This window comes from Nycticebus coucang, chromosome 6, assembly GCF_027406575.1.
Source record: "Nycticebus coucang isolate mNycCou1 chromosome 6, mNycCou1.pri, whole genome shotgun sequence".
Taxonomy (NCBI): domain Eukaryota; kingdom Metazoa; phylum Chordata; class Mammalia; order Primates; family Lorisidae; genus Nycticebus; species Nycticebus coucang.
The window spans coordinates 30,393,162-30,465,095 of NC_069785.1; the positions used below are offsets into that span (position 1 = coordinate 30,393,162).

Consider the following 71,934-nt stretch of genomic DNA (forward strand, 5'->3'; position numbering starts at 1 on the left):
TTTCCTCATGTGTTATCTCTGCTGGAACCACTCCTTCTCTTTCTGTGACACCCAGTTCTCCGATCTTGCCTCTTTGATGACACTTCCTGGACCCTACCCTAAACCTGTCTGTATCCTCCTGGCAAAGTGAGACATGCTTCCTCTGTGGCCCTGTAGCACTCTGTTCCTGGGATTGTCATAGCTAGCTGTCTAGTGTCTCACTCTCCCGTTGTTTCTGCATCATCCCTTTTTTGAGCACCTAATACACAGAACCTAGCTCAGTTGAATGGTATAAAGAATCGCAATGAGAGATTATGATCAGGTAAGGCACTGTCTTAAGTCAGTTTGGGCTACTATAACAAAATGGTATAGGCTGGGTGGCTTAAACAGCCAACATTTATGCTCACAGTTCTAGAGCATAAATCTAGATCAGGATACCAGCACAGTTGGGCTCTAGATCAGGATACCAGCACGGTTGGGCTCTAGATCAGGATACCAGCACGGCTGGGCTCTTGGTGAGAGCCCGCTTTCTGGTACACAAACAGCTGCTTTCTTGTATGTTCTAGCATGGTGGAGACCTCTGGTTCTTTCATCTCCTTGTAGGAATTACCCACTGTGCAGGCTGCACCCTCATGAATTCATCTAAGCCTAATCACATTCCAAAGGAGCCCCACCTCCAATACCATCACATACGAATTTGGGGCAGGGAACACAGTCCATAGCAAGTACCTAACAATTGATGATTTGCTTTGGGCCAGGCACTGAGAACTTCACAGGTGCTATCTTAAATCTTCACCTCAACCCAAGAGGCAGGTGCTGTCATTCTCCCATCCTACAGATGAAGAGACTGCAGCTAGAAGAGGAAAAGTAACTTACACAAGGCCATATGGCTGGAGATTGATAGCAATCAGACTTGAGTCCAAGTCTGTCTGACCTCATGGGACTTATTTATTTATTTAACTTTTAAAATTTGAAAATAATACCTCCATATGATAAGAAATAAACAAAAAAAAGAAAGAAAGAAAAACAATCTAAACTCCATTAAAGGATAAAAAGTAAGTGTCCCTGCCACCTAAATCAACCCAGTACTCCCAGAAGCAACCACTATTGCCAATTCCCTTTTCTCTGCTAAAATTCATCTATGTATATAAGTCCTCTCTGTTTGGTATTACTACACATAGCAGCATACTCTGTATACTTTTCCACCCCTTGCTCTTTTTTTCACTTATCGTATCTTGGGGATTGCTCCATTATTAATAGCTATATACCTACTCCCGTTCTTTTTAATAGATGCCGAGTATTCAAAAATAGGTATGACTTATTTAGTCAACTCTGTTGCTGGGCATTGACATGGTTTCCTGTCTTTTGTAATTACACCTGGGAATATAAACTGTATCTTTGTCCATAAGTCTTGACACAAAGTTACCTTGCATTACAGTTAAATCTTTGGTCCTTCCGGAACTTTTGGCATACTAGATTAGGTACAGGTCCAATAAGTTGTGCTTTTTTTTTTTTTTTTTTAATTGTTGGGGAATCATTGAGGGTACAAAGAACCAGGTTACACTGCTTGCGTTTTTTAGGTCAAGTCCCTCTTATAATTGTGTCCTGTGCCCAAGAGGTGTGTCACACACCATGACCCTCCACCCCATTTCCTCCTTCCCTTTCTCTGCTCCCCATACTCTCAGCCCCCACCATGTACTAGCATCAATTGTCCTCATATCATAATTGAGAACATTGGATTCTTGATTCTCCAAGAAGCAAGCAACCTTCATCACAAGCATTCTTGTGATGCTTTACTAAGAAGAATGTGTTTCAACTCCCCCCAGGTTAATACAAAAGATGTAAAGTCACCATACTGTTCTAGGGGCAAATATCTCACCTGAAACATAATAAGTGCTTATAAATGATCACCAGTACCAATGGCATCCACTGCAGCACATCTTCAGGGCCTGTTTGTCGAATGTGTGACCGTGCAGTTAATCTGCAGCACTAAGGAGGGCTACCTAGAAGTCTTTTAACCTTCAGAATGACTAGGACCTAGTAGTCACTTATCCATTGAAATGAAGGAGTTTGCAGAACCTTCCTGAGAGTAAGTTTTGACACTGGGAGGGGAGAAGGACATCGCTAGAATACAATGATGGGATGCAGCCAAAGCGTGATGACCAGGAGGGCAGAGCTTCTGAAGATGAACTTTTGGCGATGTGCTTAAAGCACTCCTTGTGGGTAGTCCGGAAGCACTGCCAGCTGGGCAATATCCATTGGCTGCAGGCTAATAGGGCGGGCTGGGGGCTGGAGGGAATGGACGCAGGTACCATATTAGGACAGATGACAGACAAGGAGGCAGGCCAGAGCCCTAAACACAGGACTGACCTTTGGTGGCATAAAAACCTAAAGGGCCTATCGTGAGCAGTAAGAGGCTGGTGCTCTGTGCCCGGTGGATGGAAGACGGAGCACAAGAGAGAAGTGTGCATCTGCTGAGGGGCCACATCCTGTCAACTGGAAGGATGGCTTGCAGGAAATGCTTTCTTACTTAGATGGACTGGGGTGCAGGACCCCCCCAACTAGGGATCACTGAGAGAGGATGAATGAGAGAGCTCTCACTGAGAGAGCTCTGAGGTCGGACTGGGTGGTGTGGTACCATCACTCCCCAGGAAACTGGTGCACACAGTACATGTCCTTCTGGAACTTTTGCATAATAAAAAGGTACAGATCCAGTAAGCACGTGCTCTTGGCAGATCCCTATACTCTACTGAGAGTAGGAGGAGGCTGCTCCTCAGCCCTGGAGTTGATGAGAACAAACCAAACCCCTGCAGGGTGGAGGTTAGAAAGAAAATCCACAGAAAATAACTGAACAGCAGGGTGTATCCCCATGCTCTGTATGAGGACTGGGTGCTAAGACGTCATAACAACAGCTAATATCTACTATAAACCAAGCCCAGATGACGTTTCATTCTCACAACAGCTTTTGAACTTATCCCCACTTCAGACATGAGGAAACTGAGTCACAGACAGGCTGAGCCTCCAGAAGTGGAATCATATAACATCAAAATTTGGTTAACAGTTTAGCTCTGAGGGATACACTTATAGACTATTGGCTGTTCCTGAAAATGTGGTCTTTACAAGGATAGCCCCCAGCAGAGTAGTCAGGCCTCAGACCATGTCTGTGCCTTTCCTGAGCCACTGGACCCCACTGCAAGAGCAAGCAGATCTCAGTACTGCTCTGCTCCTTCCTGGTCCTCCTGGGTGAAGGCTGTGGTGGAGACACAAGCTGCTGCTCTGAATTATGCAAGCACAGAACACTGGGAGTAAGAACACCGGGGAGGGAGTCAGCAAGCCCAGGTCAGTGATGACTGGAATGTGACCACCCAATGACTGGGTGTGAGCACCCAAAAGGAAGGAAGATAGTTGGTAAGGCTCCTGACCCATATCTGCAAAGGAACTAGATCCCCCTTTGTCAGAAAGGCTCCAGCAGGAGTCAGCAAACTCTGCAGACAAGCAGTGAGGGTCCGGCAGGCCTCTGGCCTCTTACCACAAAGTCCACAAATTAGATAGACCAGGACATCCTAATATAGAGATCAGGACTTGGCAGCAAGTCCTTCTCCACCACCCTGGGAGGGATGGAGTGATTTCTTCAGAAAAGCACCTGCTTAGTTGTGGGCTATCTCCTAAGGGTATGCCGCTTCCTCCTGCAGGCCCCACTCCCCACCCAGGGCTAGATGGTTATGCCCTGCTTCAGCTTTGCCATGTCTCCAGCCATCTGCCCAAGACCTCTACCATGCCAGCCCCAGGCCCCACACTCACATCCATCCCTAGCTCACTGCCCAGAGAGAGGGAGGGCATTTCCCTGCACCGCCCATACCTATGAGAATCACAATATCCCTGGGCTGGTGCTTTGAACTGTCTCTCCAACAACCTCCCTGCAGGTTGTCATGGTGCCTGCTGCCCAGACTCTCAATTGGCAGAGCAGCCAATTGTCTCCATGGCAACAAAACAAATCTGTTCAGAAAGGATGTTTGGCGTTGGACATGGACTTATGTGAACACTCCTGGGAAATAAACCACCTCTAGTGGGGAGTGGATCAGAAGAGAGTCTCCTCCTGGAGACACAGTTGTTTACCCACTCCATTGGCCGAAGAAGCCCGGCTTTCCAACAGTTGGTACCATCATCCCTACCAACCTTCTAGACATCGAGGATGCCAACTCCAGATTCCTGGCTGCACCAAGTAAAAATCACCAGTCTGGAGAGTATAGTTGACATGCCAAACACCTGCCCTTTTAGCTCTCTGCAGCAGGCAGCCCTGCACACCTGCTTCCCCTGGAGTCCCCGTCCCACTCCTGTCTGCAGAGCCTGGCTTCTCTACTCCTTCTCAGTGATAAGATCTGAGCTGATACAGCTGAACAATGCTCTCCCTCCTCCCCACCAAAAAGCTTGTGTGTCTAGGCGGCGCCTGTGGCTCAGTGAGTAGGGCACTGGCCCCATATACCGAGGGTGGCAGGTTCGAGCCCGGTCCCAGCCAAACTGCAATAAAAAATTAGCTGGGCGTTGTGGCAGGCGCCTGTAGTTCCAGCTACTCCAGAGACTGAGGCAAGAGAATTGCCTAAGCCCAAGAGCTGGAGGTTGCTGTGAGCTGTGATGCCACAGCCCTCTACTGAGGGCGACAAAGTGAGACTGTCTCTACAAAAAAAAAAAACAACTCGTGCGTGCGTCCTGTAGAACCTTGGATAACAAAACAACAGGTCTCTATTGTTGCCCTACAGTCCCCTGCAGTTATTTCTTTGCCCCATGTACAGAGTACATGTATTTCTTTCCTACCTTTCATACCATGAATCTTGGCTTTTGCTTAGTTCACTCACAATATAGCAGGGAAGTCACCGGGCTCTTTGAAGCCCCTAGTCCATTGCCAATTGAACACTTGCACACCTGGAATCAGGCTGAGCTAGGTCCAGATAGATTGCCTTTCCTATCTTTGCCTCCCAGGTAGAAACAATTTCCCTACCTTCCTCAGGCACCCTCTTCTATCTTATCAATACTTACTTTCCAAGAAGGATCAGAAATCCATTCACACTTGAATGTGACTAATAATAGGTTAAAGAGCATTCTCCCCCAAGGAATATCAAAGGCTAAATTGTAAAATTCTCACATGGAATTTCAGGGACCAGTTCAAGGATCAGTGCTATAAAGGTAGAATTTGCACTCTACTCTAAGGAAAAAAAGAAGTGATTTGGGTCTTCTTTTCTCTGAAACATTTCTTTAAACTTGCTGACTCCTTGGCTGATAAAGGGAGTTTGTTTTGTTTCAGCTCCTATTTCTAAAGTCTGGGAATGTGACTTCTCATAAAATTCTGCTATACTAACATTAGGCGTGGTGGCACCATAAAGGGGACTTTGCCTCCACTGCTCAATGTCACTGCTTCCTTCTTAGAGTGCAGGTCTTGGGGTACTTACCAGCACATGTGAAGCCCAGAGCCCGCAATAGGTAGTGGCACCTCCAGCCTGTCCCCCTGTCTTCATCACCTCTTAATGACCCTGGGTTTCTCCTGGGACATCTCACTTACTAAAACCAAACCAAAAAGGTCTCTAGCAGATAAACCTAAGTTCAAGTATCGGTTTTGCCATGCCACTTATCTCACTGAGATGTGACCTTGGAGGGCAGGGGTGAAGGAGCAGGGGGAGAGACCCAGGTCTGGGAGAAGACCCCATACAAGGATGTGGTGCGGGGTTGTGGGCAGGGGGATCTTGCTGCTGTGGGCAGCAAGGATAGATTCCATGGAACCTGCTGAGAAACGGACATAATGCCTCCCAGATTTCTCCGCCCAGAGAACAGGAATGATGCTCTGCCCCTCGCTGCACTGACCCTGTGCTTCTGGACTACCTTACACACAGCCCAAGCAGGCTCCTATGGAGTCGGACAAGCCTGGGGCAGAAAGTGAAATGATTTATAGTGTGTGTCTGAGGTGAGTCTGACCTCCCTGGGAACTGTCCACCTGTGCTGTGGCTGAAATCTGAGAATCGGGGGGGAATGTGGCCACACTTAGGCAAGGTCCTGCCCTCTTCTGGAATCTAGGTTCTCCACAGGTAAAATAGGGATAGGAACAGCCCTGCCTCACAGAGCTGTTACAAGGACAAACGTGGCATTTCTGAGAAGCACTTCACACAGTGCCTGCCCCTGTGGAAAGGCTCGGGAAACAGCAGCTGCTATTCCCTTGCTGTGACTGGGGACACCAGGAGTCTCTGCTAAGGCTCCGAGAGTCCATAGGACCCAGTGATGGCTCCTGAGAAATCAACCTGAGCTCCAGATCTAAGACACTCTGTCAAATGTGTTATTTCCCAAAAGAAAGGCAAACCCCAAAGAGCCTGCAGTGTATGAAACGGAAGCACTGGGGTGGCCAGGAGGACAGAATCCTCTCCTTTCTTTTAGAAAGAAAAATTTTCTTATGTGCTTTGCCACTGCCGTTTCCAGGAAGTTAGGGTCCAAGGAGGCATTCCCAAGAAGTAGGAAAAGCTAGACACACCAGATACACTCTGCAGAAGAGGAATTCATTCATTCAGAATTCATTTCTTTATTTAATGAACTTCTATTGAGGACCTTCTACATGCCAAGCTCCCTGCTAGAGGCTGGGGCTTCAGAGATGAAAGGCAATCCCTGAGTTGAAAACAGAAAGTACAGCAAGGGCACCATGTTAGTGGCTTCCCTGGAGTTTGGGTTCTGCCAAAAGGAGCAGCTGTGTGAAGCTTGTCAACAAGACAGGGCACAGCCTGTGATACTTCTGGGGAATCCTAAGTCATTTAAGAGATAGAAGCAAAGCTCCTAAAAAGAAAGGGCTGACAAGGGAGGCAGAGGTGAGGATCTGAGGGAATTTGTCTACCACATGATGGAATTTATTCTCATTCCAAAGCTGATGGAAAGCTGCACCAAAGGATTTACTCTATACCCTTCAGTCCATCTCCATCCCCGCTATGTTTGAATATGTCCCCTCCAAAATTCAGATGTTGAGATTTAACAGCCAACATGATGGTATTGAGGTGGGGACTTTGAGAGGTGTTTAGGTCACAAGGGGTCCTCCTCCTCGTGGTGAACTAAAGGCCCTTTTATAACAAGAGAGGCAGCCAACTGTATTCAACACTCTTCCCCTTCCGCCTTCTGGCTCCCACCACACACAGCTCCTCCCCACTTGTGGATGCAACACCAAAGCCCCATCTTGGAGGCAGAGAGACCAGGCCCTCACCAGCTGATGCCTTGATCTGGGACTTCCCAACCTCTAGAACTGTGAGAAAATAAATTGCTGGTCTTTGTAAACTATCCCATCTCAGATATGTTGTTATGGCAACATAAACAGACTAAGACACTGCTCATTATCATAAAAGCTGAAACTCCTTTTTTTTTCTTTTCTTTCTTTTTTTTTTTTTTTTGAGACAGAGTCTCACTTTGTCTCCCTCAGTAGAGTGCCATGGAGTCACAACTCACAGCAACCTCAAACTCGGGCTCAGGTGATCTTCTTACAGGAGACTGCCACATTGTCTGGCTATTTTTAGAGATGAGGTCTTGCTCTTGCTCAGGCTGGTCTCAAATTCTCAAGCTTAGACAGTTCACCCATCTCAGCCTCCCAGAGTGCTAGGAATACAGGCATGAGCCACCGCACCCAGCCAACATAATAATCTACCTAAAACAAAGGGAGAGTCAAAGGTAACCAATATGCTTCTCTGCAAATAAAATTGTAGCAGCTGCATAAAATCACCACCAGCAACCAAGACCTTTCTTCCCTTGCCTTTGCTGATTGAAAAATTGTTCACACACTATCCTCGGTCACCTTTACAATTTCACTGACTGAGAAAGTTCATGGCATTGCTGTGGAGTTCCAGGTACAATAAATATTGTGTGGCTAGATGAATGGAAGAAAGGACAAACAATAGTAAGAATGATAAACGAGATGCACAGCTAATGGCATCTGCTGATACGGACATAGACTGTCTGACAACAGCGACTGCCTCTGCAAAGCGGAACTGCATTCTAGGGTTCAGGGGCAGACAGGAGACTTACCTTTCGCTTTTCACCCTTTTGAAATACTTAAATTTTTTGTCATGTTCATTTTAAATGTTTTTTTTTTTTTAATAAATGTATGTTCTGTCAGTGCCCCCCAGCCAAAGACCACCAGGAACATAAGTGCAGTCAAATAAAACTGGGTTTACTACCTCCTTACAATGAGGGAGAACACACAGCATGGGGGCCTGGGGGGGCATCTCAGCAAGAGGATGTCAGAAAGGACTTAGAGGATTTGACTTGTATTAGGGGATTTTGAGGAGGATTCAAAGCAAAGTTTAGCTCTGGATTGGATACTGCCAGGAAGCAGGGGTAATTCTCTGATTAGAATCTTAATCACAAGTATCTTAAGAATTCAAGTCTAGAAAGAGAGAAGAAAGGTACAAAGTTCAAGGTGTTACTGATGAAGCAGCACTCTTGTCATGCAGGACAGGGGATGGATATTTGGTCACTTTTGTAGTTTGGATAATAAAATGTTTTGTCCATGTTCAGACATGATTACAGAGTGATCTTGTTTTTTGTCTTTATCCATCAAGTTAACAGAGTCTTTATTCATCAAGTTAACAGAACATGTAGGTGTTTCCTGAAATTGTTATATTCAACAGAGCTTCCTCCTCTAGCTGTGAGGCCAGGCCAGCTTCTATCAACATCACGCCTGGCTGCCAGGGGCTGCTTTTCTCCACTTCAGCGCCCTTCAAACCGGAGTATAGGTATTAATTCAATTAGTTACCTTTATCATACTGCCTGAGTGGTGCAGAAATTGGCTTGGTGTTTTTTTAATTATTGACTCACCCCAAGTAAAGATCATTTAGCAACTTTTTGACATGCCAAAGTCTTTTAATACATTCTAAAACCCCAATGGGCAAGAGCTTTAAGAATAAGCCTACTGGTGGCTGGGATGAAATGGGGATAGGCCAGGCTCTCTGACAATCAATCAACATGAGCGTGAAGTCACTTGGGCCTGTCAATGGGCTGGCAGAGGTTAATGTCAACTCTGCCATCCTGTCCTCAAGGACTGTCCCTGTTCAAATCCAAAAGCTCCTGCCCTGGAAGAAAAACAAACATGAGCTTCTTAGGGTATTGTCAATGCAAGAGATCAAGAGAGAACGGGAATCTGTCATGAGGTTTTCTCATGGACAAACCCACACCGGATATCAAGGAACCCAATTTCTGGACCATTTCTTCCCCCAGCCACTATATTACCAAGTCCCTCACTCCTCCATGGACCTGTTTCCTCCCCTGTAAAATAGCAAAGGAGAGGAAAGGTGGAAGTGAACCAGATCTTCGGTGTGATCTTTTCCAGTTCTCTCTTCTTTGATGCTTGGGGGTAGCTGCTCCTAAGATAGACAAGTTTCAACCTCTTCTGGAAAAGGTTAGATAGAGGCCAGGTGCACAGGAACAAGGTCAGCAAATTAGGCAGGAAACACACAGCCTCTGTGACAGACATATGAACTTGTATCTCATGATTCCTTGGGCACTCCACGTGCCCACAGCTGCATCAATGCCTAACCAACAAGTAAAGCAGGGCAGGAGTAGTGAGTCTCCCTGAAAGGTTTGGCATAAAGTAAGCTAATAGATCTCAGGAGGATGGGGAAGAGAAGAAAGGAGTTTGAAGAGCATTCTGGAAATAGCTTTATCTGATGTAGACTGTTTTCTATCTGGAGGTTGGAGGGTGCTATGGTCTAAAAGTGTTCCCACAAATTCATATGTTGAAACTTCATCTCTAATGTGATGGTATTAAGAGGGAGACTCTTTAGAGGGTGATAAAGTTATGAGAACACAGCCCTCATGGAAGAGAGTGGTGCTCTTATAAAAGGGCTTGTGAGAGTGGGTCCACTCTTTTCTGCTCTTCTGCCACATGAGGACAGAGCAACAGGCTCTATCTTGGGAGGAGAGAGCAGCCCTCACTCCCAGCCAGACACTGAATGCTGATGACTTGATCTTGGACTTTCTATGCTTCAGAACTATGAGAAATAAATTTCTGTTATTTATAAATTACCCAGACAGAGGGTCACGGTTTCTTTTGCTCGGCATCCTGTAAGCCCTCCTCTTGCCTGTTGAAAGAAACCCTATGGGTGTAGGGCAACTGTGCTTTCAATTAAGCTGTTTATTTGCTTAAGAGAACCATTTGATGCTGGGACATCCAACTGTGGCCCCTGTGGCTGGCTATAAATATTTATTTGTGATGTTCAATACCATGAAAATTATGCACGTACCCTATTTTTGTTCATCAACTTTTGTTAGTGTTTGTGTATGTAATGTCTGGCCCCAGGCAACTCTTAGATAAGCATTCATAGCTGGCCAATGGCCAGGGTCTTACACCCTAGCTGGAGGGAAGGGCAGTTCATCTTGGTAGTAAATTCTAATCTAGGACAGTCAAGACCAAAAATTCCATGATGCTCTGGTGAGGGTTGCTGCTGAAAGGTCCAGCCATTCCTCCCCAAGGTCCCTGCATCTCGGTCTCACAACTGGGGTGCTGGTGGTCACTGAGGACACATCCTCACCAGCAGCATCTTTTGTCAATTGTCTCCAAAAGCTGGGTCACCTGAAATGGAACAAAAGAAGGCCCTGCATTCTTTTCCTTCTCAGGTCCTCACATTCTAAAATTGTGCTGATATTACTTGGGGGAAACTAAATGGAATTTTAAAATTAAGTATGCAAATTTTATTTTAATTGTTGTACCTAAATCTATTTTGAAACAAACAGAACATTCGTTGAAAGACCCTAGCTCTTTTTATGTGTGATTAATTAATTAAGGGTTTCCCTGTGATCCTCTGTTCCTTTCTCTCCTTCCCATCCTTTTAATCCTCTGGCTTCTACTAGTAACCACCAGGGACAGCCATGGGGACTATTCAAACCATTAATAGGAGAGTTGAGATCAGGTAGCTTGAAAGCCTCCAGTGAAGAATTCTGAATGGTGTCCTTTGAAGGAAGTGGACTAATTGTCATTTTGTGCAGAGAAGAGATTCTCTTTCTCCATGGAGCCTCACAGAAGCAACAGTTGAGTGTTTGTCTCTTAAATGTGTTTGAGCCTGTGAGCTGCCACTTCCTAGAGGACTTGTAGCAAACACACTGGGCTCCCTGACTCATGCCTCTTGCCCTTATCCTGATTTCAGGCATGGCTGGGGGTGGGCCACTTCCTCTGAGCCTCAACTCATTGCCTGTGTGATAGTCAAATGGAGGGACCCGTCCAAATAGAATTGACCTGCCCAAATAGAATGTACCACCCAGGAAAGAGGGAATGTGCCAACTCCTACCCTTCCAACCCTTTAGATTTCCATCCACCTTAACCACACAGAGCCTGGACTCCATTTCCTTTCATTTCATGTTTCAGAATGATCTTTTGTTTTCAGTCTTAGACCTCTCATTTTTGGGTAGAAACAGGATGGGGAGAAGCCCCTGGGGGGACCAAAATATACCCCATTAGACCCAACTAGACAGACTCTTGTTCTGGCAAGACGAAGGGAAATGGGAGACCCCTATGGCCTCTGCCTAAAATTCATCCATTTAATGGTGAGATGAGCATTTGTCTAGAACCCCTTTCTGAATTTTTTTCTCTTCTTTCTTTCTTTTTTTTTTTTTTTTATTGTTGGGGATTCATTAAGGGTACAAGAAACCAGGCTACACTGATTGCATTTGTTAGGTAAATTCCCTCTTCCAATTATGTCTTGCCCCCAAAAGGTGTGGCACACACCAAGATCCCACCCCCCTCCCTTCTTCCCTCTCTCTGCTCTTCCTTTCCCAACGCTCCTCCTTCTTTCTCTCTCTGCTCTCCCCTTCCCCTACCACACTGTGTCCTTAATTGTCCTCATATCAAAATTGAGTACATAGGATTCATGCTTCTCCATTCTTCTGATGCTTTACCAAGAATAATGTGTTCCACTTCTATCCAGGTTAATATGAAGGCTGTAAAGGCTCCATTTTTTTTAATGGCTGAATAGTATTCCATGGTGTACATATACCACAGCTTGTTAATCCATTCCTGGGTTGGTGGGCATTTAGGCTGTTTCCAAATTTTGGCAATTATAAATTGAGCTGCAATAAACAGTGATGAGCAAGTGTCCTTATGATAAAAGGATTTTTTTCCTTCTGGGTAGATGCCCAGTAATGGGATTGCAGGATCAAATGGGACGTCTAGCCTGAGTTCTTTGAGGGTTCTCCATACTTCCTTCCAAAAAGGTTGTCTTAGTTTGCAGTCCCACCAGCAGTATAAAAGTGTTTCCTTCTCTCCACATCCATGCCAGCATCTGCAGTTTTGAGATTTTGTAATGTGGGCCTTTCTCGCTGGGGTTAGATGGTATCTTGATATCTTTTGATTTGCATTTCTCTAATAGATAGGGATGATGAACATTTTTTCATATGTTTGTTAGCCATTAGTCTGTCTTCTTTAGAGAAGGTTCTATTCATGTCTCTTGCCCATTGATATATGGGATTGTTCGCTTTTTTCATGTGGATTAACTTGAGTTCTCTATAGATCCTAGTTATCAAGCTTTTGTCTGATTCAAAATATGCAAATATCCTTTCCCATTGTGTAGGTTGTCTATTTGCTTTGGTTGTTGTCTCCTTAGCTGTACAGAAGCTTTTCAGTTTAATTAAGTCACATTTGTTTACTTTTGTTGTTGTTGCAATTGCCACTGCAATCTTCTTCATGAAGGTTGTGGGAACAAAAGGCATCATCAGCATTCATGTCCCTTTTTCTCTCTCAGACCTGTCCCCCATAAATCAGAGACTAGGTTCATTCTCTACAGATCCCACAAAATACTCTCAAGAATTTAGATGTCTAACCCAATCATATTATCTAACCTGACATGATTTATATGTCATCCTCACCTCCACCCTAACTTTGGAAGAGAGAGAGCAGGTCTGGACCCAGGCTCAGATTCACATGGAAGATCTAAGAAGGATAGACCAAACCCTACCAGAGAGGGTGGTGGAGCCATTCCCTGGGAAGACCCCAATTGGAATTACCAAATTGATGCTCCAGGGGTCTGCCTCTGTAACCGCATGGTCCAATGTCTCTTAGAGGGACTAAAAAAAGCAAAATTATGATAAATTAAAAGAAATAACCCAGAAGCAGGATGAAAATCCTGCCCAGTTTTTAACTGATCTTAACAAAGCTCCCCCTGCTATCCTACCCTATCTCCAGAGAGCAACAAGGACAGATTCATTATTAACATGCATTTTATCTCTTAGTCTGTACCCTATATCCAAAAAAAACTTCAAAAATCCCCCCCAGGGCCCTCAGAACCTCCAGTGAGATCTCATTGACCTGGCTTTCACGGTCTTCAATAAGCAGGAAGAGACCTCTAAACAGCAGCACTTCTCAGAACTCCAGTTATAAGCTTCTGCCATTAGACAAAACCAAGCTACCTATTGCCTTGGGGCACTCTGAAATAACAAATTCAACCCGGAACATGTTTTAAGTGCAGCAACCAGGCATTTGGGCAAAGCAGTGTCCAAATCTAAACCCTCCTCCCAAACCATATCCAGCCTGTGGAGGTCCTCACTGGAAGTCTGACTGCCCAGGTCTTCCTGAAGGTCTGGTTTGCAGTCACTCCCAGGACCTAGCAAAATTTCTCAACCTTTTAAGGCTAGCTGGGAAAGACTGACAATCCCCAGACAATCAGAATGTCCCCTAGACAATCACAAAATTTGAACTGCATGTAGTTTTGCTAGTGGAAAATAAGCCAATTTCTTTTCTAATAAACACTGGAATGACTTTTCCATGCTGCCATCTTATAAAGGTCCTCTAAAACAAACAGATCTCAGTGGTGGGAATTAACGGTAATTTACTGCACTCTCAGGCTATTCTACCCTCATGGTACTGGAATCATGGCCTCCTTGGTTATGTCCTATTTTAGGGCCACTAATTATAATTTTTCTCATTCTCAGTTTCAGACCTGTAATTCTCTGGCTCATCTTCTAGTTTATTGACCACACAGTCACCCAAAAAAAACAATTGCTGATATCAACGAATGTTCCTGGAAATACCACTCCCTTCCCTCTCCCATTTTCCTTTTTTCCTTACAGGTAGCCCACGCAGGAATCAGTCAAAGAGATACCACGCCCATCATCCACCTCCTTATAATAGACTAAAAAGACTGGGATGATAGAGTCAAATGGAGGAACCCACCCAAATAGAATTGACCTGCCCAAATAGAATGTCCCACCCAGGAAAGAGAGAATGTGCCAACCTCTACCCTTCCAACCCTTTAAACTTCCGTCCACCTTAACAGGAGTTGCTTCCTTCTCAAACTCAGCTCACCCACACCCAGGTGGAAATAAAGGCTGATTTGCCCACACAGAACCTTGACTCTGTTTCCTTTCATTTCATTTTTCGTAATAATCTTTTCTTTTCAGTCTTTGACCTCTCACTGTGGACAGCATCTTCCTCTGTGGCTGGCATAAGGGTTGCTGATGACCCCGGGGACAACCCTTGATGGATGGGAGATGAGAGCCCACAGATAAACACTCCACCTGGCATCCTTAGGAGGGACACCGTAGTCCTCTTGGGACATCCCAGGGACAGAGCCTTGCTGCATGACAGGGATCCCTCCATTATGTCTTTGTGGTGGCTTTCCCTGCCTCCTCTATTCTCTCTCACCACTCACACCCTCACTCCTTCCCTCAGCCTCTGCTTTCAAGAGAAAACCAATAGAATTGCCTGAGGAGAGAACTGGGTTGACAAAGTCCTGGCCACCACTTTGTTATGAGGGTGGATGAGAAACAGACTGGCATTCAAACTCCAGCCTTGCCATTTACAATCTGTAGATGCAGAGACAAACTTCTCTGGAGTGGGTTACAATTAGAAAACACCAAATGCTGAAAAAATGCTCAGCAAAGGGAATCATTTGCTCCCTGCGATTTGTAAGAATGTTCCCTGCATAGAGACCAGCACTTTTAGCCTTCAAGAGCTAAAGGGACAGAAACTCTCAACCTTGAGTCAACAGGGCACACAAAATAGTCCAGCCCTGTACAGCTCCTTCCGGTGCTCGTGCCAACATCGACATGGTGCCCTTGCCCTCCAGCGGGTAAGTGCAAGGGCACTTCCTTATGAACCTTGAATCGTGACCATTCCTTTCCTCCATTTCCAGTCTATTCCCAATATTTCCTTTATTCTATCACTCAATCAGTGCCCACCCCACTGTGTAACTGGCCAAGGAGACTATTTGCTTTAGAAGGGAGGATGGCTCATCTTCTTGGTCAAATCTGACCCAGGATGTTGACTTGGTGAAGTCAGGAGTGAAAAACACAGCCTTGGGCATGCACTCATTTTGTCCTCACCTTATCCTGCAGAACCAAGCCTCCGTGATACCTCACATTCTAGTCTTCAGCCCAGCTACACTGCCTTTGGCCACATGGGACCACCCCTCATGCTCTAACACAGCATCTGGACCCTCCTCCTGGCACGGCCATCAAGTTCTCTCCTGTTGGGCAAGCCCAGCCCCACAGGGGGAACCTGGGCCAGGACAGCCAGTGAATTCAGTGCACAGGTGAAGACCTTCCACATCATGGTTTGGAAAAAAAACTAAGAAAAAACAGGCAGAGTCTGTTTTTCTTAGTAAAACCTTGATCAAGGTGGTGCCTTGATTATCAAGGCACCACCTTGATAATCTGGGCAGGGAGGGAGGATGGATATGAGAGAGGATAGCTGAGAAGGGTGAGGTCTAGAAGAACAGGTCTTCTCACGGAGACCACAAGGGTACACATGCAGGGTCCTCTCCACGGTGACTCAGCTCTTGGGAATCTGTAAACTTAACTTCCTGAAACTTGGAAATTTCTATAGTTCTGTGGGGGCAGGAATAGCATCTCCAGCTTGATTCAAACTGGCCAATGAGAAGGGCACCTGTGGGGTAGAACTTTTTGACCGTCAATAAAAAGGGAAAGACCAAGGCAGTTGGGGAGCGTGGCCATTTGGAATTCTTCTATGCCTTAAGCTCCCGGCTGGTGAATAAAGCCCTTCCTCTTATAAACGTGGTGTTTGGGTGCTCTTTCTCTCCATTGAGCCTTGTCTTCCTGCAACATTTTTTGGTTCCCTGACCGGGAAGCAAGATCACCCCTGGAGAGAACATGCACCTGGTAGTTGCTGCCAATCCTCTGGACACCCACCTGGGGGCCCTTGATCAGCCTGGGCGATGTGAACCATTGAGCACGCCAGGGAGGAAGTTTGGCCTCCCTATGTGGACGCCTCGACTGGGCTGAGAAAGGACCCCATCGGCAGATCTTCAAGGAGTCAAATACCAGGAGGAACTGGCATGCGGGAACAGGTACCTACACAGGGAGACATCTAAGGCAAGGTATGATGGATCTGGGGATCCCACTACAGTTTAGTGGAAGAGGAGCCTGTTGAGAGGTGCGTGAGTGTGTGTGGATGTGGTGTGACTGAGAGAACTCCGAGGGTGGAGTTGGACCTCCCTTCACAGGCCTAGGGGAGTGTTGGTTTGCCTCCTATGGCTAAATGGCAGCTTGAGTGGGAAATTGAGGCTGCTTTGGTGTGGCCACATGGCCATGTGGGACTTGGGAGAAAATGAAAAGACATTAGAAAGAATGTTGTTGTAGTTTTGTTACTGGAATTTCTTCAGTGAGTGTTTGGTCTCAGGAATTTGAGAATTGACCTTGCGGGCCACAGATCAGTGATAAAATGGCATTTTGTTGGACTGAGGGGTATGCAGAGAGAGTGGAGAGTGCCAGAGCTATTGGCAGAGGGGTCGTGCCTTGAAAAGTGTTGCTGTTCAGGCAGTCCAGTGATCTCTGGATGGCCCTTTAAAATCTGGGGAAGAGAGTGTAAATCTTGTGCTGGACGTGGCTGTATCCATATAAGCAACAGGTCTCCAAGGTGAACAGCCTCCGGAAGTAGGGAGGAGGCCCAGATCAGAGGTTTCCTGCATAAATCCTTTTCCTAGGGGTAAATAATTGGCCCTGAGAGATATTTTGGCCAAGACTTGGTAGATGGAAAAATACCTTTACAAACTGAAGAGGTGTTCTAGCAAATGAATGAATGCAGCGCCTCACCTTGGATAAGGTTATTAGGTCTTTGCTGCACTTTTTGTCTGGGGAGGGGATTAGGGTGTGTGCTCCTTAGTCAGGGTGGAGCCGTGCAAAAGGTTTTGGACTGCTTTGTCCATGACCTTGCTGGGGCCCAGAGGGTTTGTGCCTGGAGATGGGAGTCTGATGTCTAAGCTCACCTTCCCTGTCCAGCCCTGAGTAGGAAAATCCTGGATCAATCTTATATCTCATAAAACGTCTCTCATTTGTAAAATGTAATAATTTGGTTGTTTAAATTGTTGGAGAAACTGAGTCTTTGTCAAAGGATAAAATTCTTGCCTTTAAAACCTTCTAGTTATCAGTTTGGCTGAGTGAATGGGTAACTGCATGGTAAACTGGAATCATATTTTGTGGGAAGTGAGTTTTTGAAAGTAAGAGAAATTAGACAGAAAGGAGAATGGCACTGTGTAAAGAAAGAATCTTGTGTGATAAATTTTGTCCTGAAACAGAATGGTTGTGTAAGAAAGTGGAAGGCAGGGCAAAAGTTAAAGAAAGTTTAGAATGTTTGTAGATGGGTCTGTGCAGGTTAAATGAAGCTCATAAAAGAGAATTTGTGAAAGAATTTACATGTGATCCAGTTGACTATGTATTTCCTTGAAAATATTTTGGCTTGTAATTTTGTTTAAACAAATGTTTTAGGCCTTTGATATTTGACACACCTTCCAAAATAAAAACTCTAAATCTGGGGCTTGGCGCCCATAGGACAGTGAGTGCAACACTGGCCACATGCACTGAGACTGGCAGGTTCAAACTTGGCCCAGGCCAACCAAAAAAACACAATTCCAAATTTGGTCTTCTTGAAATATTAAGACCACTGAAAGTCATGGGTATCCATGACTTATTTGATTTATTTGATTTATTAAAAATATATAGGGGCAGCGCCTGTGGCTCAGTCGGTAGGGCGCCGGCCCCATATACCGAGGGTGGCGGGTTCAAACCCGGCCCCAGCCAAACTGCAACCAAAAAATAGCCGGGCATTGTGGCGGGCGCCTGTGGTCCCAGCTACTCGGGAGGCTGGGGCAGGGGAATCTCTTAAGCCCAAGAGTTGGAGGTTGCTGTGAGCTGTGTGAGGCCACGGCACTCTACCAAGGGTGGTACAGTGAGACTCTGTCTCTACAAAAAAAAAAAATATATATATATATATATATATAGGAAACATTGTCAAATATGAAATGGTGATTAATTTTGTGTGGGTTACGGTTATATATATGTTCCAATATTATAAAGCATTGGTCTGTCCTAACACATATTGTCAGTAATAATTTTAATTCATCTAAAAAAGAAAGTATTTTTTATGTAATTGGCTAAGTCCTAAGTTTATCCTAAAAAGAAAAAGAAATATTAAGAGAAGCTGATGAATTCCCTTGAATTCAAATTCTTGATGTCTTTGGAAATTGAATACCTTTGAACTAAAAGCAGATTTTTAGAACTTTCATTGGAAAGTTAACATGTCTATGAGAATTGCTAACCTAACTTCAATAGAACAGAAATCAGTTACGTGGAACTGGGCTAGTTTGTAATGGCTTTTTGTTCGAAATATTGTTGATTCTTTCTGTGTTCGGTTTTTCAGAAGTCAAGAAAATAATTTTTTGTCTTTTGAGCTATTTGTAACTTTTCAAGTAATGTATCTACTTATGAGCAGAGTTTGAAACATGTATTTTTCTCTCTCCTCGATTTCTCTAGAATTTGAAAGCCATTTGTAAGTATTCTTAATTTCTGACAATAAGTTATTTGCATAAATTCAATAAGAATCTGTTTTGTGCTATAGGACATGATGAAGGCACTGGTTATTTTACCAAGGCTTTGGCTGGAATAGCATTTCCAGAGGTGTCCAGACTGTGTTAATGAATTAAGGTTGGCTTTATAAGGCCAATATAAAAGCCCTTTGGAAAACTGGCCAGATACCCATTAGTAACATTTCCTAATCTGTGGTAAGTAACAAAGGTCACTTGCTGCGGGTCCAGGAATCGAAATGTGCTTGGGGACCTCAAGAGAAGAGGGATTTACCCAATGCATACAGGTATCTAATGGCACAGATGAAACCTGGGCTCTGAAAGGCTTTCAAAAAGTCCAGCCTAAGATTCCTTATAAAAGGTTTCAGCAAAGCCAATTTTAAAGGAAAGAAGAGCTTAGATGGCTAATAATTATTCTTGCTGTACTTTATGCAAATAATCAGACCCCGTATATTGAAGGTACAGTTTATTTTGGCAAATAAGTTAGTTCTACTATAATTTGCCTTTAGTAAAGAGAGAAATTGGATAGAGAAAAATAGTTTAAAAGGAGGAAAAAGAAGCTGTGGTCCACCTGTGTTTAGATCCCAGCCTTGTCTGTACTGTCAACCCATAAAATGAGATGTAACTGTTTTACTAAATTGATCTGTTAAATGGGACTAGGAGACTGGCCAAAAAGTATAGAATTATATATAGTAGTTATATTTACTCTGAAGCCATAAGACTCAACAAAGGTACCCTGTTGACTACACTGGAAAACCTGTGCAGTATTAAATGTTATCTAGAATTTCCAAGTAAATGGTGTAACTGTAAACATTGCATTCTACTCTGCTGAATCTGCTGCCAGCAGAAGCCAAGTGGCCCACTTGTCTGAACTTAAAAGAGGCCTTTTTCAGTATAAGGCTGGCTCTGGGAAGCCAGAAGCTGTTTGCTTTCCAGTGGGAGAGACCAGACATGGAAACAGTACACATGGACCAGGTTGCCACACGGGTTCAAAACACCCACGATTTTTGGAGAAGCGCTAGCTTGTGACCTCCAGAAATTCCTGGCTGAGGAATTAGAATGTGACCTCCAGAAATTCCTGGCTGAGGAATTAGAATGTGTGCTCCTCCAATATAGGAGGTCAATGACCTCCTTTCAGGACACCTACCCAGGCATGGACTGTCTTTTATGACATCTAGAGGTAATGGCTATAAAGTACCTAAGGGGAAGGTCCAGGTCTGCCAGCAGCAAGTACGTTATCTAGGATTTACTATTCAGCAAGGGGAAAATAATCTAGGCATGGAACGGAAGCAGGTCATTAATCGCCTCCCCACCTCTAAGAGCTGAAAGCAGGTTCCGGAATTCTCAGGCCCGGTTGGCTTCTGTCGTCTTTGGATCCCCAACTTTGCCGTCTTAGCTAAGCCCTTGTATGAAGCAACTAAAGGAGAGGAGGGAGAGCCCTTGGAGTGGGGAGGAAAACAGGAACATGCCTTCTCCCAGCTAACTATGAGGCTCATGGTTGCACCTGCATTGGGACTGCCAAACTTGACCAAGCCCTTTATTCTGTATGTCTCAGAGAGAGATAAAATGGCTGTGGGTGTGTTAACCCAGCTTGATTAGGTCCTGGCCAAGGCCTGTAGCCTACCTCTCTAAGCAGTTGGATGGAGTGACAAAATGATGGCCACCCTGTTTACGGGCTCTAGCTGCTACTGCTCTCCTTGTGCAAGAAGCTGATAAGCTGACTCTGGGCAGAATCTTAGAGTGAAAGTACCGCACTCTGTGGTCAATTTAATGGACACTAAGGGACATTTTTGGCTCTCTAATGCAACACTCTGAACCAAGCCACGCTCCTTCCAGTCAGTGGAAGAGAGACTGAGCATGACTGTACGGAAGTTATAGATAATGTGTACTCTAGCAGACCTGACTTGCGTGACCAGCCCTGCACAGATGCAGACTGGGACTTGTATGTAGATGGAAGCAGTTATGTGACAGTGCAAGGTGAGCAGCGGGCTGGGTTATGCAGTGGTCACCTTAACAGAGACTGTGGAGGCTAAGCCCCTACCTCAAGGGACATCTGCTCAGAAGGCTGAGTTAATTGCCTTGACCCAAGCCTTAGAATTAAGCCAAGGAAAAAGTGTAAATATTTACACTGACTCTAAGTATGCTTTTTTAACTCTCCAAGTATGTGGAACATTGTACAAGGAGAAGGGACTATTAAATTCTGGGGAAAAAAGACGTTAAGTATCAGCAGGAGATAACTTCAGTTACTAGAGGCAGTATGGAAACCCTGGAAGGTGGCAGTGATACATTGTCATGGACATCAAAGAGATGCTTCCACTATCACCAAGGGGAGCACCAGAGCTGACACTGAGGCAAAGAGGGCTGCCTCCCAGCAATACCAGGTGTCACAAGTGGCTCCCCTCATCTCATGGGTTCCGGAGCTCACCCCTATCTACTCCCAGGAGAAGAAGGAATGGTTGGCAGCAGAAGGGAGCCAGGAAGCAGAGGGAGGATGAATAAGGATGTCAGACGGACGAGTAGCAGTCTCCCAGATTCTAGGAGCCACCGTGGTGACAGGAATATTTGATGAAGCGCTGGGCCCGTACTTCTACATCTCCCACCTGTCAGCCCTGGCCAAAACTGTCAGTCTACAGTGTGTCACCAGCAGCCAGTTCAATGCATGCCAAGAACCAGAGGTACCCCCAGGAATCCAGTCATAGGGAGCAATGCCCTTCAAGGACTTCCAGGTAGACTTTATTGAAATGCCCAGGTTTAAAGAGAACAAGTACTGGCTGGTGATGGTCTATCAGACTTGGAATAGGTAAAAGCCTTCCCCACTGGGATAAAAAAAGGACTCCTAAAGTAGTAAAGTATTGCCCAGAGAAATCGTCCCATGGTTTAGGTTGCCACTCTTTTAAATTTGACAGGTGGGTGCCTGTAGTCCCAACTACTTGGGAGGCTGAGGCAAGAGAAACGCTTAAGCCCAAGAGTTTGAGGTTACTGTGAATTGTGACTCTACGGCACTCTACTGAGGACAATATAGTGAGACTCATCTGAAAAAAAATGAGTGTTTTACCTGCTGTTTTCCTACCACATTGAAGGAACTTGAGAGAGACTGGGTCTTATTTATATCCGTGTTTTCCAGGGTGCCTGGCACAATGCATGGCACACACAGTAGGGGACAAGAAAGGTTCCAGTAATTGAATTATTCTCACAAGAACCCATGCCCAGGAAGCCTGGAAGGGATGCCCTGGTGAGAGAAAGGCCGCTGGTCAGGTTGAAAGCCTTGTCTCATCTATTCCCTCTGCACTGGTTCAGGTGCAGACTGATGGAGGACAAGAGAGGTATCCTTGGGCCAGGGATGACTCGAAGGCCACTGTTTCTCCCCAACTGGGCTGGGCCTTGGATATGCACACATAGAAGGATGGTACCCCTGAATGTGACTCAGGATAATTAATAGGGCCTTTTCCAAAATAGCTGTCCCTAGGTCTACCCACAAGAGGAGCTTCAGCATTGTCTCTTCTCCCTGGAATTGTACATAAATACAGGATAATTACTTTTTCTTCAGGTTCTAAAAGACCTGTGTGGCCCAGGAAAACTTTAAGAAATACTAACCTGGGCGGTGCCTGTGGCTCAGTCGGTAAGGCGCCAGCCCCACATACCGAGGGTGGTGGGTTCAAACCCGGCCCCGACCAAATAGCAACAACAACAACAACAGAAAAAAAAAAAAAAATAGCTGGGCATTGTGGCAGGTGTCTATAGTCCCAGCTACTTGGGAGGCTGAGGCAGGAGAATCGCCTAAGCCCAGGAGTTGGAGGTTGCTGTGAGCTGTGATGCCACAGCACTCTACCGAGGGCAATAAAGTGAGACTCTGTCTCTAAAAAAAAAGAAAAAGAAAAAGAAATACGAACCTAGAGAATCTCTGTAAGAATCCAGAAGCGTCTACCCTCTCCCACATATCCTTGCTCAGCCTTCAGCAGGCCCAGCTCACAGAACCAAGCACACACAGGCCTGCCATGAAGCAACACCCTTGCTTCCCACCATGACGTGTCGGTCTGCAGAGGGCTGACAGCAGCAAAGGGAGGAGCCAACGGGAGAGGCAGCCATGTTGCCCAGGCCTCCACTCTTGCCAGACACTTCCAGACTTGAGGATAAATGTGAGTTTATTTTAAGAAAGAAATGTTTAAATCACAAATTACAGGATTAAAGAACTGGAATCATTCAGGTGCCTGAGCCTCTTCTTTCTCTTAAGGCTCCATCAAAGCATCAGCCACATAAAATCCTTAAGCACCACAGCCCCACACAGAGAGCCCCACACCCGAGAGCCCAGCCCGAATGCTGATTGGATTAGTAGAATCTACCATAGTCATACCGAGGAGTCCTGAGGATACAGACACTAAAGGGTTTTTCTTCTTCCTCAAGCCTAGCACAAGCGAGCTCCCAAATTGCTAGTCTGGCAGAGCTGCAAATTCTATCCCCAGACCCAGATGATCTCCTGCTGCTGGTCCAGAGCCACAACTGCACCATCATCCCCACCCACTCAGAGACGAGAGGAGAAGCCAGCCACAGCAATGTTCTCCCCGGTGATGTAGCTGGCATCTGGAGAGCACAGGAAGGACACAAGTCCGGCACAGTCCTCAGGACGCCCAATCCTGGATGGGAGGAGGGCACAACATCAGTCACCCTGGACTCTGGTTCTGCTGCTCTAATGCTCAAAGGTCACACATGGGAGTGGGCTTCAGATGGTGCACCCCCCCCCCCGGGCCATGTGGACTCCAGACTCTAGCAGAGAGAGTGAGCAGTAGACAAAGAGGGGTCTGCTTTTGAGATGGACTCAGCCACCCCTCCCCAGCTGCACCCAGACCCCACCAAACTCCACACCCTGCTTGCCTCTGCAGCTGATGATTTTCCTTGAAGTTGTTCCAAAAAGTCTTGTTCTTCCGTACCTTGGCAAACAGAAGAGACAAAGTGACACCAAAGGCACTCTACCGAGGATGACATAGTGAGACTCTTGTCTCAAAAAAAAAAAAAAAATGAGTGTTTTGGTTGTTCTGCCAGGTGGCCACCTCCTTAAATAAGGAGGTTTGCCCTTCTCAGGAGAGCCAGCATCTTCTTGGGGTGGATGGATTGAACCACAGTTGAGTTCAGAAGACAGTGAGGACTTCAGCCATAACCATGCTGACCTGAGGCCCCTGTCACTTCTTCATCCCTTAGTTATTAGGGAGGGGGGACACACTCCAGTCCTCACCACTTTGCTGAAGTTGGTCTCAATCACTCCTGGAACCAGGCAGTTCACCCTGATGTCCTTGGGGGCCAACTCCAGTGCCAGCGTCCTGGTGAGGCCCAGCAGGGCTGTCTTGCTTACAATGTAGGCACCCAGCTCCTGGGAAGGGAATAGAGAGAGCAACAGGCTGTGAGGAGTGGAGGAAAGCATCAGGTGGGTCTCTCACCTTCAGGGACTCCCTCTCATCCAAGCCTAGAGCCCAGTTGCACTCTCTCCAGCCTTGTCTGAGAACAGGAGCTGGATGGGAGGGCAGCCACACGGGGTCAAGTTCTGCCCAGGGCAGAGTAAGGCAGGGCTCTGTCCCAGACATGGTCTCTGTGAGGCTCTGATGAACAGAGCCCAGTTGCCCCCCTTCTAAGCCACCTAGGAACACAAGGACCACGCACTTACCGCAAGTGGCTCATAAGCTGAAATGGAAGAGACCAGGATGACAGTGCCCCCCCTGAGAGGACAGACAAGAGGAGAGATGAAGCTAACAACTTACAACCGAGGGAGACGCCATGATGCAGTCATTAAATAATGCAACCTCACAACACCAACACATGTGATTATCCCCATTTCACAGGGGAGGAAACTGAGGCTCGGAGAGGTCTGGAAGCAGCCACCAAGTGGCACAGCTGCGGTTCCAGCCCTACTTCTCATAAATAGGATGCCCATGCTCATAACCCTTCCATTCCTCTTCCTCTCTAGCCAGGTGCTTGATGGAGAGGGCAAGTCCATCCTAGAGGCACAAGTGCCCATCACTGGGCAGCCTCTAAGGAGCATACAGATGGGCAGAGGAGACAAGAAGTCAGGAACCTTCTTTCTGCCCAAGACAGCCCCCAGCCAGTTCCTAAAGGATGTGTCTGTAAGGAGTACAGTCAGATCTGCAGGATCTAGAATCGAGGCAGGGTCCCTGAGACCAAAGTGCAGGGAATGAGGAGAGGTCTGGGATGAGCTTCTTCCTTTGGGGAGAAATGCGGCAAACTCTGTTACAGGTTTTAAGTTGGTGAGGCCAGACAGTAGGCGAGGTGAGACTCACCAGGCCATAAGCTTAAGGAACTAAAGCGCAGCAACAGCCCAAGCCTGGTGATGTCAAGGCCAAGGAAAGCATGCCTGGACACCTGGAGCATCACCCTCCTCCAGCAGCCACCAGAATTATTATAGAAATGGCAGCCACACAAAGGAGGGGGCAGCACAGAGGGAGACAGGGAAATGTGGAGGTCCCAGAGAGACCACTTCTGTCCCCACCCCTCTGGCTGTGCCCAGCTCTACTCTCACACCCCAAGCTCTCCAACTCACATGGGTCCCCACCCCCACTCTGCAGCACCTGTTCTCCATGTGGGGCAGCAGCTGGCGCAGCAGCAGGGCTGGGGCCTTCACGTTCACATCCAGGATCTGAAATCAGAGCAGAGGTACTAAGGAGGCTGGACAGACATGGTCAGCCCAGGGCCTGTTCTCTTAAGATGATTGGAGTCCTATAATTCATGCAGTAGATACAAACGTGCAGCTGTGAGACACTAATCCCCCCTTCTGAGTGGGGCAGAAGGTGTTTCCAACTTGCTAATGGTTTCATAGACAAGCTAAGGTGCAGACCTGTGGGCAGAGCCTTGAAAATGTGACTGGTTCAGAACAAGGAGGAAGGAAGTAAATGTCCAGGCCTTTAAAAGAAACTGGATTGTGCTTTGCTTGTGCAGAAAGAAGCTGAAAGCAGAGGTCTCTGGAAAAAGACTAAAAGTAAAACAGATGGAGGGGGAGCAGGTGCTGCAGGAGATTTTTAGAACAGCCCTCTTTGTCTCCCCCTGCTTTCATTTGTTTATGCTTTTACTTTATCCCAGTAGAATTTAAGGCATACTCACAATGTATCAGGATAAAACAAATCAAATAGGTATTATGTGTGAAGAAATGTGTAGTGTCGAAAAGTAAGAAAAAGCAAGAGTAAAGTTAGTGCCCACAGTTCACAGCATGTAGCAAGGACTAAGCATTATTCTATAATATTATTCGCTCACAGAAGCATGGGCTGTGAGGGCCTGCATACACACAAGTATTGGCTCTGAGCTCTCCTGCGGCCAATACAAAGAGGGAGACACAACAGAGAATTACCATTCTGAGAGTGAGGTGCCTAAAGCCTGGATTTGGGCTCAGCCACACAGATCCTGACACTCTGTCTGGTAGGTGTGGAGACAGGGGAAAAGTAAGAAAGGAACTGGCAAGGAAAAATGCAGAGACTGAGCCTGCACATCTGTACCTGAACAGAATTGCCAACTGTTTTTCCCATGCCTTTATCCCTCACCCACCCAGTACCTTAGATGAGGGTAGGGGGAAAGCAGGGATGACAGCCATGCCAATGGTTTCATAGACAGGCTAAGGTACAGACCTGGCGAGAAGTGGCTTAGATGTTTCAAGGAGAGGATCAGCATAAGGTCCCCAATAAAAAGGAATTAAAGATGGGGCTAGCATCATCAAAATAGAGCCCCACTGGACCAAAACTCCATGTGCACCAACCTGAGCGACAAGGCCCCTCTAGACTCAGGGACCAAATGTGAGCTAAAGGAAAGGTGAGACTCCCTCCCCTGCTGAAGAAAACTGCCCCATTAGAAAAGAAAGGAGAGTAGCACTGTGTGCCAAGTAGTCCTGAATAAAGCCTGAAAGAGGGTGTGTCCCTGGGTCAGGAGGGAAGTGGAAAAGATGGTTGTGGTAGTAGATTAGAGGTTTCCCAACTAGCTGGAGCAAATGGAGGTCTGCCTGGTGAAGGGCTCAAAACTTGCCCAAGAATAAGATGAGTGGTAAGGAATTCCCCTCACAGAACACCTACTGAAAACTGCATTCAGCTAAAAGCAGAGCATCTGATAAATTCTAAACCTATTTTGTGACAATTTCACCTCAATGGTGGTGGCAGATGTGATTGGGGCACAAATCATCAACGATTTCTGTCCAGTGGTACAGAATTGCTCATTGAATGCCAAGTCCTTGGAGAATAGTGGGGGCATCAGAGAAAGTAAGGTTCAATGATCAGCATGTGCCCCCAGCTTCAGGAGAGAAGATTTCAAACAATTCTGAGAAAAAGAGTCATGATCACATGAACTGAGACACTAAAAGGGAAAATGACTCAGGAGGGTTAGGAGATTGTCAGCAATAAAATCCCAGCTATAAAATCCCAAATGATACTTTGCAGGCATTAAGAAGGTAGCTAAAGAGCCTAGGGAGGCCCCTCAGCGGTGGATGCAGGGAGCTCAGATTTCAGGTCATCTCTGAGGATGAAGTCAAGGGCACCCAGCCAAGGGCAGACAGGAAGGAGGGCTGGCCTGGAGATGATGTCGGCAAATGAGAGCACAGGAGCTGCGGAGAGCAGAATGTGCTAAGGCCAGCAGGCAGAAAAAATAAGATTGTCAGAGGGAATAGGGAACAAAAGACAGGAGGGAAGGGAATAGAAGTCATAGGAGAACAAAGCCCAACATGGACTTCAAGGCATTTTATTTTTTTCTTTAATTTTTGTTTTTGTTTTTGTTTTTGTTTGTTTGCAGTTTCTGGTCAGGGCTGGGTCTGAACCCGCCACCTCCAGCATATGGGGCCGAAGTCCTACCCCTTTGAGCCACAGGTACTGCTTTTTTTTTTTTTTTTGTAGAGACAGAGTCTCACTTTATCGCCCTCAGTAGAGTGCTATGGTATTACAGCTCACAGCAACCTCCAGCTCCTGGGCTGAGGCAATTCCCACCACAACACCCAGTCATTTTTGTTGTTGTTGTTGCAGTTTGGCCAGGGCCAGGTTTGAACCCGCCACCCTTGGTAGGTGGGGCTGGCGCCCCACCCACCGAGCCACAGGCACTGCCCCTTCAAGGCACTTTACAAATCTCTCTCAGGCCCTTATGGACAAGATGGCAGAATCTCTAAGTTGACTGTAGCAGGCTGGACCGTCTGAGCCCACAGAATGCAGATGGATGGATCCAGCCCTGAAAGCAGGTTCACCTAAGGGACAGTGAGGAACCCTAATCTAAAAGGGTAGAGACTTGCAGCAGCAGGTACCGGTCCCCAAAGGAAAGCACAGTTACTAATATATGCCCCCACAAAATGGTGTTAAAAAATATAAATTCTTGATTCTTGGAGACTGTTATTGTATGTTCACGGCCATGTCCCCAGAACCTGAAGCAGTGCCTGGCACAGAGCAGTAAATATTTGCTGAATGAATAAATGCAAAAGAGAGAGGAAGAGAAAAGAAAACAGAAAGAATGCAGGAGCCAGATTTAAAAACCAACAAACTGGAAAGTAGCATCAGGTCACATTCAAGGGGACAAGTGGTCAGGCCCACCATCCAGGGCTTGCCTTTACAGCCCATCCCTCAGCTGCCTCCCTGGAGTGGCCTCTCACCTTGTCCCAGACCTGCTCACTGGCCCCCAAAGTGCTCCCCACCAGAGGGTTGACGCCTGCATTGCACACCAGGATGTCGATGCCACCACAGTGTTCTAGGGCCTACGAGAGAGGGGCTTGGGTGAGTGAGGAGATGGCCTAAAGAGGCCTCCCCCTCACAGAGCTCAAGTGCATGGGGCATTCAGGCAAAGCTTGCTGGTCAGGTGCTGCCCAAACCAGGAATGGTACAAGGCTCCTGTGAAAACCAAACTCTCATGAAGGAAAGTGTCCTGGATGGCTCAAGGTCAGGCTCCAGGTGCAGGTGCCCCAGGGTTGAAGGTCTTCTCCAGGAATCCCTCTGGAGGGCTTCCTCATCCCTTAGACTCTCCTCAACCATGGTTCTCCCAGGGTGTGGGGTGGAGCTGAGGGTCATCTCCTGAACAAGCCACTTTCCAGAGGGCCCTTGTGAACAGTGAGGTCTTCTCAGTCAGCCGGTCAGCAGTCATGGTCTCTGGACGAGTCCTAGGCCTCAAGTCCCCCTCCCAGTCTCTGCCCCTCCAGGGCCGAACAGTGAAGAAATGGTTCTGCAAGTGCTCCTCTCTATATCTTTCCAGCCACTACCCCTCACCGTAGCCACCAGCCGCTCCCGGTCCTCCGCCTTCCCCACGTGGCACACAGTGCCTGTCACGCTCAGCCCCTCCCCTTTCAGCGTGGCCACGGCCTGGTCCACGTTCTGCTGCTTTCGGCTGCTGACCACCACGTGGGCTCCATCCTGGGCCAGGCGCTGGGCGATGGCAAAGCCAATCCTGTGAGTGGGATGCAGAGCGCAAGTCAGCCCCAGCCCTGCCCACCATTCTCCCTCCACTCAGCCCTGGAAATCAAAGAAGGCTGGGTCCTGCTCTACAACACTGAGTCCCAGGAAGCCCAGGTCCCTGTGAGGGTCAGGACCCCTGGGGCAATAGGACACTCACCCGTAAGTGGAACCGGTGACCACAGCTACTCGATTGGCCAGGATGCCCTTCTGGGTTATTGTGCTGCTGGTCATTCTCACCGAGAGCCCAGGGCTGGGACGAAACAGGCCCCAAGGGAACCAGATAGCTGCCCGGAGCATGGTGGTGGCGCCTAGGCAGCTTCTTGCTGAATCAGCCCTGGGAAAAGCAATCAATTTCACTTATCACTGATGCCATCAGTGAGTGGGAGGATAATACAGCCCCTCACTCTCGGGAAAGACAAGGCCAGTAGCAGCGAGTGGCAGAGCTTCAGGGTGAATTGGGCATGTGGACTTGTTTCCAGTTTGGAGCCTCAGGTCAGGAAACCACTCCATGAATATGTCTAGTTATAAAACTGGGGAAATTATTCACAAATTAAAAATGTGAGACCCAGCATTCAGTACACAAGGATTGTTTTTCCATTCATTCCATAAACAAGCACTGAGCACCTGCCATGTGTCTCTGGGAAGCAGAGGTCAGGACACCTTGGTGAACCACAGAGCAGCTCTGGACCCCTACCATGGAGCTCCCCAGCCAAGTGGGGATGCCAGGAATGGACGAATAATTACACTAGTTATTAACTTTAATTAACTGCTTCTAGTTGAAAAGTAAAATGAACAGAAACTCTCATTCACTACTGAATGGAGGGTAAGTACAACCATTTTTGCCATCCAAAGCAGTTAGGCATTATGTGGGGAAGTGACTGCAGAGGGACCTCATATCCTGCAGAAGGGAGGTCATGTGTGAGCACGTGTTCACAGCGGTATTCTTTGTCATAGAATGCTCCATACTGGAAACAAGTGTGCATGCCTGATAATGGTGTAATGCATAAATAAAGTGTGTTGCTCTTATATAATGGAATGGAGTACAATAATGAAAATTAGTGAAATGAAGCTATTCTGAACAACATAAATGAATCTTAAAAAGTTGGGTGAAAGAAGCCAGATACAGACATTACATGGCCGAAACGCGGAGCAAGATGGCAGCCGAGTAACAGCTTCCTTGCATCTGGGCACCGTGAGTCTGGGGATATAGGACTCCAGGCATCTCTGGCTGGTGGGATTTGCCTACCATCACCCCTGAGAGGATACAGGGAGTCAGCGAGAGACTTCTGGACCCCAAGAGGAAGACTAAAACAGTGGAAAACAGGCAAGTGGTCGCGTGTGTTCAATCCGTCTAAACCCGCCCGCAACTGTAAGTTCAGTAGCAGCGAGACTGCAAACCAGAAAGGCCTTATCTGTGAACTGTTTTGGTGTCTTTGGCACTCAGCTGAACTGCCTTGGGGAGAGCCTGAGTGGGAGTGCGGAGAACTTTGGCCTTTGTCTAGGGCCCCAGTCTGAGCCGCTGAGCCACACAGAGCTAATAGTGTTTGGCTCTGGGTCACAGGCAGACATGGTGAGCGATCTGCCCCGGCAAGCTCCGCCCTCAGGGTCGCAGAGCTGGAATTGGGTGGGAGCTGGTAACCCAGCGACCAAGTAGCCTAAGGGCGGGGTCTGAGCCGCCTTGCAGCCCTAACACTCGGGGGCAGAGGGAGACACAGGGTAAGTGGATAGCCACTTCAGCAGTGATTCCAGCGACAAGCACTTCCCTGAGAAAGCTTCTGCTCAGTAAGTGAACAAGTTCAAAGTGCCTTTTAAGTGGGCCGAAGAGAGATTTAGGGTGTTTACCTGCTGGGGTTTAAGAAACTAGCAGTCTCCAGTCGTATCAGAACTGTGATTAACATCTCATACCCCAGAAGACCACGTGTTGCCCAGACAATATTCAATAACATATACATACTGCTTTGTTTTTGGTTGTGTTTTTTTTTTTTTTGGTTTCGTTGTTTTTTTTGTTTGTTTATTTTGATGTTGTGGATTGTTGTTTTGTTTTTTAAGTTGAACCTTTTCCATACAGATCCTTTTTCTTTCTCAATTTTTCTAGTTCAATTATAATTTCCCATTGCTGCCTATTTCAATAATTAGAACTTCATTTTTGTTAGTGTTTCTACCGCTATTATTTGGTTTATCCAGCCAATTTTATCCCGTAAAGTTTTCTGTTTGCTTGTTTTGGTTTGATTTATAGCATTTTTGTCTTTCCTCTCTACTTGGTGGAGGTGGGGTACTGTGTCTGATCAGGTTAGCAAAGAGCTGCTGACCTCAAGGGAACCACCCAACTGGGCACCCCCAGAAGGTGGGGTTTTTTTTAAGGTTGTATCAAAGTACCCTACTGTACACATATACTGCTCTGTCTCCCTCTTTCTGTGCCTCTCTTCTTTTTGTGAATATTCCCTTTACCCACCCCCTCTCCTTTCTCTATTTTTCTTTTTTTTTCCTTATCACTCGGTCCATCTTTCTTTCATCCCTTTTTCACTCTTAAACGTTCTCACCCTTCTGGTCCTGTAACCCTTAGTCCACAGGCACGAGAACTTAAAGAGCAAGAGGAAGTGAAAGGAAAATTAGGGCAAGGAAACAGATAAAAGAAATCACCCATGAGAAAGAATCAGCAGAAAACTCCAGGCAACATGAAGAACCAGTCCAGAACAACCCCACCAAGGGACCATGAGGTAGCTACTGCAGAGGATTCCACCCATACAGAAATGTTAGGAATGACAGAAAGGGAACTTACAATACACATGTTGAAAACAATGAAAGAAATGATGGAAACAATGAAGGAAACTGCTAATAAAGTGGAAAATAACCAAAAGGAAATCCAAAAACAGAATCAAATCAGAGATGAATGATATGAAGAATATAAAAAGGATATAGCAGAGCTGAAGGAAATGAAACAGTCAATTAGGGAACTTAAAGATGCAATGGAAAGTATCAGCAACAGGTTAGACCATGCAGAAGAAAGAATTTCAGAGGTAGAAGACAAAGTTTTTGAGATAACTCAGATAGTAAAAGAGTCAGAAAAGAAGAGAGAGAAAGCAGAACATTCCCTGTCAGAATTATGGGACATTATGAAGCGTTCCAACATACGAGTTATAGGAATTCCAGAAGGGGAAGAAGAATGCCCCAGAGGAATGGAAGCCATACTAGAGAATATTATAAAAGAAAATTTCCCAAATATCACCAAAGATTCTGACACACTGCTTTCAGAGGGATATCGGACCCCAGGTCGCCTCAACTCTAACCGAGCTTCTCCAAGACACATTGTGATGAACCTGTCCAAAGTCAAGACAAAAGAAAAGATTCCGCAAGCTGCCAGGAGTAAGCGCCAGTTGACCTACAGCGGCAAATCCATCAGAGTGACCGCAGACTTCTCTAATGAAACTTTCCAAGCAAGAAGACAATGGTCATCTACCTTTAATCTATTAAACAGAACAATTTCCAGCCCAGAATTCTGTACCCTGCTAAGCTAAGCTTAAAAATTGATGGAGAAATCAAATCATTTACGGATATACAAACATTGAAGAAATTCGCCACAACAAGACCAGCTCTACAGGAAATACTTCAACCTGTTCTGCACACTGACCACCACAATGGATCAGCAGCAAAGTAAGAACTCAGAAATTAAAGGACAGAACCAAACCTCCACACTGATGCAAAAGATAAAACTAAGCAATGGACTCTCACAAAATAAGATGAATAGAATACTACCACACTTATCAATTATCTCAATAAATGTTAATGGCTTGAATTCCCCACTGAAGAGACATAGATTGGTTGACTGGATTAAAAAACACAAGCCATCCATTTGCTGTCTGCAAGAAACACAGCTGGCTTCAAAAGACAAATTAAAGCTCCGAGTCAAGGGTTGGAAGACAATTTTTCAGGCAAATGGAATTCAGAAGAAAACAGGAGTTGCGATCTTATTTTCAGATACATGTCGATTTAAAGCAACTAAAGTCAAAAAAGACAAAGATGGTCACTTTATATTGGTCAAGGGAAAAATACAACAAGAAGACATTTCAATTCTAAATATCTATGCACCCAATTTAACTGCTCCCAGATTCTTGAAACAGACCTTACTGAGTCTGAGCAATATGATAGCTGATAATACCATAAAAACAGGGGACCTTAACACTCCTCTTACAGAGCTGGACAGATCATCTAAACAGAAATTAAACAAGGATATAAGAGACTTAAATGAGACCCTAGAAAAACTGTACTTGATAGATGCATATAGAACACTCCATCCCAAAGATAAAGAATATACATTCTTCTCATCACCCCATGGAACATTCTCCAAAATTGATCATATCCTGGGACACAAAACAATTATCAACAGAATCAAAAGAATTGAAATTTTACCTTGTATCTTCTCAGACCATAAGGCACTAAAGGTGGAACTCAACTCTAACAAAAATGCTCGACTCCACCCAAAGGCATGGAAACTAAACAATCTTCTGTTGAATAACAGATGGGTGAAGGAAGAAATAAAACAGGAAATCATTAACTTCCTTGAGCATAACAACAATGAAGACACAAGCTACCAAAACCTGTGGGATACTGCAAAAGCAGTTTTGAGAGGAAAATTCATCGCTTTAGATGCCTACATTCAAAAAACAGAAAGAGAGCACATCAACAATCTCACAAGAGATCTTATGGAATTGGAAAAAGAAGAACAATCTAAGCCTAAACTCAGTAGAAGAAAAGAAATATCCAAAATCAAATCAGAGATCAATGAAATTGAAAACAAAAGAATCATTCAGATAATTAATGAAACAAGGAGTTGGTTTTTTGAAAAAATAAATAAAATAGATAAACCATTGGCCAGACTAACGAGGAATAGAAAAGTAAAATCTCTAGTAACCTCAATCAGAAATGATAAAGGGGAAATAATAACTGATCCCACAGAGATACAAGAGATCATCTCTGAATACTACCAGAAACTCTATGCCCAGAAATTTGACAATGTGAAGGAAATGGATCAATTTTTGGAATCACACCCTCTCCCTAGACTTACCCAGGAAGAAATAGAGCTCCTGAACAGACCAATTTCAAGCACTGAGATCAAAGAAACAATAAAAAAGCTTCCAACCAAAAAATGCCCTGGTCCAGATGGCTTCACTCCAGAATTCTATCAAACCTTCAAGGAAGAGCTTATTCCTGTACTGCAGAAATTATTCCAAAAAATTGAGGAAGAAGGAATCTTCCCCAACACATTCTATGAAGCAAACATCACCCTGATACCAAAACCAGGAAAAGACCCAAACAAAAAGGAGAATTTCAGACCAATCTCACTCATGAATATAGACCCAAAAATTCTCAACAAAATCCTAGCCAATAGATTACAGCTTATCATCAAAAAAGTCATTCATCATGATCAAGTAGGCTTCATCCCAGGGATGCAAGGCTGGTTTAACATACGCAAGTCTATAAACGTTATCCACCATATTAACAGAGGCAAAAATAAAGATCACATGATCCTCTCAATAGATGCAGAAAAAGCATTTGATAAAATCCAGCATCCTTTTCTAATTAGAACACTGAAGAGTATAGGCATAGGTGGCACATTTCTAAAACTGATTGAAGCTATCTATGACAAACCCACAGCCAATATTTTACTGAATGGAGTAAAACTGAAAGCTTTTCCTCTTAGAACTGGAACCAGACAAGGTTGTCCTCTGTCACCTTTACTATTCAATGTACTGCTGGAAGTTCTAGCCAATACAATTAGGCAAGACAAGGAAATAAAGGGAATCCAAATGGGAGCAGAGGAGGTCAAACTCTCCCTCTTTACTGACGACATGATCTTATACTTAGAGAACCCCAAAGACTCAACCACAAGACTCCTAGAAGTCATCAAAAAATACAGTAATGTTTCAGGATATAAAATCATTGTCCACAAGTCAGTAGCCTTTGTGTACACCAATAACAGTCAAGATGAGAAGCTAATTAAGGACACAACTCCCTTCACCATAGTTTCAAAGAAAATGAAATACCTAGGAATATACCTAACGAAGGAGGTGAAGGACCTCTATAAAGAAAACTATGAAATCCTCAGAAAGGAAATAGCAGAGCATATTAACAAAAGGAAGAACATACCATGCTCATGGATGGGAAGAATCAACATTGTTAAAATGTCTATACTTCCCAAAGCAATCTACCTATTCAATGCCATTCCTATCAAAATACCAACATCGTACTTTCAAGATTTGGAAAAAATGATTCTGCGTTTTGTATGGAACCGGAAAAAACCCCGTATAGCTAAGGCAGTTCTCTGTAACAAAAATAAAGCTGGGGGCATCAGCATACCAGATTTTAGTCTGTACTACAAAGCCATAGTGCTCAAGACAGCATGGTACTGGCACAAAAACAGAGACATAGACACTTGGAATCGAATTGAAAACCTAGAAATGAAACTAACATCTTACAAGCACCTAATCTTCGATAAACCAAACAAGAACATACCTTGGGGGAAAGACTCCCTATTCAATAAATGGTGTTGGGAGAACTGGATGTCTACATGTAAAAGACTGAAACTGGACCCACACCTTTCCCCACTCACAAAAATTGATTCAAGATGGATAAAGGACTTAAATTTAAGGCATGAAACAATAAAAATCCTCCAAGAAAGCATAGGAAAAACACTGGAAGATATTGGCCTGGGGAAAGACTTCATGAAGAAGACTGCCATGGCAATTGCAACAACAACAAAAATAAACAAATGGGACTTCATTAAACTGAAAAGCTTCTGTACAGCTAAGGAGACAATAACCAAAGCAAAGAGACAACCTACACAATGGGAAAGGATATTTGCATATTTTCAATCAGACAAAGCTTGATAACTAGGATCTATAGAGAACTCAAATTAATCCACATGAAAAAAGCCAACAATCCCTTATATCAATGGGCAAGAAACATGAATAGAACTTTCTCTAAAGATGACAGACAAGTGGCTAACAAACACATGAAAATATGTTCATCATCTCTATACATTAGAGAAATGCAAATCAAAACAACCCTCAGATATCATCTAACCCCAGTGAGAATGGCCCACATCATAAAATCTCAAAACTGCAGATGCTGGCGTGGATGTGGAGAGAAGGGAACACTTTTACACTGCTGGTGGGACTGCAAACTAGTACAACCTTTCTGGAAGGAAGTCTGGAGAAACCTCAAAGCACTCAACCTAGACCTCCCATTTGATCCTGCAATCCCATTACTGGGCATCTACCCAGAAGGAAAGAAATCCTTCTATCATAAGGACACTTGTACTAGACTGTTTATTGAAGCTCAATTTATAATCGCCAAAATGTGGAAACAGCGTAAATGCCCACCAACCGAGGAATGGATTAACAAGCTGTGGTATATGTATACCATGGAATACTATTCAGCCATTAAAAAATGGAGACTTTACATCCTTCGTATTAACCTGGATGGACGTGGAAGACAGTATTCTTAGTAAAGCATCACAAGAATGGAGAAGCATGAATCCTATGTACTCAATTTTGATATGAGGACAATTAATGACAATTATGGTTATGGGGGGGGAAACAGAAAGAGGGAAGGAGGGAGGTGGGTGGGGCCTTGGTGTGTGTCACACTTTATGGGGTCAAGACATGATTGCAAGAGGGACTTTACCTAACAATTGCAATCAGTGTAACCTGGCTTATTGTACCCTCAATGAATCCCCGACAATAAAAAAAAAAAAAAAAAAAGGAACTCGTGCGCGCGCTCTCCGCCCGCCTGCCAGCCTGCCCGCCAGTCCTCTCAGCACGCGCTCGGCCGCCCGACGACGCGGGAGCCGCACGCGCCGGACGAAGAGGAAAAACATGAAGAACGAAATTGCTGCTGTTGTCTTCTTTTTCACAAGGCTAGTTCGAAAACATGATAAGTTGAAAAAAGAGGCCGTTGAGAGGTTTGCTGTATATTGACTCTAATACTTCAAGAAAAATATAAAAATCACTGGTATCCAGAAAAACCATCAAAAGGACAGGCTTACAGATGCATTCGTGTCAATAAGTTTCAGAGAGTTGATCCTGATGTCCTGAAAGCTTGTGAGAACAGCTGCATCTTGTACAGTGACCTGGGCTTGCCAAAGGAGCTTACTCTCTGGGTAGACCCATGTGAGGTGTGCTGTCGGTATGGAGAGAAAAACAATGCATTCATTGTTGCCAGCTTTGAAAATGAGGATGAGAACAAGGACGAGATCTCCAAGAAAGTTACCAGAGCCCTTGATAAAGTTACCTCTGATTATCATTCAGGATCTTCTTCCTCAGATGAAGAAACAAGTAAGGAAGTGGAAGTGAAACCCAATTCGGTGACTGCAACAACAAGCCCAGTGTACCAGATTTCGGAACTGATATTCCCACCTCTTCCAGTGTGGCATCCATTGCCCAGAAAAAAGCCAGGAATGTACAGAGGGAATGGCCATCAGAACCACTACCCTCCTCCTGTTCCATTTGGTTATCCAAATCAGGGAAGGAAGAATAAACCATACCGTCCAATTCCAGTCACATGGGTACCTCCTCCTGGAATGCATTGTGACCAGAATCACTGGATTAATCCTCACATGTTAGCACCTCACTAGCTTCTTTTGATTTTGTTGGTACCATGTTGAGAGAAAGGTAGAATAAACCTTACCACGCATTGAAAGTTAAAAGTTCATACTAATAGCAGTGAAGTTAGATGGACCAAACCATCAAACTTATTTTTATAGAAGTTACTGAGAATAATCTTTCTTAAAAATATATATGCACTTTAGATATATTGATATAGTTTGGGAAACTTTATTAAAGTTAGTCAAGTGCCTGAGTTTTTATTATTGGACTTGAGTATTTATATATTGTGCATCAACTCTTGAATATGAGAACACTGTAGGAGTGGATGATCTGTTGTAGCACCTTTGAGCATTTACTTTATGGAGCATTTACTTTATGGAGTGTATGTAAATTATTTATATACAAGGAGATCTATTTTATGTCGTTTAGAAAAATTGCGTGAAATCATGTAGTTGCAAATAAAAAGTAGTTTGAGGCAAAAAAAAAAAAAAAAAAAAAAAAAAGAAGCCAGATACACAAAAATACATACTATTATGTGATTCCACAAGGTTTGAAAACAAGCAAAACTAACTTTATGTTATTTAAGAATGCAAATGAGTAATAAAACTACACAAAAATGGAGGACAGTGATTATCAGAATAATCAGAAGAGCATTTCTGGGGCAAAGGGAGGGCTATGAGGGGGTGGAGACAAGATGGCTGACTGAAGCCAGCTTTCCACAGAGGCTCCTGTCCAGAAGGAAAGTTAAAGTCAGAAATTTAGCAAGTAACCTGGCGGATTAGAGCTGCACCAAGAGAGAAGTTTGAAGAATGCACATCAACCCTGCTGAGGTGAGCTGCAACCCCAAGGATACAAACAAAAGGTACAAAATCCATTGCCAAGCAGACGGGAGCCCCCTCTCCCACAAGAACAGCTCGGGGTACCCCATAAACAAATGAGCAGAGTTGAAAAGTCCTCCCATTATATCCCACAGGACAGACCCTCTAAAACCTGGACCTATTTCCCTACTAGGGAAACTGTATAAAACTGTATGTATGCTCTACCTGCAATTCTGAGCTCCCAGCACTCCCCTCCACTCTCACTCTGAGGTCTGGAAGCTTGTCTCCCAGGAGTACAGACTCTTGGGTATTTTCTGGAGAGCTGTGGACAAGGCATGGACTGCTGTTGGTAAGTGCTGATTCTGTGGCATAGGAGTGAGGAGAGGGAACAGTTGGCTGAGAGGGAACCACACAGGAGCGGCAGTGCCCTGAGGCGCAGAGCAGCAGCCATTTATGGCAACAATAGGGCTCACCCCTGGATATTCCGGAGTCAAACCCCCTGTCTCTCTGGGAAACCAGAGGAGGCTAGACATCTACTCAGGTGGCAACCACCAGTGGAATAGATCTGGGATGGAAACACAGGCCCTGTGTGTAAAGGGTTTGCCTGAGGCAGTACCGGCCTGGGTGGAGCGTGGGGACTAGAAAATGCACGCGCATAGCTGGCAGATTCCCAGGGCAGGCTAACCCTAACCCTAACCCTTTACTGAGCCTAAGATGAACCCGGCCCTAAGGGGATCATCAACCTAGACAAAGGAGGGCAGGCAGAGGCTGGAACTGGCAGGTAACCATGCTGCGAATACAAATGACAGCTGAGACCAGGCAGCAGCACAGACAGGACCTGAGGCACAGGTTCTGTGAACTTCTCTTCTGCAGGGTGATTTAGCTGGGACAGAAACAAATTCTGCAAAGTTGTTCTGTTCTGTCAGTAATGTCAATCAGAGGCAGGGCTGGAACTGAGTGAATAGCCCCAGCCTCCATTAAGCACCCAAGGTTGTCAGGCCTCACATCCCCCTGCCAGATAGTGGAAGAGAACAGCAGCCTGGCTGAGGAGACATAGATCTCCTTGTGATTCAGGCCAGTGCAAACCCCAGGAGTATCTGCTCATTGCAGGCAACTCGGTCACAGCCCTGTGGGGTGATCAGGGACTGGGTGTGACACAGGTGCAAGGTGGGGAAGGAGGCACCAACCTTCACAGAATAATCTATTTGCTGAGTGTGTCCTCCTGACCTCACGGAGCACCAGAGCAGGTCATATTTGAGTTGTCAGCAGACCCGTGCAATCTAGTTGCCAGAGACCTTTTAAACTCTCCCACCTGAGACAGGTGCTGACTGAGACAATTGATTTGGACCTCTCGAACCAAACCAATCGCCCAAGGACTATCCAAGTGGTACCCTGGGTGTGCAGTTGTAGGAAGGTTTGATTTTCCTTTTCCAATTATTGCCTGTAGGAGGTGGGGTGACTTAATTGCTGGTATTTCTCCACAGCTGAGACTTCAACCCAGAGTACCTAATTCACTAGGGTCTGATAGAGACCAGCTGAAAACAAGACAGAGCCACTGAGCCCCACCACACCAAGCAGGTACCCAGTTTCTCAGACTGTAGCACTGTATGGCTCCTCGGCAAAGCTCCAGGGAAAAAGGTACAGACACCAGTCCCAGCTTTTGGGCAAAGGGCTGGTTAATCACTACTCCTGGAGCCCTTATCCAACTTTTCTTTATCCACTCATCTAGTCAAACAGTGTAAAATAATCATGGGGCAGAATCAGTGGAAAAACTCTGGTAACATGAATAACAAGAGTAGATCAGCGCCCCCCCCCCCACCAAGGAAAGATATGGCAGACGTAACTGAAGATCCCATTCATAAACAGATGGCCAGGATGTCAGATCTCGAATTCAGAATTTGGATTGCAAACAAGATTAATAGAATGGAGGAAAAGTTGGAATTAGAAATTCGAGGAGCAATTCAAAAGTTGTCTCAAGAATTCAATGAATTTAAAGACAAAACTACCAAAGATTTTGACACATTGAAGCAAGAATTTGCAGCCCTCAAAGATCTGAAAAATACAGTAGAATCCCTCAGTAACAGAGTGGAGTAAGCAGAAGAAAGGATTTCTGACATTGAAGACAAAGCTTTTGAACACTCCCAAACTCTCAAAGAGGAAGAGAAATGGAGAGCAAAAATGGATCATTCTCTCAGAGAGCTCTGGGATAATTCGAAGAAGGCTAATATCTCCCTCATAGGAATCTCTGAAAGCAATGAAGTGGCTTCGCAAGGCACAGAGGCTCTTCTCCATGAAATTATGAAAGAGAATTTTCCAGACATGCCAAGAGATTCTGAAATTCAGATACCAGACAATTTCAGAACCCAGCACGACTCAACCCAAATAAGATATCCCCCAGGCACATCATAATTAACTTCACTAAAGTTAATATGAAGGAGAAAATTCTAAAAGCAGCCAGACATAAGAAAACCATAACCTACAAAGGGAAGAATATTAGAATGACTGCAGATCTCTCTGCTGAAAACTTTCAAGCCAGAAGAGGGTGGTCATCGACTTTTAATATCCTAACACAAAATAACTTTTAACCTAGGATCCTGTATCCAGCTAAACTGAGTTTCATTTATGTTGGAGAAATTAAATACTTTAATGACATTCACGTGTTGAAGAAATTTGCCATAACCAAACCAGCTCTTCAGGATATTCTCAGACCTATCCTCCATAATGACCAGCCCTATCCTCTACCACAAAAGTAAACTCACTCAGAAACTTTTGATCAAACTCCAACTTCCTCAGTGGCAAAAGGATTAAAAATGTCCACTGGACTTTCAAAAAAGTCGATACCCAAAATTTTACTAGTCTTATCAATATTCTCCATTAATTTGAATGGCTTAAACTAAAGAGACACAGGTTGGCTGACTGGATACAAAAACTCAGGCCAGATATCAGCTGCATACAAGAATCTCATCTTACATTAAAAGATAAATATAGACTCAGGGTGAAAGGATGGTCATATTTCAGGCAAATGGAAATCAGAAAAAAAGCATGTGTTGCGATTCTATTTGCAGATACAATAGGCTTTAAACCAACAAAAGTAAGGAAGGATAAGAATGGTCACTTCATATTTGTCAAGGGTGATACTCAATATGATGAGATTTCAATTATTAATATTTATGCACCCAACCAAAATGAGCCTCAATTTATAAGAAAAACTGTAACAGACATGAGCAACTTGATTTCTTCCAGCTCCATAATAGTCGGAGATTTTAACACTCCTTTGGCAGTGTTGCACAGATCCTCTGATAAGAAGTTGAGCAAAGAAATTTTAGATTTAAACCTAACCATCCAACATTTGGATTTAGCAGACATCTACAGAACATTTCATCCCAACAAAACTGAATACACATACTTCTCATCAGCCCACGGAACTTACTCCAAAATCGATCACATCTTAGGTCACAAGTCTAACCTCAGTAAATTTAAAGGAATAGAAAGTATTACTTGCATCTTCTCGGACCACCATGGAATAAAAGTTGAACTCAGTAACAACAGGAATCTACATACTCATACAAAAACATGAAAGTTAAATAACCTTATGCTGAATGATAGCTGGGTCATAGAGAGATTAAGAAGGAAATGCCAAATTTTTGGACCAAAATGACAATGAAGACACAAATTATCAGAACCTCTGGGATACCACCAAAGCAGTCCTCACAGGGAAATTTATAGCACTGCAAGCCTTCCTCAAGAGAATGGAAAGAGAGGAAGTTAACAACTTAATGGTACATCTCAAGCAACTGGAAAAGGAAGAACATTCCAACCCCAAACCCAGTAGAAGAAAATAAATAACAAAAATTAGAGCAGAATTAAATGAAATTGAAAACAAATGGATTATACAACAGGTCAATAAATCAAAAAGTTGGTTTTTTGAAAAGGTCAATAAAATAGATAAACCTTTGGCTAATCTAACCAGGAAAAAGAGAGTAAAATCTCTAATTTCATCAATCAGAAATGACAAAAATGAAATAACAACAGACTCTTCAGAAATTCAAAAAATCCTTAAGGAACATTACAAGAAAATTTATTCTCAGAAATACAAAAATCTGAAGGAAATTGACGAATACTTGGAAATATGTCACCTTCCAAGACTTAGCCAGAATCAAGTGGAAATGTTGAACAGGCCCGTATCAAGTTCTGAAATGGCATCAACCATACAAAATCTCCCCAAAAAGAAAAGCCCGGGACCAGATGGCTTCACATCAGAGTTCTATCAAACCTTTAAAGAGGAATAGTACCTATATTACTCAACCTGTTACAAAATATAGAAAAACAAGGAATACTACCCAACACGTTCTATGAAGCAAACATCACCCTGATCCCCAAATCAGGAAAAGACCCAACAAGAAAAGAAAATTATAGACCAATATCACTAATGAATATAGATGCAAAAATATTCAACAAGATCCTAACAAACAGAATCCAGCAACACATCAAACAAATTATACATCATGACCAAGTCAGTTTTATCCCAGGGTCTCGACGCTGGTTCAATATATGTAAATCTATAAATATAGTTCAGCACATAAACAAATTAAAAAACAAAGACCATATGATTCTCTCAACTGATGCAGAAAAAGCTTTTGATAATACTCAGCATCCCTTCATGATCAGAACACTTAAGAAAATTGGTATAGAAGGGACATTTCTTAAACTGATAGAGGCCATCTACAGCAAACCCACAGCCAATATCATATTGAATGGAGTTAAATTGAAATCATTTCCACTCAGATCAGGAACCAGGCAAGGTTACCCATTGTCTCCACTGCTTTTTAACATTGTAATGGAAGTTTTAGCCATCGCAATTAAGGAAAAAAAGGCGATCAAGGGTATCCATATAGGGTCAGAAGAGATCAAACTTTCACTCTTCACAGATGATATAATTGTGTATCTGGAAAACACCAGGGATTCTACTACAAAACTCTTAGAAGTGATCAAGAAATACAGCAGTGTCTCAGGTTACAAAGTCAATATCCATAAATCTGTAGCCTTTATATATACCAACAATAGTCAAGCTGAAAAAACAGTCAAGGACTCTATTCTGTTCACAGTAGGGCCAAAGAACATGAAATATTTGGGAGTTTATCTAACAAAGGATGTGAAAGATCTCTATAAAGAGAACTATGAAACTCTAAGAACAGAAATAGCTGAAAATGTTAACAAATGGAAAAACATACCATGCTCATGGCTGGGAAGCATCAACATTGTTAAAAGTTGATGCTACTACCCAAAACAATATATAATTTTAATGCAATCCCTATTAAAGCTCCACTGTCATACTTTAAAGATCTTGAAAAAATAATACTTGATTTTATATGGAATTAGAAAAAAACTCAAATAGCCAAGATATACTCAGAAATAAACACAAAACAGGAGGAATCACACTACCAGACCTCAGACTATACTATAAATCAATAGTGATCAAAACAGCATGGTACTGGCACAAAAACAGAGAGGTAGATGTATGAAACAGAATATAGAGAACCAAGAGATGAACCCAGCTACTTACTGTTATTTGATCTTTGACAAGCCAATTAAAAACATTCAGTGGGATGGGCGGCGCCTGTGGCTCAGTGAGTAGGGCGCCGACCCCATATGCCGAGGGTGGCGGGTTCAAACCCAGCCCCGGCCAAACTGCAGCAAAAAAAAAAAAAAAAAATAGCCGGGCGTTGTGGCGGGTGCCTGTAGTCCCAGCTGCTTGGGAGGCTGAGGCAAGAGAATCACGTAAGCCCAAGAGTTAGAGGTTGCTGTGAGCCATGTGACGCCATGGCACTCTACCTGAGGGCAGTATAATGAGACTCTGTCTCTACAAAAAAATAAAAAATAAAAAAAACATTCAGTGGGGAAAAGATTCCCTATTAACAGTTGGTGCTGGGTGAACTGGCTGGCAACCTGTAGAAGATTGAAACTGGACCCACACTTTTCACCATTAACTAAGATAGACTCCCACTGGATAAAAGATTTAAACTTAAGACATGAAACTATAAAAATGCTAGAAGAAAGTGCAGGGAAAACTCTTAAAGAAATCGGTCTGGGCAAATATTTTATGAGGAGGACCCTCCAGGCAGTTGAAGCAGCTTCAAAAATACACTACTGGGACCTGATCAAACTAAAAAGCTTCTGCACAGACAAGAACACAGTAAGTAAAGCAAGCAGACAGCCCTCAGAATGGGAGAAGATATTTGCAGGTTATGTCTCCAACCAGAATCCACAGAGAACTCAAATGTATTAGCAAGAAAAGAATAAGTGATCCCCTCTCAGGCTGGGCAAGGGACTTGAAGAGAAACTTCTCTGTAGAAGACAGTCACACAGCCTCCGGACATAGATTAAGGCTCATCATCCTTAATCATCAGAGAAATGCAAATCAAAACCATTTTGAGATATCATCTAACTCCAGTAAGATTAGCCCATATCACAAAATCCCAAGACCAGAGATGTTGGCGTGGATGCGGAGAAAAGGGAACACTTCTACACTGCTGGTGGGAATGCAAATTAATACGTTCCTTTTGGAAAGATGTTTGGAGAACACTTAGAGATCTAAAAATAGGCCTATAATTCAATCCTATAATTCCTCTACTAGGTATATACCCAGAAGACCAAAAATCACATTATAACAAAGATATTTGTATCAGAATGTTTATTGTAGCCCAATTCATAATTGCTAAGTCATGGAAAAAGCCCAAGTGCCCATCGATCCATGAATGGATTAATAAATTGTAGTATATGTACACCATGGAATATTATGCAGCCTTAAAGAAAGATGGAGACTTTACCTCTTTCATGTTTACATGGATGGAGCTGGAACATATTCTTCTTAGGAAAGTATCTCAAGAATGGAAGAAAAAGTATCCAATGTACCCAGACCTACTATGAAACTAATTTATGGCTTTCACATGAAAGCTATAACCCAGTTATAACCTAAGAATAGGGCGAAAGGTGAAAGAGAGGGGAGGGAGGAGGGATGTGGGTGGAGGGAGGGTGATTGGTGGGATTACACCTGCGGTGCATCTTACAAGGGTACATGTGAAACTTAGTAAATGTAGAATGTAAATGTCTTAACACAATAACTAAGAAAATGCCAGGAAGGCTATGTTAACCAGTGTGATGAAAATGTGTCGAACAGTCTATAAAACCAGTATATGGTGCCCCATGATCACATTAATGTACATAACTATGATTTAATATTAAAAAAAGAAAGTGGAGAAAAAAAGAGAGAAAGATTTGTACCAGAATGTTTATTGCAGCCCAATTCATAATTGCTAAGTCATGGATAAAGCCCAAGTGCCCATCGATCCCCAAATGGATTAATAAATTGTGGTATGTGTATATTGTGGAATATTATACAGCCTTAAAGATAGATGGAGACTTTACCTCTTCCATGTTTACATGGATGGAGTTGAAACATATTCTTCTTAGTAAAGTGTCTCAAGAATGGAAGAAAAAGTATTCAATGTACTCAGCCCTACTGTGAAACTAATTCATGGCTTTCATATGAAGGGCTATAACCCAGTTATAACCTAAGAATATGGGAAAGGGGGAGAGGGAGGAGAGGGGCGGGGAGAGGATGGGTGGAGGGAGGGTGATTGGTAGGATCACACCTACAGTGCATCTTACAAGGGTACATGTGAAACTTACTAAATGTAGAATATAAATGTCTTAACACAATAACTAAGAAAATGCCAGGAAGGCTATGTTAACCAGTGTGATGAAAATATGTCAAATGGTATATAAAGCCAGTGTATGGTGCCCCATGATTGCATTAATGTACATAGCTATGATTTAATAATAAAAAAAAAAAAAAAGGCACAGAAGCAGGAATAGTCAGGAGGCAGCACAGCTAGATTGGAACAAAGAAGGGAAAGATGAAAGAAGGTCTAGTTTGTGAATAGAGAGTCAGATCTCCTAAGTTAAAAGGTCTTTGGCTTTTATCCTTAATTAAATGGGAAGACTGAAGTAAGAGTGATGGGGAAGGCTTTACTGTTTTTTTTTTTTTCTTCCATGAGTATTACTGTAATAAAATATAAATTCACATACCATAAAATTTATTCTTTTAAAGTGGTTTTTAATATATTCATATTGTGCAAATATCACTACTATTTAATTCCAGAACATTTTCATGGCCCCCAAGAAACCTGTAACCATTAGCAGTCACTCTCTATTCCCCCAACTAAGTCCTTAGCAACTACTAATTAAAGTTTTTTCTTATGGATTTGCCTGTCTTGGACATTTCATATAAATGAAATCATACAATAAAAAAAGAAAGAAAAGGAGGGCTATGATCAGAGAAAATGTTTCCAAGTGCTGGCAATGTTGTGTTTTATGATGTGATACTTACATGTGTTAATGGATATATATATGTATATATAAATATATACGTGCACGCGCGTGCGTGCGTGTGTGTGTGTGTGTGTGTGTGTGTGTAGGTCACAATGAAAGTTTTGAGACAGACTATGTCATGGTCCATTATTTCCAAGAAATAGAGATAACAGGATCCTTTGTGATTCACCCATATAAGTTTCAACTTTCTGGGCGGGCTTCCTTTGTTTCTGTCCATGTGGATTTTATGTTTCTTGACTTTTGTGTATCTAAAAACTTTCATAATGTATACTATGCATCTATACTTTTAACATATGTGTTATATTTCACAATAAAAAGTTTAAAAGTAAAGATTACTTGCTCATGGCAAATTTTAAAATTTAAGCAAATCAAAATTAGTTTGAAAACTAAATCTCCCAATTACCTTCTTAGAAGCAAATTTGCAAGTTTCAAATATTTTCTCAGAGATGGTCTATGCAAAGGACTTTGTTTTAAAAAACCAGCAAGAAAGAAGGAAAGAAGAAAGAAAGAAAGAAAGAAAAGAAAGAAAGAAAGAAAGAAAGAAAGAAAGAAAGAAAGAAAGAAAGAAAGAAAGAAAGAAAGAAAGAAAGAAAGAAAGAAAGAAAGAAAGAAAGAAAGAAAGAAAGAAAGAAAGAAAGAAAGAAAGAAAGAAAGAAAGAAAGAAAGAAAGAAAGAAAGAAAGAAAACAAGCTTTCTGATTATAAACATTCAGTTTACGAAGGGTTTCCAGGGAGTATCCTAACCAGGAAGCTGAGGATCAGGAATGAGGAGGCTGCCCAAACCAGCGTGAGCTCCTGAAGGGCAGGCTTTGGCTTCTCCCTCTTGGGCTCTGAGCCCTGCCCTGGGCATGAAGCTCAGCAAGGTCAGTCAGTGCTGAAGGGACTGGGAAAGTCTCAGTTGGAGAAGCTGCAGATAAACAGGACCTGGAAGGTTGAGGAAGGTCTTGATAGGGGCCTGTCTAGGGGGACAGACTGAAGAGGATGTGCATGTCCAGGGTGTTTAAGAGAAAGTAGAGACACCTATGTGCTTGGAGTGTAGAGGATGGGGACTCCTGGCTGAGAAAGGTGATGATGGCTCTGAATGGCCCCTCCAGGCTCGTGCTGAAGTGAAGCTCTCTGAAGGAAGGCTGTATGGAGCCCCAGCTGTACTGCATTGTGGAGCCCGCTCCCTCAGGAGGCCCCCAGAAGGGAAAGCCTGTGCCCCTGTAGCTATGCACAGGTGTGAAGGCAGGAGGAGCCTCTGTCATAGGAGACTCAGGTGTGAAGACATTTCCCCATGAACTGGAAAAATGCCAGAGATGTCCAGGAGACCCTCTTTTACCTAATCCCCACATTTTCCAGCTCCACACCAGTGTTGGCCCAGAGGCTTTTGCCTCCTCCAGTATGCGATTCCTACTGCCTGCTAGCCCCTATTCTTCTAGAAATCTGATGAGGGAGGAAGGAGGAAGCGGTTGGAGCAAGGGGTTAGGAGGGCACTCAGGGACTTGGGGGTATGATTTTTATTCGCAACAGTGTGGGGAAGAGGCAGAGAAGCATGCTTTGGCAGCTCTGGGCCAAGGGGCCAACAGACAGGAACTTTCAGGAGGCTGTGGTGTGGGATGACTGTCTACAGACCTGCTCTGGCCACTTCATCACCGAAGGACTCCTGGTTACTAGGCAACCCCTGCCTTAGCTACTGCATCTCCCTTCGTTCCTTAGCAACCCTTGCATAACCCAGTTCCCTCGAGTTAGGGGTCCGTAGCTATAAATTATAAGTGAATGGGTGCTGCTGAGGAATTCTGGAGAAAAATTAGATTAAATATCAGTCTGTACTCAGTGTTGTAATGAAGGCAACCAAAAGCTCTGCTTTGTGGGGCAAGCCATGGTTTCCATCTGCAGGTGCTGGGTCTCCTTCCTTTCTTCCCCCAGCTGTTTTCACTTTGCTTGCTCTCACTGACTAGCTCACACATGCTCTCTCCTTTCTGCAAGGTCATATTTATAGCCTTACATTTCGAGGGAGTTGAGGGAGTTCCTCCAGTCCCACCTGGTCTACCTTTCCAAAAAGGACACCAGATTTTAAACACTGTTATGCCCACCTGGGTGACTCCTCTTCCCTCACCACCACCACCCTCCCCCACGCTGTGAACACAGATTAACCCCCTTTCAAGGGAATCTAGTCTCCTTGTCTAAAAGGGCAGCAGGGAAAAGAGGACTCGCCTTTTGTCGGAACAGGACACCCCCTGCTGGAAAGCCAGAGTTACAGCACCTCTAAGAAGTGTTCCCAGCTCAGCAAATCTGTACCCTTTCTCGCATACAATGGTTCTAGAAACATGGCTTATCTGAACCTGCCTCCAGGTGGTTTGCAGGAAAGCTGCACTATCGTAAGGTAAACCACCTCTGGCCTGTTGCAGGTAAACAACCGGCAGAGATGAGGTCAGGCCTCTTCTGTTTCCCTTCCTTCCTCTTCCTATGCAAAGCCCCTCTTTTGGGAAAAAGGGTTGAATAACCAGCTGTCAAGGCCTCTGACTCAACCCCCACACACATACACACATTCACTCATGCTCCCTCCTGAAGCAGTCAGCAGCATCAACCAGAGCAGGGTTGACCACATGTCCTAGGAGCATCAAGTGGTCCCAGAGCCTCACTGCCCACTCTGATACCCCTGTCCAAGCTGACTAATTCCTATGCCCTGATTCAGATACTGGAGAGGGAAGCCAAATGAACACACCCTCAACCTAGTCCCATCTTGGAGGTGGATGGCTTTAGCGCTGGGTCCAAAGACAGAAAAAAAGGAAGGGAAAGTGAAAAGGAAAGAAAACAAAGATTAGGGGAGAGAGAATGAGAGATGTGGAATAATTAGAAACATTGAAAAACAGAAAAGGGAAAGACTAAGGAGAAGTCAGCAGAAGCTGTGTGAACTTGGACAAGTCTGTTCCCTCTCTAGCCATTGTCTGCACCTTGATACAACAAGGGTCTTATTTGGGTGGTCCTAAGGGATCCCATTGCACCAAGAGCTTTGCTATGAGAATCAAAGAAGAAATAAAGACCGGGTTGTAAACACAGAGCCAAGGAGAGAAACATCAGTGCAAAGAGTAAAAAGGAGTGGAAGTGGACAGTTCCAGTTGCCATTGACCCCAAAGCGAGGCAGTGAGGCAGTGAAGTAGTTTAGCCTGAGCCACACTGTCCCATCCTGGGCTGCAGTGATGCCAGTTCAACCTTACCTGGCTGTGCTACTGTCTCTCCGGAGCACAAGTCAGGAGCTCCTCCGTCGTGGCAGTCTGCAGCTGATTGTCAGGATGTGAGTAAGCAACAGGTTGGGTTTCAGGCACTGCTGATACTATCTGAAAAACTCAAGGATTAGTGGAATTTATAGTCCCAGAATTCAGAGAGGGTATGAGAAAAGGCCTCACCCACAGCTGGGGTGGAAGTTGGAGGGTGTGTGTGTGCAGGACTTGCTGTCTGAGTAATATGTTGCACGTACCACTCACCAAGGTCCCACTCCTAGTAGGCCAAGTGTCCCCAGAGATGCTCTCCTCAGACTCCAGACTCTACACTGTGGAAGTGGGTGGGGGCAGAAAGGAGAAGGGCAGGCAGCTACAGGCTTGGTTGGCTGAGGAGGCAGAGCTGGACACAAGCCCACACAGACATTTACACCAGTGCCAGCAGACCACGGGCCTCAGTCCCAAAGCCTCCAGAGCCGCTCCTCCCCTAAACCCCATGTCAGGTCTCTGGCAATATCCAGGACTAAAGGCTGTAGAGTCCCAGGTGTCCACATACCACCCAGGTTGTATGGGCACCTACTTCATGCTAGGCATTGTATTAAGTATTGCAAACATAAGGATGACATGGGTATAGTTCCTACCTCCAATAAGCTTACAAAAATAAGTAAATGAAAACAAGCTTACAGTCTAAAGCAGGAATAAAATATATACAATGTAGAGTGATACATGTAAAAGGGAAGAAGGCCCTGAGGAAAGTGTGGCAAAAGTCACACTGAGATAACTATGGGATATTTCAGACAAAGCACCCATGCAGTTTGGGCGAACAATTCTGGAGATCAAGAGAGTAAGTTAAAAAATAAGTGGAATGGGCTCTGCGCCTGTGGCTCAAGCGGCTAAGGCGCCAGCCACATACACCTGAGCTGGTGGGTTCGAATCCAGCCCAGGCCCGCCAAACAACAATGACGGCTGCAGCCAAAAAGTAGCTAGGCATTGTGGTGGGTGCCTGTAGTCCCAGCTACTTGGGAGGCAGAGGCACGAGAATCGCTTGAGCCCAGGCGTTGGAGGTTGCTGTGAGCTGTGATGCCATGGCACTCTACCCAGGGTGACAGCTTGAGGCTCTGTCTCCAAAAATAAATAAATAAATAAATAAGTGGAATAATTTGGGAATTATTGGTCATAGGAAGAAGCAGCTTCATAAAGAGCATGAGAACTCCTAGGACAGAAGAGAGCTATGATGAGAATGGAGGTAGCCAATCTCTGAGATAGCCCATGATCCCTGCCAGCTGGCATACCCTTATGTCAGACTAGAGTGAGCTGGCAAATGAAATGGTCTGTCACTTCTGAGATTAGTTTATAAAAACCCAAATGTTCTAGGGCCAGGCATGGTGGCTCACACCTGTAATCCCAGCACTCTGGGAGGCTGAGGTGAGTGGATTGCTTGAGCTCAGAGTTCAAAACCAGCCTGAGAAAGACCATGACCCCATCTCTAAGAAAATAGCTGGGCCTTGTGGTGGATGCCTGAAGTCCCAGTTACTCAGGAGGCTGAGCCCAAGAGTTTGAGGTTGCTATGAGTTGTGACGTCATGGTACTCTACCCAGGGTAACAAACTGAGACTCTGTCTTTTAAAAAAAAAAAAAAAAAAAAACACATGATGGGCAGTGCCTGTGGCTCAAAGGAGTAGGGTGCTGGCCCCATATGCTGGAGGTGGCGTTTCAGACCCAGCCCTGGCCAGAAACTGCAAAAAAAAAAAAGAAAAGAAAGAAAGAAAGAGAAAAAAAGATGTGTCTGTCAAAAACAAACAAACAAACAAACACATGAGTGTTCTGCCTTGAGCCCTCTCTCATCCCCGGCTGCCACGTTGAGAGCAACCCTATGGCAAGAGCCATGTGGCAAGGAGCTGAATCCTCCAACCAGAAGCCAGTAAGGACCTGAGACTTGCTTACTTAACCATGTGAGTGAGCTTGGAAAAAAGTCTCAGCTCCAGGCAAGACTTGAGACAAGTGCAGCCCAGCTAACAGATGCACAAGCTCATGAGAAATACATTGCTCTCAGACTTCTGATTCTCAGAGACTGTGAGATAACACATTTTCAAGATGCTATTTTTTAAGGTAATTGGTAGGGTTTTTTGTTTGTTTGTTTTTTTAGAGATAAAGTCTCACTTTTTTGCCCTCCATAGAGTGCCATGGTGTCACAGCTCACAGCAACCTCCAGCTCTTTGGGCTTAGGCGATTCTCTTGCATCAGCCTCCTGAGTAGCTAGGACTACAGGGGCCCGCCACAATGCCTGGCTATTTTTTTGTTGCAGTTTGGCCAGGGCTGGGTTCAAACCTGGCACCCTCAGTATATGGGGCTGGCACCCTACTCACTGAGCCGCAGGCACCGCCCTTAAGGTAATTTGTTATGCAGCAACAGACAACTAATATGTAACCCATCAAAAAGATAGCACAGAAAATCCTAAATGAACCATTTTTTTAAAAAAGCAGCCTTGGCAGGGTATGGTGACTCACACCTGTAATCCTAGCATTCTGGGAGGCTGAAACAGGTGGATGACTTGAGCTCAGAAGTTTAAGACCAACCTGAGCAATAGCAAGATTCTGTCTCTATAAATAGAAAAACTCAGGCAAGATGATCACTTTAGCCCAAGAACTTGAGGTTGCTATGAACTATGACACCATGGCACTCTACTCAGCGGGCCAGAGTGAGATTCTGTCTCAAAAAAAAATAATAAAAATTAAAAATATTTTACAAGCAGCTTTAATTAAAACACTATTGTATTATTACATGGGCAAATAAATCAAAGGAACAGAAGAGAGGGCCCAGAAATAGACCCAAACACACTTGGGAATTTAATATATGATAAAGGTGGCATTTCAACTAGTGAGAAAAAGATTTGTGAACAAATAATGTTGAGACAACTGGGTAGCTCTCTGAAGAAAAATAAATGAAATGAGATCTGAGCCTGTCACACGATATACCAAAATAAATGTCAGATGGATCTAAGATCTAAATACTTTTTTAAAAACACATAAAACATACAATAATTCTTTTATTTCTACATGGGAAAAAATTACCGTAGGAAGTAGAAAGGCTAATCTCTCCCTGGACCCTCCAATTCAGGGTAAAGCATGCAGGTGAGCCATCCTGTGGTTCATCTCAGATCACCTAAGAAGAGAAGAGCCCAGAGGCAGCCCAGCCAGGGGAACATGCATGACCATCCCTGCATGGGGGATCAGCAGAACAGGTGGGTTAAGACTGGTCTCCTAATCAGCAGTCTAGATTAGGGAGGTTAAAACATTTGCCCTGCAGAGATGAAACCTGCTATGCCCCTCACCTTTTCTAAATATATGTTACCAGTCCATTCCAGACTTTCCATTACCCTATGTTCCTGATCACCCCCACCTTCCTGGGAGCCAAGGATTCCCTCTAATCTTATTTTCAAATTTGAACAACCCTGCATTCTTTCATGAACACATTCCAATTGACCACAATAAAAGACCCCTGAGAGATTGAAACAAAACTGCACTGCCTCAGTCTACCACTTGGTACATGAGACAGTGTATGCCTCTCCAGGCTTCTCAGACTTTATGCATTAAGTTTGTGTGACATCTCCTTCCTTCAGCATCATCTCCCTTGTCAGCCTACAGCCAAGGTTGGGGTCCCCCAGGAACTCCAACAAATTACATAAGGAAAGCCAAAGGAAAAGGACAATTTATATAAAGTTCTAAGATGGACAAAACTAGGCTATAGTAATAGAAATCAAATCAATGATTCTGAGCACAGTGGCACAGAGAAACTTTCTAGGGTGATAGAAAAGTTCTGTATCTCAATAGAGTTGATTTTTAAAAGGAAAAAAAAAAGACAAACTGTGGGTAAATCTGTAGATCCGATGTTTTAAAAAAGCTAGATTTCTGCATGAGACTTTATGACCCTGGGACCCAATCCCCTCCTTCTCCTTAGCCTCCCCAAAGCTGATTTCCTACAGCAAAAGGGACTGTCTTCCAGAGATGAGCTCTACACTAACTACAGTATAACTAGATTGAAGAATCCTTTGAACTTTTTCTCTGAGATGGGTTAGTTGGTTGGTTGGTTGGTTCATAAATTGGAGAGATGAAAAATCAAGAGTGATTTCTCTATGCACAAATTCTGAAAGGGAAAAGAAAAAAATTTAGGGGAGAGCTAAGAAGGAAAACAAAATGAAGAGTTTATCCATTTCAGGAAGTATTGATCACGCTGAAATTTTATAAGACAAAAATGGGGAAAACCAAAAATGAGAAAGGTGGCATATGTACATCTCCCTGAGGATAGAAAAAGAGCCTGGGAAAGAAAGTTCTTGACCTTTGACTAAGAGAAACTCCCCTTAGTAGCCATGGGCTTTGATAGCCACTGGGTAATGTAAAAATACCTAGATAGATAGAGCCCAGAAGCAGAAAAGTTACCAACCTTATTGAAGCTACAGCAGAGCTACCCAAGCCTAAATCCAAAGCCTAATTTTGTGGAAAACACAAGTATGTTTAAGCACAAAAACAAACTCCTATTGCACTGTTTTATAACCTTGCTCCAAATCAACCCCCCATATTATAGCATCTCACTAACTTGATCAGCAACAAAGGCAATTTTCAGGAGAGACATTAGCTTGCCAACATGACTTTGACCCCAATATCTTTCCCTTGGAACTTCTTTCTGGCTCACAGGGTGGTACACAACACCATGAGCATCAGCAGGTTGCCAGTGGATCTGGATTCTACTTCACATCTTGGCACAAAAAAATTCTCTCTCATATCCCCTTCATAAGGTTTCCAGACTTGCAAATAAAAATATAGGGCAGCCAGTTAAATTTTAATCTCAGATACACAACTAATGTTTTAGTTGAGTATGTTCCAAATATTACATGCTAAAAAATGTGTTTGTGATTTATTTGAAATTCACCCTGGGCATCCTGTATTTTTTCTAGCAACCATAGTCCATTGCCCTAGTGATGATTCTCCAGAGAACAGTGACAACAAGCTTATGAAGGGATCTGAAAAAATAATAAATTATATAAACTTTACACATCACTCAGAAAAAAAATGAAGAGAAAATATTCTTTATAAAATAGATTTAAATAATACCAGTAATACATGAATACGTTCTCCTTGTAACCATTTTAAAAACACAGACAAGCGCAGGTATCATGGCTCATGCCTGTAATCCTAGCACTCTGGGAGGCCAAATTGGGTGGATCACTTGAGCTCAGGAGTTCGAGGCCAGCCTGAGCAAGAGCAAGACCCCATCTCTAGGGTGGTGCCTGTGGCTCAGTGGGTAGGGCACCAGCCCCATATACCGAGGGTGGTGGGTTCGAACCGGGCCCTGGCCAAACTGCAACAACAACAATAAAAAAATAGCCAGGCATTGTGGCGGGCGCCTATAGTCCCAGCTTCTTAGGAGGCTGAGGCAAGAGAATCGCTTAAGCCCAAAGAGCTGGAGGTTGCTGTGAGCTGTGGTGCCATGGCTCTCTACCAAGGGTGACAAAGTAAAAAAACTAAAAAATAAAAAAAGACCCCACCTCTAGCTCAGTTCTCTATGTATAATCTCTTTCAGAAAATGGAAGAGGAGACAACACTTCCTAATTCATTTTATAAAGCTAGTATTACCATGATATTAAAACCAAGGACTGTACCAAAAAACTCCACCCCATATAATTCAACATCCTTCATGAATACAGACACAAAAACCCTAACAAAATATTAGCAAATAGAACTCAACAATATATAAAAATCAGTATACATCATGACCAAACAAGAATGCAATGCTCATTCAATATTCAAAATCACACTATACAATTACCACTCATGATATACTACTGTATACCATGTTAACAGGCTAAGGATGATTCTTGAAAAGGTCAGCCTTGGAAAAATAACAGGAAAATACCTAATCCTACAATTTCCTAGTAACAGTTAAAGATCAATCCTATGAGTTCTACCAATAATAGGTACCCTCCAGGAGTTCTGTTTTGTACAACTTCTGAAAAGGAGTGACAGAAAGGAGATGTAAATCTCTTTCATAATTGTTTTTAAGAATTTGCTTTTCACAGAATTCTTGAGCAAACAGCCAGAGAAAGGCACACAGGCTTCAGCCATATCTTGAGGACAGTCACATCACTGATAATCCCTGATAATCCGAGGAGCCAGCTCTTGGACTTTGACATCTGGCCTGGCTTGTTATCCGCCTGCTGCTAAGAAGAAAGAAGCAGATACAGTTTCTTAGCCATTTTTACAACCCCCTTTAAAAAACCTCATTTTGAGGCCGGCCCATTCTTCCTTTCCATGCTGGTCCTTTTCCCCTTAAGGGAAAGTAAATAAACTTCTTTCTATCCTAATCTTTGCCTGGAGAAATTTTTCTCAAAATCCATGTGCACTAGCTCTCTACCCTAACAATTAATTCCTATGTTTTCTTCTAAACGTTTTATAGTTTTATGTTTTACCTCTAAGTCTGCGCTCCATTTTGAGTTAGTTTTTGTGTAGAGTGTGAGGTTTAGATAGAGACTGACTTAACACTCATTGTTGATTAAGTCAAAAGAGAACAGTAGACATTGGAGGTGGGAGAACAGGAGCTACTGGGGGACCTTCTGTGTACTGTATTGTGAAACAAACACCTTTTGATTCTTAGAAAAATAATTTATGACTCAGTTACAGTTTGTTGAATCAATAGCTAGGACTTACAGGAGAGTTATATCCTCAGGAAAGAAAGAGATGGAGGAAAATGCTCCTGAAGGTTCTTGGTAGGCAGCCATAGAGGATATGCCTTTAATTTTTCTGATAATTGACCTGTAATTTCCAGGGGCTGAACTTTACTCAGCTGGGGAGGCCTTGGGGGTAGATAGAAACTGATAGACCCTTGGTTAGCGTGGAGTCAAGGGCAGGGGTGGCTGTGTGAGAATCTGCTCTCTAAATTATCTTCCTCCGGGCAGGAATGGGTGTTGGGAAACTGAGAAAAGAGCTGTCTGAAGGCCTAGCTCTCAGTGGTGCTGTGCATAGGGTAGCTCAGCCAGCTCTGGCTGCCTTGGGGCAATCGTAAGTAATGAATACTACATTACTGAGCAGATTCATGTAGTATAATCCACAGGGGGACAGATGTTTGTTTCTTTCTTTGTTTAACAACAGCTAAGGATCATGTCAGAGAGGTGAGCCACTTATCCAATAAAAGGTTCAATTCCACCTTATTTGTTTTTATATATCTATGATAGTAGCACAACTTTACTATGTGTCAAAAACTATCTAAGCACTTTGTAGATATTAATTCTTTTAATGTTAACATACACAACCATTTGAGTTAGGTACTATGATCATCCCTAGTTTACAGATAAGAAAACCAAGGCACAGGGAGACAACATGATTGGCACATGGTCCACAGCTGATAAACTACAGAGTTGAGATTTAAAGCCAGGCATCTGTTCTCTTAACCACAATGTTCTTCTGCAGATGAGGACATTATAGACATTTTCATATTCTAGATAAGAAAACTGAAGCTTAAAGAGCTTAAGTAATTTGCCCACCCGAACAGACAAAGTAGAAGTTTTTTAATTAATTAATGAATTTATTTTTGAGACTAAGTCTTGATATGTTGCCCAGGCTAGTCTCAAACTTCTGGGCTCAAGGGATCCTCCCACTTTAGTCTCCTAAGTAGGTAGGACTCCAGGTGCCCACCACCGTGGCTGGCCCAAAGTAGAATTCTTAATTTCCATGCAATTGTTTCTCCACATCTCATACCAGGAAGGAGTTCCAGCTAAAAATTTGAGAGTTGCTCTTGAGTTTTCTCTTCACCTTACCTCCTACATCCAATCCATCACCCACTCCTGTTGATTTTACCTCCAAAACATGCATCGAATTTTCCACTTCTTTCCATGTTCACTGTTCTCTCTCATCTATTCCATCATTGCTGTAGTCTTTTAACCAACCTCTTCATTCCGCTCTTAAACACTTAGAAGCCATTTATCCTCTATCCTGCAGCCAGAATTATTGTTATTATATATATATTATTATTATATATTATATATTAATAATATATAAATATATTAATAATATAATTATATATTATATTATATTTATATTAATATATAATTATATATTATTATTATATTACAAAAGATTTTGTAACATAAATCTCCTCTGCTTAAAACTCTGCAATGGCTTGTCATTGTACTAAGAATCAAATCCAGGTTCTTTCCCCAACTTACAAAGCCCCTCCATATCTGGCCCCAGGCCTCTCTCAGACCACCTCAGTCTCCCTTTCACCACCTGCTCCAGCCCACAGCTTCTTTCTGCCTCCAACCCCTCAGCTCAGATCTGCCTTCATAGTCTTGTCATTACTGTCCCTGAAAGCTTTCCACAAACACTTCCTGGCTGTTTAATGCCATCTCATAGAGACTTTCCCTGACCACTTGTACAAGGAGAACCCTCAGCAACTCTCTCTCCCACCTTTCTTTTTCATTTCCTTCGTGGTAGTTATCACTGCCTAATATTTTTCTTGTTTATTTGCTTATTCCCTCCCCTATTAGAATGTTAACTCTATAATGACATAACACTTATGTCCCTCTTATTTTATGCCAGCCACTATTCTAACTCATATAATCTTCACAATATTAAAATTTTGCACTCTGAACATTCCCATGTTTCAGAGGATAAAGGTTAGGGACAGAAAGACAGAGTAGCTTGCCCATGGTCACACAGCTTATAAGCAGTGGACCTGGGCTACAAAACCAAACGGTCTGGCTGTGGAGTTTGTGCCCTTAATCCTTATGCTTCCCAGTTGTTGTGGGAGTGGGGATCTTCTTCGTGTTGTTCTTTGCCACATTTCTAGCACCTGTAAACTGTGTCTGGCAGAGAAGCTGCTGCTGTAAATATTTGTAGACTAAGCAAATGAATGTTGATAACTAGATTAAGGAGAAAACCTTCCTTTGAACCAGACTGATCTGACTCCAAACCCATAAGGGAATTGTGGAATTTCAAGTTTCAACTCAGAAATTCATTGAAGCTTGCCTTTTACTCTAAAGATGTTTACAGTGCTATGGGGAATGCATATGTAAATAACAATTATAGAGGATTAAATATTGTACTTACTACAACAGTCACTAATGTACATAACTCATGTGAGAAATTACTAAGAACAAGACATTCTCCTGGCAAGCCTGGAAATCTCTTGTGACTTGGAAGGCAAGCCACCAAGTAACTCAGTAATCCTGGTGGAGAGCAAAGTTCAGTCCTGTAGTAGTAGTAAGGCTGTTTTTAAGCATTTTATGACAGTTCCTTAAAGGATTAGTGGAGAAAAATTGCATTTAGTATTTTGAAGATCATTTCCTTACTACTCTTGAAGATCATTTCCTTGAGTACATATTCCGTTGGCACCTATGAGATCATTTCCCTGAGCACGCAGCCCCTGCATGTCTTTGCTTAGTAATCTTTCCGCCTATTATGTATCTTCTCAATAAAAGGACTCTGCAAGAAGTGCTCAGTGCTATCCTGCACCTATGGTTAGCCTCATCTCTTGCAGTGTGTACTGTCGATCCGTGTCTCGCGTGATCATTTATGAGGTCACGACAAACTGTAAACAAGGCAGAAAAACTTCCGGGCCATGAGGAAGGGTACCATGAAGTTCTAGACTTCCTTAACCAGGAGGTCAAGAAAGGATCTGAGGGTGGTGCCCGCAACTCAGTGGGTAGGGTACTGGCCACATACACCGAGCCTGGCAGGTTCGAACCCAGCCTGGCCCAGCTAAAATCAACCATGACAACTGCAACAAAAAAATAGACAGGCATTGTGGTGGGCACCTGTTGTCCCAGCTTCTTGGGGGGCTGAGGCAAGAGAATCACTTAAGTCCAAGAGTTTGAGGTTGCTGTGAGCTGTAACACTATGGCACTCTAACAAGGGCAACAGAACCAACATAGTGAGATTCTGTCTCAAAAAAAAAAAAAAAAAAGGATCTGAGATAAAAACATTCGCACTGAGTTTAGAAAAATTTGGACAAATACAGATAAGAAAGAGAGGCACAACTGAGTTGTCTCCTAGTATCGGTTTCCTTGTCTTCCTTAATAATCATATCCCAGAATTTTAGCTATGCAACTGACCACCCAGAATAAGGGTTCCCTTGCAGCCTGGGATGACACATGACCAAGTTCTGCATAAAAGGATATAAAAACGCAGAGTGTACAACTTCCATGTGGGGTTCTTAAGTGGAAGGAGGAGCGTGCTCCCTCCTTTCTTTGTCTCCCTCCTGCTGGCTGGGGTGTGAACCCAGTGAGTAAAGCAGGAACAGCTATCTCTGACCTAAGGAAGAAGCCACACATTGAGAAAGGTGGGCAGCAATGTCTCTGGGTCCCTGGTGAACCCGAAGACACCAAGTGAGGACTGCTAACATCTTTCTAAGCTGCATAAGTGTCCTAGGCTAGGTTTCCAGAAGCAGTTCTAAGAGGAGGCTTCTGGGCAAGTGATTAGTTAAACAAATGCTCCCAGGATAAACCAGTCAGGGAGTGTGGGAAGCACAACAGGGGAAGGAGAAGGACAAGCAAGGGTATGCTCTCAGCAAAGTCCCAGCCCCAGCCTGATCCCCAAGGGCAGCTCTGGAGTGTGAATTACACATCAGAGTTTGCCCTTGTAAAAAGAAAATCAAAACCTTAGGGCCACCTCTCCAGAACTCCTCATGCAAAAGAGAAGATGAAGGCCTCAGGCACCAGTGGAGAGCTGGCCCCACAGACTATTCATTAAGTGAGTTCTTTGCTGATCTTCAGTAAACAAGGATATGCAAATTGTAACTATATCCCGGTACCTAATACTAAAGCTTTTTTGATTCCACACTAATAATGAATTACAGGTTTATCTTCACAGGTAACAAAACTAAGGACACAGAATTGGACATTCTTCCATCTACACAGGGACATCCACATAGTCGATGCTTCCTCCAGTCCCTTTTTCCCTTCACATTCAACTTGTATCTTGTAAAATGTAGGCTTCCTGGGCCTCACAAAAATGTACGCACTTTGCCTCATCAGCTCCCCTTTTGTGCTTCTGTCTGTATGCCTTTACAATGCTAAAGGATCCAACTTGACCTTTGGAAAAAACAGCCATGCTTGTCTGTGGTTTGTGATTTCCCAAGCACTTTCTCAACTTTGACTTAATAAACCTCCACTGACTGAGATTTTTGCCTCAATCACTTAGTTAGGTGGACACCCTGATTCCAGACAGAGAACTGGACTTTCATACTTTCTCACCAGCTCAGCTAACAGTAGCCTAGGCTATCTGTGGGCATAGAAGCTGTGGGAGAAGATGAGCAGGTCACAGAGGGCTCTGGTGAAAATGCAACAGGTATATTCCACTGGGTTTTCTGCCACTCAGAACAGAATCTAATTCTAACAACTACCAAAGGCGTTCCTTGAAGAGGGGGGCTATAAAGAAAGTACACAGAACCTGGGAGAACAAAAGGATATAAGAAAGTAAGTACAAGAAAGAAAGTGTGAGGGTGAAAGGAAACTTCCCCATTAGCCTGGAAGGTTCACTGAAAGATCAACTCACACTAAAGCAGACTGATCAGAGGAAGAGGTTTATTTACTCTGTGTACACACCAGAGTGAATACTCAATATCCCAATGGGGTTCAGAATCTTTTAGAGGGGAAGAAGAGGTGAGGAATATAGGTGATTATGTTTAGGAACAATAAATGGTTATGAGGGAGGATAAATAGACACTTGGGAGAGTAAATGGATAGGGGGGAACATAGTGACTTGTAAATTATTCTCTTTGCAAATTGACCTAAGAGGCAGGTATTATATTTAAAATGATTCAGGCCTGATTCTTTCCTATAATATATTGAGATAACAGGAAAGGGAAGGGATTGTTCTTTTGATGGATCTGGGTTTTCTTGTCAAGATAGAGAGAAAGCCCCTTCCGAGGTCTGTTGATCACTAAGGGCCTTTAATTCAAAATACTCTTTCTATTAAGGAGTCATATTTGGGTGTAAAATTTCCTGAGTTCCTTCAAAAGAAATGGGAAATAAGATTTGAAAACCGAATTGTAGTCATTAGGATTATATGTAGTTATTAGGATTAAAAGCTCAGGAACTTTTACCCCAAAATATGACTCCTTAGTATAAAGAATATTTTAAATTAAAGGCTCTTAGAGCTTAACAGGCCCGTGGAAGAGGCTTGCCCTCTATCTGCATAAACCAAAACAACAATGGGCTTTCCTTCCTCTCCCTGTTTTGTCAATATACTAATTGCAAGAAAGGAGATCAAGAATGCAACCAGACGTGGCCCAAATCATTTAAATATAATACCTGTCCTTCAGGTTAATTTAATTTTGAAAGAGAATCATTTACAAATTAATCTCTTTACCCCATCCATTTGTCCTCCCTAGCACCATTTGTCACCTCTAAACAGAATTACCTGAATTCCTCATTTCCCCTCCCCTCCAAAGAGACAAGTATAAAAACATCTGAACTTCACTGGGATATTGAGTAATCATTCTGTTGGGCTATAAACTAGTGGACCAGGTTTTGAGAAAGATGTCTCCAAAGATTAGGACTGGAAGAAGTTTGTTTTACTTTTCCCAAGAGGTGAAAGGGCCAACACAAGGAAGAAGAGGGAGATTGTGTTGGCAGAGAGAATCTGGCTTATTTAGAAGTTGTAAAGGAAGTGGAGAAGACTTATGGCTGTGGCCAAATTAACAGGGGACTGTAAACAGCTGCATTCCTTCTGTTCTTGCTTCCTGGTGGCAGGAAGATAACAGAAAGTGCAAGGGTGCCAAAGTTTAATCAGAGCTGGCACCCTGACTTTTCATGGAGGCAGGATTATGGCAGGAGATGTTGAGGCTATAACTCATTCTCCTGCTGTTTACTCAGGAACTCTGTAAAAGCAAATTCTCAAAAAACAATTTTTTTTTTTTTTTTGAGACAGAGTCTTACTATGTCACCCCGATAGAGTGCTGTGGCATCATAGCTCACAGCAACCTCAAACTCTTGGGCTTAAGCCCAGCCTCCCAAGTAGTCAAAAAACAATTTTAAAGAGAAAAATGCATGTCTCTTTTTGGTCTGGTCAGCTTGTTTTCAGAAGTTGCACAAAACAAATCTCCTGCAGGATGCCTTTTTTGCAGGAGAACTCAGGATGGATCTTTAACTGTTACAAGGAAATAATAAGATTAGGTATTTTCCTATTACTTGTGCAAGGCCATTCCTTTCATACTCTGTGATTCTCCCTGTGCTCACGGTAACTTAACCTTTCTCTTATTAATCTAACTTAATTGTGAGTTGATCTTTCAGCAAATTTTCAGGGAAAGGGAAAGTTTCCCTTCATCCCTACAATGGAAAGCTTTAAATGTCTGGCTAATCCATAGACAGAGGGGAGCCAGGAGAGCTTTTTCAACCTGATAGTTCAGAAGATGAATCTGGCTACTATGTGTGGGATGAGTTGAAACGAAACTTATGTGAGTAACACACTTTAAAAGACCGTATCTATAATCTAGGCAAGAGGTAATGGTAGCATAAGCCTACGTGGTGACACTGGGAAGGGAAAGCAAAGAACAGTTGCAAAATCTTGCAGAGAAAGATCTGGTATTTCTAAGTGCTTTGATGTGGGAGGCAGGAGACAGGATCCAGACATGAAGCCACAGAAATGGGCCACAGAGAAGGAACAAGCTTGAAGGGAAATATGAATTCCACCTATTAGACATAGTGGTTTTGAGATAGAGAAGACTTAAATGGAGTTGCCAAACAGACAGTACGAAACCTAAGACTGAGAAGGAATCTGGCATGGAGCTATGGATTTGAATGTTGTCTGCAGAGGTGTGATTACTGAAGCCACACATGTGGACAGCGGGATCACTAAGGGACAGAGTGCAGATAGAAAAGGAAAAGGCCAAGGTGAGATGTGTGGAAATTGTGCTGGCATTTGCCTGTTGTTTCTCAGTGCCACAGCTAGCCTGCTCTGTGGCACAGGGGCTGGAGGTCTGCAAAGGCCTCTCCCAGCCTCACCCTTGCCAGCTGGCTACCTATTCAGCCCTACTACTGAGAGGCACTGGGACACAGTTGGGAAAATGTCAGGTGACAGAAGGGACTTCCTTCCTGTTTCTAGCTCCTGTCAGTGTCCCTCCAGGAGGGCTGTGGCCCAGGAGCCAGCAAAGTTTTTCTGTAAAAAGCTGGATATGAAATAGTGTAGGCTTTGAGGCCATATGGTCTCTCTGTCACTGGAGCATGAGAGCAGCCACAAACAGCATGATTGTGCTGCAATAAAATTGTACTGGTGCACACAGGAATTTGAGTGATTTATAATTTTTATAAAACCTGAGCTATTTCTTCCTTTTCAATTTTGTAGCCACTTAAAAAATGCAGAAAACATTCTCAGCTCACAGACCATGGAAAAACAGATGACAGCCAGATCTGGGCCATGGGCTGCAATCTGCCCTGTGCTGGTCACCTCACTCTCAGGCACTCCCAGAAGCCACTGAACTGCACGTCCCAAAGACACCGGCACTCCAGAGGCCCATACACTGTCACGTGCAGCCCCATTCAGTGGTCTGGGCAGGGCAGTGCCAGCTACTCCTCCAAGCCTGGAGGCTCTGGTGGTACTTCCTCTCCTCTTCTGCTCCCCCAGCTCTGGGGGACAGCTGCTTCCCACAGTTACCATATCAGGTCCCTGCATCTGTTTGCTCTTCTGACCCTCCAACACGGCGGTAACCAAGTCTCTGTATACATTCCCTCCATCTGAAATCCCTTGCATGGAATCATTGTCCTGCCTAGACCCAGAATGACACAGAAATCCTTCCATGTTAGGGGTGGGAAGAAGAAAGGAAGCTAAAAAGGAGAAGTCGGAGAAAGAAAGGGAAAATTAGGACTGTCCTGACCCTGAAGGGGAGAAAGACTCAGGAAGAAGTATGTGGTAAGTGGCAACTGCTGCTGCTGAGAGGTGAGAAGGATGCCTGAGGAGAGAGTGATGATTTAGGGAACCTCCTCAGGGGGTGGTGGGCGCCCAGGAGTGGGCTGGAGGCACACACATACTCCTCCTGTGAGAGTTTGTGAGGGGCAGGTTCTGATGTGGTGCCTGGGCCCCTCATCCATGCAGTAAGGCAGAGTGGAGACGGGACTGCCTAGGTTCAGGACTGTCAATCCTCCCCCTTGGCAAACATGTGGGCCCATGGAGTAGCCAACTTTCTTCTTCCCAGGAACCCTCCCCACACTGTGCACACCCAAGCCCTGTCTCTGACGACAGACCACACCTGGGTTCTGGCCCAGGGTCCCTGCTCCTATAGATATCCTCATAATGGACTCTGCCTTTCTGGGTTGGAAGCACAGGTGAACCACCCAGCCATCTCAGCCCTTGCAGAGGGCTGACCAGACTCTGACGGCCAAGGATACCCCTGCAAGAGCTGCTTGGAGATGCAGAGGACTATGAGCATTTTAAAAGTCTTCATGTCTTATTAATCCATGCAGTAAATATTTATTCATCACCTCTTTTTTGTGTGTGCAATTAAAATGGCTTTTATTCCACCTGGGTACAGGTTGGGTGAGATCTCCAACTGAGAAGAAATCCACTATTCATCACCTCTTATGTACCAGACAGTACTCTAGGTGCTGGTCATATAGCAGCAAGTAAAAAAAGAAAAAAAGTATGCCTGCAAGGAGCTTACATTCTTGTAGGAGAGACGGGTAATAAACAAGTAGACATAAAATGGCAGGTGATGAGAAGTGCTCTTAGAAAAGTGCAGCAAAGTGAGGGGGACAGGGAATGCAGGATGAGTGGTTGTTTCGTGTAGGCCAAATCAGGATGGCCTCCCTGAAGAGGCAACAAATGAGCAGAGACCTGAAGGAAGTGAAGGAGTCGAGAAAGTTCCAGGCAATGGAAAAAACCAATGCCAAGCCAGGAGGTAGGAGGATGTTTGGCATAGTTCAAGGACCAGCAGGGAGGCCAATATAGCTGGAATGTGCAGAACTGAAGGAGGGGATAGGAATTAAGGCAGAGAGGGGCAGGCTCTAAGGCCATGATGAGGACTTCAACTATTACTCTAAGGCGAGGGCTTGAGCAGAGAAGTGACAAATTTGAACTTCACCAGATGAGGTTTACATCCTGCCCTGCAAGATGACCCCTTCATTCTTAACAGAACTATGTTGCTTTTCTAAAAATAGGGATAGAAAGTTAAATCCCTCAACTTTAGGCTGGTGATCCACTGGCTGAGTGTAAGAATAATAGAAGAACTTTTCACAAGATGGCACCGAAAGCAAAGAAGGAAGCGCCTGCCCCTCCCAAAGCCAAAGCCAAAGCAAAGGCATTGAAGGCCAAGAAGGCAGTGCTAAAAGGCATCCACAGCCACAAAAAAAAATAAAGAAGAAGAAGAAGATCTGTATATCACCCACCTTCCCACAGCCAAAGACTCTGAGGCTCCGGAGGCAACCCAAATATCCTCAGAAGAGTGCCCCCAGGAGAAATAAGCTTGACCACTATGACATCATCAAGTTTCCCCTGAACATAGTTCTGTTAAGAATGAAGGGGTCATCTTGCAGGCTCTTTTCCCCAGGGCAGTCACAGTAAACCTCATCTGGTGAAGTTCAAATTTGTCACTTCTCTGCTCAAGCCCTCGCCTTAGAGTAATAGTTGAAGTCCTCATCATGGCCTTAGAGCCTGCCCCTCTCTGCCTTAATTCCTATCCCCTGAGTCTGCCATGAAGAAGATAGAAGACAACACACTTGCGTTCATTGTGGATGTCAAAGCCAACAAGCACCAGATCAAATAGGCTGTGAAGAAGCTCTATGACACCGATGTGGCCAAGGTCAACACCCTGATCAAGCCTGATGGCGAGAAAAAGGCATATGTTTGACTGGCTCCTGATTATGATGCTTTGAATGTTGCCAACAAAATTGGGATCATCTAAACCAAGTCCAGCTGGCTAATTCTAAATATATAACTTTTCACCATTAAAAAGAAAAAAAGAATAATAGAAGAAAAGCTGTGGGTCAGAGTTGGCCACAGCCTCAGCATGCATTAACAGTTACAAGCCATGGGGAAACCCCCAAAACCAGACAATCCTGGAATATGTTGATACATGAATCACCTCTGACCCGCAAAGATGGGGACATAGATGGGCTCCCTGCCACACCTTCTGTTTGCAGGGCTACCCAGCCTTCCTTCAACCTCGGCAGTGCCTAGGCCTGCTTCCCTCCACATGTGCCTCCTCCCATATAAGGAAAATTATCTTCTGGCTGGGCCTTTCATGCTATAATTTGTTCAGCAACTACCATTATAAAATTTAATGAGAAGTGCCTTGTAAGAGTCTCTGATAAGTGCCTGAAGCTCAAACCCTTTGCTAATGGCACTGAGAAAACTGTATCTGCTATTTACACAAACATGTATTAACTCCTTCTGGTCTATCCTCTAACTGTGGGATTTTCTTTACCTCTCACAATTGCATTCTTGGTGAATTTCCCTTTTTATGAAACTCTATGGAATAGATGCCCTGTCAGACAAAGGTCTTCTCCATAGTCAAGAGTCTCTGGATTCAGTTTGGGTCAGACAGATAACCTAGCCTCTGCAGCCAAGTGAAGACCATCAGCAGTAGGGGTGACAGGATGGTGCAGAGAGTCAGTGTGTCATCTTTAATTCTCACCTGTAAGCAGAACCCTTTTATAAGCAAGTGACGGTCCTAAGTGAATCAATGCAAGGCCAAAGCTTGAAGGACCCAGTGCCAATCCCTATCCTCTTTCTTAGAAGGTAATAGAGAAGAGAATCCTTGGATCATGGCCTTGCATCCAGAAAGAATAAACCTTGAAGCAGGACACATTGGATGGCTAAGGACTCTGGGGTGGGGTTGGGGTCTTCAGTCTGGCACTCAGCCTCCTGCAGAGCCCTGGGCATAATCCTGGGAACTAGAAATGACCAGCCAAAGCCTCTAAGAGGCCACAGTGGCTGAGGGTTGAGGCTCTTGGCCTAGACACTTTGGCAGAGAACCACATGGTAGCTCCACAACCTCCAACCACCTGGAGCTGAAGCAAAGGGAGAGAAGGAGGCCAGGTCTAAGAACTCCTGGGACAGTCTTAGAGTCACATTTTTAGCTGCTTTTCCATGTGGTACAATCTAATTCTCTTAACACCCTGTGAGGTAAGATGATACCCATTTTAACAGGTAGGAAAACTGAGTCTCAGTGAGGTTGCACAACTTTTCCAAGTCATGCAAGCTACAAACTGAGCCTGCTCAGTTACATCAGGAAGAGCCCCCGGCAGTCTCCTTCTGGGCAGCAGAGGCCTATGAGGAACCAGTGGGTAAACTCGGGACTTCACACCAAAGTCATGTCTACAGAGAAAGGCAACTGCAGTCTGGAGAAAATAGGTTACTGGCCTCACAAACCACAATTTCACACTTGCTTCAGGTGCCCCAGGCCTTCTGACTTTCCCTCCCTAAGGTCCGACAGATCCAAAACTAATATCTAATTAGCATGAGCACATTCCACAGGGAGAGTGAGTCCAGGCCAGACAGGCTTCCAGAGGCTTCTTTCCTTGAATTGTTGGTGCTTCCAGGCCTCTTTACTCTGCTCCCACCACCATCTCCCCTCCTCTCTAAGCTTATTCCCTGTGCCAGAGCCAAGCTTCAGGAGCAAGCTCCTCATGTAAACTAAAATAAAATCTTAAGCCTTCCTCAACTGAATGAACTCCCTCTTGGCTAAAAGCACTGGAAAAACCTTAAAGCTGAGTTGTGGGCCATGAGAAGGGTAGTCAGACATGCCTAGTTATGCCCTCTCCCTTTTGGAGTTCTTGTTTATAACAGTAAGATATAAAATCATTAATAGGCCTAAGGCCATGCAAAACAAAGATTAAAGCACACCTGTGGGTCATCAATTTACTATCACTGGAGTCTCTGTCTCATAATTTCTCTCTTATTGAAAGACTTCCTTAGCGCCTGTAGCTCAAGCGGCTAGGGTATCGGCCACATACACTAGAGCTGGCGGGTTTGAATCCAGCCTGGGTTTGCCAAACAACAATGACAACTAAAAGACTTCCTCATCTTAATTTTAAATATGCCAAGCCCTTAGACAAAGCTTCATTTCTTCTATTCTATAAATCAAAGAATCTTTAAACCCACCTATAACTTGTAAGTCCCCCTGCTTCAAAGAGCTCTGCCTTTTTGGCCAAACCAACATAACACCTTCCATGGTATATTAATTTATGACTTTACATGTAATTCTTCTCTCCCTAAAATATATAAAACTGAAGTGTAACCCAACCACAAGGAGGTCACTTGCTCAAAGCTTCTTGGGTGTGGCTGTCTGGGCAATGGTGGCACATGTTCTGTTCTCTTTTTATTTTCACGTCCCTGCAGAATAAACCTCTTTAAATTACTTTATAAAGTTTGGGACAGACCTGGTGACTTACACCTATAATCCCAGCACTCTGGGAGGCTGAGGCAGGAAGATTGCTTGACATGAGGAGTTTGAAACCAGCCTAAGCAAGAGTGAGACCCCATCTCCACAAAAAAATAGGAAAAATTAGCCAGGCCTGGTCACAGGTGTCTGTAGTCCCAGCTACTCAGAGACTGGAGGCAGGATGATCACTTGAACCCAGGAGTGTGAGGTTGCTGTGAGCGATGATGACATGTCTGCTCTCTACCCAGGGTAACAGAGCAAGACTCTGTCGCAAAAAAAAAAATTATTTTATGGAATTTGGGTTCTTTTCCATTGACACTCAGCTCCAACCACAGTTCTGCAGAATTCCCACATCCCATGACCCCTCTGCCTGCCTCCTTCCTGCCTAGTGTAGTGATATGGCTAGAGTAGCTTGAGCTCTGAATTTCAGAGCAAATCCAGAAAACTAAGTATCCAGGGGGAATTCTGGGAAGATGGCTGATTAGAAGCAACCCTTGGCAGAGGCTCCTGAGCAGAGGAAGAAAAACTGGACAGAATCGGACTTTGTGAAGCCAAAGACAGGGAGCTGAACCAAGAAAGATGTTCAGCAAGCTGTAACTCCAAGGAAGAGCATTCAAGAAACCAAATTACAGGTACAAAGCCTATTGACTAGAGGACGGGAGACCCCTCCCCCAAGCAGGGAGCCTGCTGCAGGCTATCTGCAAACAAGCAGTGAGCAAAAGACCTCTCATTTTACCTTGCTGGAAAGAGCTGCTAAACTCCAGGTCTCTTTCTCCTGGGAGGTCCCAGTTATGAACCTAGACCCTACCCCACCAGGCATAAAATTGAACAGATATTTTCCCCCACAAGTCCAAACTCCCAGTCCACCCTTTCCCCCTCGCATGTTGGTCTGATGTTCTGCCCCCTGCAGAGCACAGAGTGTTTGGTCTCGTCCTGAGAGAACTGGGCATAGTGTGGACCGCCAACCATCAGGATGGAATCTGTGACTAACGGGGAAGAAAGAGGGTGTGGGAAGAAAGGGACACTCAGCAGGAGGAGGAGCAGTCCCCTGGTTATGACTATGCTTGGCCACTGGTACTGTTGACCCTTGGTTCAGGCTGTGTCTGGTGGGACGGGGTGCAGAACCCCCAGCTGTGATGGCACCCACAGTGGGAGAGTGGTTGCCCTGTATGGACTGAGTTTGGCAGACAGGGCTGGTCCCCAGCCCCTACTGAGCCTACAAGCAGAGGCCTGATAGGCATGGACTGTGACCTGAGACCAAGGGCATGATCCCCTGATTCAAATAGAACCCTCAAGCAGTGGCTAGTGTACTGGGTGTGAACCAAGACCAGAGGGCTAGGGTGTGGCCCACTGTCTCCAGCGAGACTGGTGAGCACAGGCTTACCAGGTGAAGACTGGGCAGAGTGCCATGCCCTGACTGTAACAAAGCCTGCAAACAGAGGCTTGCCAGGCAGTGGACTAAGACTGGCAGATAGGGGTGTGGTCCCCTGATCCCAACTGGTCTGGCAAGCAGAGGAGTTGGATGTGGACTGAGACTGGTGGGTGGGGGCATGGCCCCTGGCTCCAGCTAGGCCTGTGAGCAGAGAAGTGAACAATAGTATGGACTGAGTCTGGCAGGTGGGAGGGGGGATTCCTGGCTCTAATTGTGCTGTTGGAGACCCTTGAACCCCTCTCTGTTGGGCAGGGTTTGCACTGCCTGAGATAATTTGGTTGGAACCTGTATCTGGGGCTGTCCACTGGGGACATTCTGAGGTTAACCTTCAAGTTCTATAGTGGAAAAGAAATGAAGGATGGGGGCTGGGTGCCACAGCTATTTGTATCTCTTCACAGTCAAGATTTAAACCTAATACTGTGGTTTCTTAGGATAGGGTAGAGATTGGTTGATATCAAACAGAGCTAGCTTGTGCTATCTCACCAAGTAGGTCCTTGGAGTCTCTGGCTAAAACTCTGAAAGAGGCCTTTGTAAGGTTGTAGGAGACAAGCCACATTTATAAAGCTTAGTGCTTTGGTAAGGTGCTATTTCTACTACCTGGGAACCCCAATTCAATCTCACCCTACCAGTTCTAATAACCAAACAGTGGAAAATAAACACGGTGCAGACCCAACAGAAGAACTCTGGCAACATGAATAACCAGAATAGATCAACCCCCACCACCACCCCCGCCAAGAAATGACAAAGGAGATACAACTGAAAATGCCATGCATAAACAAATGGCAGCAATGTCAGAAATCAAATTCAGAACATATTGCAAATCAGATAAATAGAATGGAAGAAAAGATAGAAATTGAATTCCAAAGAGTAGTTCTAAAGTTGTCTCAAGAAATTAACAAATTCAAAGCCCAATTCACCAAAGATATGGACATA

The 71,934-nt window shown here is 44.2% G+C and overlaps 1 protein-coding gene and 2 pseudogenes across 3 annotated transcripts; 2 read left to right on the forward strand and 1 right to left on the reverse strand.

Moving 5' to 3' along the window:
• Positions 1–22,940: 22,940 nt before the first annotated feature.
• On the reverse strand, positions 22,941–50,526 carry LOC128588408 (dehydrogenase/reductase SDR family member 2, mitochondrial-like). 2 transcript variants are annotated; one of them, XM_053595190.1, is made up of 9 exons: positions 50,206–50,526; positions 29,352–29,528; positions 29,009–29,186; positions 28,402–28,503; positions 25,367–25,434; positions 24,448–24,499; positions 24,022–24,156; positions 23,664–23,719; positions 22,941–23,425 (listed from the first exon to the last, which is right to left on the reverse strand). In XM_053595190.1, the coding sequence occupies exons 2-9, from the start codon at positions 29,489–29,491 to the stop codon at positions 23,314–23,316; spliced, it is 843 nt and encodes a 280-aa protein (XP_053451165.1). In that variant the 5' UTR covers positions 29,492–29,528; positions 50,206–50,526; the 3' UTR covers positions 22,941–23,313. The 2 variants fall into 2 exon arrangements, with proteins under 2 accessions (XP_053451165.1, XP_053451164.1); XM_053595189.1 differs by having other exon boundaries at positions 23,372–23,719; positions 50,206–50,321; positions 50,473–50,510.
• Positions 37,002–38,278, forward strand: LOC128588409 (protein BTG3-like; annotated as a pseudogene). Its single transcript, XR_008380772.1, has one exon. The product of XR_008380772.1 is annotated as a protein BTG3-like (transcript).
• Positions 50,527–66,425: 15,899 nt separating the features above from the next.
• LOC128588413 (60S ribosomal protein L23a-like) lies at positions 66,426–67,088 on the forward strand (annotated as a pseudogene).
• Positions 67,089–71,934: the final 4,846 nt, after the last annotated feature.

Coding starts and splice junctions, on each gene's coding strand:
- LOC128588408 (XM_053595189.1), bottom strand. CDS start 29,491: ATGCTCCGGGCAGCTATCTGGTTCCCTTGGGGCCTGTTTCGTCCCAGC. Junction 29,187..29,351: donor GTCACCGGTTCCACTTACGG/GTGAGTGTCCTA, acceptor TCCCACTCACAG/GATTGGCTTTGCCATCGCCC. Junction 25,435..28,401: donor GTGAGCAGGTCTGGGACAAG/GTGAGAGGCCAC, acceptor CTCTGATTTCAG/ATCCTGGATGTGAACGTGAA.